Below are 69639 nucleotides of genomic sequence, written 5' to 3'. Positions count from 1 at the left end.
GCAGGTACTTGTTATTTTGTTTTCTTTGTTTATTGATTTTCTGCTGTTTCTCTCCTAATCATAATCATGCGGGGAAGGTGACAAATTAAGGTAGTAAAGCATGAGAGTTCTTCTTGCCCAATATCTTTTTGATAAGATTGTTATCAAGTGTTAATTAGATCCTCCTTATGTTTCTTATTTAGTAATAAACAAGTTTTGATCATCCTCCTCTTCTTATGTTTCTTTCTCTTTTTTTTCATGAGAAACTATTTTCCTTACCTTGCGTCCTTTTCAAATAATGTACCCTATTAATGAAGTATTCACTTTGTTGAACTTTATTAAAGTAGGATTTGATGCTTCTTTGTGAAATATTAACTTTATGAACCACAAGAATAGCATACAATATCAATGTTTGCATTTATTCATTATGGCTATGACATGTTCTAAAAATATTACAAACTCAATATTATATCAACAACTAGGAAGTTGGTGTGTGGTTAATCTTGCAATTTCACCTTTATATACTCATTTCATGTTTGTGTCCCACAAGATGTCTTTTTGAGATAGTTTAGTGGTTAGTACATTAGGTGTTGTCATCATGAGATTTGGGGTTCGAATCTCGATAAAGTCGAGGTAAATACGTTCCTTATGTACTAGTCATTATTCCAAAGCTTAATAGTCATTCGTGATTTATCTTCTCCGTATTGACCTTGGACAAAACTTTGGCATGACAATACTACAATAATTAAAAGATCGAATCTTGATAAAATAAAAAAAATATTTTCTTTAATTACAATTTTTCAATTTACCTTTTCTGATCATAACACTAATATTATGAGGCCGATGACAGACGCTACCTCTTCTACAGTAGATGTGTCCCACAAGCAAAAGAATTCAATATGTATTAATTTCATATATATGATTTTGGTGGTGGAGATTCTTCAAATTTAAAAATGTCAACATCTTTATCATAAAGGTTGAAGAAAGATTAAGAGATAGAATTTGAAAACGACATAATATTTTATATATAAATGCAACGGCTGAACCATAAATTATAATTACCTAAGATTTTCTTCTGAGTTGGGAATTTTGATGGAGCATCATTTGGTCTATTTTTTAATCGGAGAATGATTTACAATGTACTTAATTTGGATCTGAATCATAATTCTGAACGTAATTAATTATAATCTTTTTGTTATTCATCTTTTCTTTCATATTATGATTTAAATCACGATGGGCTCGTCGATGATGGATGAATGGCTCGACTGTCAGATGTCGAGTAGAGTAATTTTCGGACGATTTTTGATCGTTCATCTAATTCAAATTATAATTTGAATGAGAAGATGAATCTAAAAAGAAATTATAATTAATTATGATTAAATTATGATCACGATCTAATATAATTACATTATGGATTCTCTCCGAATTAAAAAAATAATAATAAATTAAAGAATCTGATTTCCTTTAGTTGGGACCCGAAATAAATCCCAGATAAGCATATAGCTGGCTCCGCCCTCCTATAAATGGATGACAAAATTTGACTCATTTGTAAATACATTATTTTTGTAATGTTATTAATTTTACCGCACTTAACTTTTTTTTAATGTATATTCTCTCTTGCTAAAATTGTTAGTTATTTGCTTTGATATCTATTTATTGGTTTAATAAATAAATATGAAAATTATTCTTTTGCATAATAATTCATGGATAAACTTGAATATTTTTTGTCTGTTTTTTTATAAAATATTACCTAAAATTCTATTCATGTTTAAATGCCGTCGATATTTATAGATAATTATCTCCATTAATAAACAAACAATTTAATTGATAATTATAAAAGGCAAAATAGGTATGTCATACTTATATTGGAAATATTAGTTGTGAAATTAAAATATTGAGAGTATTTTGACATTTAACAAAATATTATCAAATATTTTTAAAAATTTTGTAAAATTTTCAGGTTATTTCGATTATGTTTATTGAAAATAATTGTTTTTTTTAAAAAAAATTGTGTTATATGTGGATGTTTAAAAAAATGCTCATTAGTTAGGTAGATGTCATGCGGGAAACTCGTTTCACTGGGAGGAATCGTCATGGAAACGAGTTGGCCCCTTTCCCTCTTCCTTATCTATTGTACTATAAGTCGCCGTTCTCTCTCCTTTCTTCTTCCTTTCTTCTGCCCCTTTCTCTCTCGCCGATCACCATTAGGATCATCCATCCCAACGAAGCGCTGGATCGCCGCCGTTACTTCAGCTCAGTCTTCCGTCTGCCTCCGTTCGACGGCAGGTAACGGGATTCGCGATCAAAGGGGCGCCTCGGAGAGGATTCAACGAGGGGGAAACAGTGAGAAGAGGAATAGGAGCCGAGGGACGTGAAAAGATGTCGCCGTTGGTTTTTCCTACCGTTAACTTGAAGGATCGCGTGAGTAGCTTGCCGGTTTACTTCCACGGCGGGGAGGCGGAACCGGTGGTAGCGATGAGGAAGCAGGGTGAGTTCGGATTAGATGAGGAGGCGGCGGCGGGGGAGGGGGAGGAGGAGGAGGAGGAGGAAGCGAGCTCCTCCATCGGCTCCGCTTCCTCTTCCTCATCCGGTTCAGCGCAAGGCGAGGAGGAGGAGGTGGAGAGCAAGCGAAAAGCTGGGACTTTGGGATCCTTGGATTCGCTGGAAGATGCGCTTCCCGTTAAGTAAGCTTCTCCTTCCATAGATCCGGTTGATTGTTATCCTTCTTCCCCAAATTTTTGATCTAATTGATTCTTGCCCTAAATCGGCGCAGGCGAGGTTTATCCAATTTCTTCACAGGGAAGTCCAAGTCCTTCGCCAGCCTCGTCGACGTCGCTGGCGCCTGCGCTAACGACGTCGCCAAGCCGGAGAACCCCTTAAACAAGCGCCGTCGTGTGCTGATGATGAGCAAGATGCGGCGGGCGTCGTACACCTCGTTCCTCTGCCCGGCATTGCCGCCGCTCCTGTCGCTCGCCCACGCCGTGGAGGAGGCCGACGAGGAGGGGGAGGAAGAGGAAGAGGAGGAGCATAAAGGAGGCGTCTTGGGGCCATTTCCTCTCCTTGCCGGCGGCGGGCTCGTCGGAAAGCGGCCATTTCGATCACCGAGGTCCTTCTCCCTCTCCGATCTGCAACGCCATGCTTAGTGTCTTCGTTGATCCGAAGATTGATCAAAAGAAACAAAAGGAAACAAAATATGTTCAAGTACATGTTTATTTGAAATAAAAGTACTTCAAATTCTCGTCAATTTTTTCTTCTTCTTCTTCTTTTCGATCATGATTTTATTTTCTTTTTCCCCTTGCTTCAATTCGAGATCTTTGCTTGGTAAAAACACCGACAAGTTTATTTTGTTGAAAATAAAAAAAAAATGAAAAAAAAAACTTGTGGTGGCAAAAGGACACTAATAAATAGTTTACTTTTAAAAATAAAGAATTGACTAGATATATAAATACTTAACTCTCAAATCTTATCCACACAAAGCTCTTCATTAAATTTATGATTATCTTCGATCTTTATCTATAATAACTCAAACCAATCTATTGATTACTAAATCTAAAAATAGAAGATCATGTGATCTCTTCATCATCACAATCTCACTGAAAAATCAAACAAAACGGAATTTAAATTTTATATTTATTTTTCTACATAATAATTTACAAGTTTAACAAGATAATAGAACATTTAACATATATTTCATTTACTTAATCAATCAATTATAAAATGCACCTACTGTTTTTAAATCTGAATTTGTTTCACAATGGAAAATATATTTTGACATGTCAACCTTGGAATGAGATTTAATTAATAATGAGGTGAGTTATAAATTTAGATTTAACTTAGACTGGATCCAGGTTTTATATCCATTAGACTAAAGATTTCGCATTGTCTAATAAAACCGAGTCATTGTGGCACACCAATCCAATCAATAAATCTCTCAAAACATAATAACCATCAGAACAGAGCATGACATAAATGTTTTTGGAATCCAAACTAATCAAAGAGGGAGAATCCCATGTCCTCATCACTCTCCTCTTTCTCTTCCTTCTTTTCCTCAGCAGGAGGTGCCTCTGGAGCAGCAGCACCACCACCACCGGCAGCAACCGCGCCTCCTGATGGAGCACCACCGCCGATGAAAGCACCACCACCTCCGCCGCCAATAATTACCTGTTCCATATAAAACACACGAAGCAACAATATGATTAATGCCAAGAGTATAGACATCATGGGAGCCAATTGTTTAGACATAAAATAGTTTGAGGATCTAAAAATATGATTAAAAACTAACAAAGGATTTATACTTTATCTATTGTGGAACTAAAATGCAGATAGTCATGATCATTCATCAGTAATACAACTTTGAAAGGAAGGATGTGAGGTGAAGTTCAATCTCACAAACAAAATAATGCTTGTGGTAGTAGCAAAAAGAAAGTAATGTATAGAATATGGAATAACCAGTTAGCTAACCACGTGGATCAAATTAGCATTATAAAAATATTTCAACAAAATCAGTAATACCATAGATAGTTAACAAGTATACAAGTTCAATGCCAATCATGCCACACAAAACTCATGTTTCTATTTCACTTGCATTAAAAATGCCCTCATTGTTATAGTTAAGCTGGTTGTTCTCAGTTTTTAGTACCCTCTACTTATTAGGATTTTCTTATCCCTTCATTCAGATCGAAATATTAATAGTACTGCTCAAATCAATGATTTTAAATCATTGTTTGATACATAATACTGATACTCCTTTATCCTCTCTCTCCTTTTCAATACAGTGAGTTCATTGCTCGTCTTAGAACAGGCCCACAGCATATTTTCTCACATTCTACCATCTAATTGAGATATAAGTAATTTCACCTCCATATTAGTTTTTTTAATATCATTATATAATCATAATACAATTCATATATCTACAACATCAGCATTTTGTACCTGTTGCTTCTTACCAACCCAACCTATTTTCATGGCATGCCTTATAACCACTAAGCAGTTATTTGTTTTTGTATTTATTGTCAATCAGATATTATTCTAAATTTCCATTTCTCCGTACTTAAAATTCCAAAGCTGCAAATAACAGATATATCAAACAAATTTGAGGTTAGGTTACAGATTCATGACATCCAAATTAAAACTGTACAATTTATTAGCAGTGAATGCAAAAGAACCAAGCAGAGAAAATCTCCCAACAAGTTGGATTTCTGAATCGCTTCTGCTTCTTTTAAATATACCATTTTTCCAATTAATGCTAATAAAAAGACAAGTTATGCTTTCAACTTTTACTGGACATCGTACTTTTGATTCCAAATCTCAAACTTTATGAAAAGAACCCATCTAGATCTTATCAGAATACATTAAAAAAACAACGAAAATCGAACATTGAAAACAAGCACAATTTGATTGGATCGATGATAGGGGTAAGTCAACAGCAAGATCAAAAAGTAAAGCTCCTTTAGATATCTCACCTGGAAGACGGCCGACGACGGAGAGACCAATGAGAAGGACGACTGGACGCCGCCCGAAGAGTCAACGCCGAGCACCGCATGGACAAGCCGCCGCTGGAGATCAAAGGTCGAAGCAGCCGATGCCTCGAGGTCGCCGGCGAGCTGCTTCGCACTCCATTCGGTACCGGAGCTGCGGCACACGAAGGTGAAGACGCCCATTTCTCACTGATACGCACGCGAGCTCGCGCCGACACAAAATCCCAAACCCTAATCAACAGCTCGTCTCCTTTTATACACGCGAGCAAGCAATTTCTGAAGACACAAAAGCCATCGTCTAAGTATTTAATTACGCTGATCGTACAAGTGCAACCACCGCGAGACGTCGATTTAATAAACGATATACGTTGGCCGCCAGTCCATTAGGGTTGAGCATGTAGGATTGCCCGTCCTATAAAATAATTTAAAAATTAAATTAAAATTTTATCAATCTAAATCTTTCACGATCGACCTGCCCACGTCTATGAATTTTATCAACTTAAATCTAGCCATGCCTGATATCAGTGGGCGGGTCAGCCCACTATAAACTTGAGTTGACATGTGCTGTTGGTTAAAATTTTAAAATAAAAATAATATTTCTCATCGCACATGAATAATTATTTTTATCCATTTATATTTAAAATATATATTTGGTGAAACCTTTATGAAATAAAATGTCAAAAATAAAAAAATTTTGATGAGCACATGGATTCAGCTGTCTAATCCGCAACTCACTTTAGATTGAATTGAATTGGAGATTTTTTAATTTCCTAAGATGATAGGTCATGTCACCCCACTTTCGATTCAATAGAAGAATGATGAGCTGTCTTTTATATTGAATGAGTCATTGGACCCCGAAAAAGAGAACAACCGAAGGTGTCCAAAATTCTTTGGTCAATGGTGTCTGCAAAGTTGTTAGAAAACATACCAGGGGTTGTCCCGATCAGGCCCGCAAGAGTGTACCGAAAGCTTCACGAAATCAGAGGCCATGGCGCATGGCCGGAGACCACAGCACGGAGTCGGATGTGGCATGGATCCGGAGGCGATGGCACGGAATCGGATACGACATGGATCCAAAAGGCATGCAGGCCAGAATATGACAATGGCATGTAGGTTGGAATATGACCGCGATACACAGGCCAAAATATGACTGCGGCACGCAGGCCGGAATATAACAACGACACACATGCTACAATATAATAATGACACGAAGGTCGAAAATAGAACAGTGGCTCATGGGCCGGAATAAAAGCACGACTCGTAAGTTGGAACACCACATTGGCTCGAAGGTTGAACGACTACAATGTTGGAACACAACAATAGGGTAAGGCAACGGTGACCCAAAGATTGGATCAGCACCGAGATCGTATGACGACATGGATCGGAGGTCTGATCAATATCGGACCTGAGGGAGTTGGACGGTCGGATCTGGCGGCAGGTGTGCCGACAGCAACGCTGGTGACCAAGGGATGCTCGCGAAGGGTTGTGGAGCGGCATCGGCAGTTGTGGAGTGTCGTCAGTGGCTATGGAGCGGGGTTCGCGACTCTTGGCTAGCGAAGGTAGCAGCATTGCATCGAGGGAGGAGATGCGTTTCCTACGGTGATGACGTCTCATAGGAGGGAAGAGACGACGTGAGAGACGCCTGAAAAGAAGAGAGCCTTAGGCAGTGGTGAGGTGGTGTGTGCTCTAGCGGCAACATCAGTGAGGAGGGGGAAGGTCGACGGCGAAGGTGAGAAAGGGAGGCTACAACCTCCTCCCCATGGCGGTGGCGTGGTCGTCAACAGTGGAGACTCAAGAGAGGGAGAAGAGGAGGGGCGGAGACGATTAGGCTACTGGTGTGCGTCCGATGAGAGAGGTCAATGGTTTATTAGCTGCGACATGCATGAGGCGGAGAAGAAAAGGGAGCAACGACGTTGGATGAAGAGGTGGCTTTAGAGGGGATGGCATAGCTTGATGGAAAATGAAAAGTTGTAGGAAAGGAAAGGTGGGCTCGTCATGTCGGAGGCTGACGACGTTGAAGGTCGGCAGCCGACCATGGTGGCACCCTATGCTTGGTTGTTGCGGCGGACCCAAACCCAGAAAAAGACCTCCCCATTTTCTCTCCCTCGAACCAAACCTAAAAATGCTAAAGAAAATACTAAAATCCCCAAAATACCCTCTTCCATGTGTCCTCTCTCCATTTACCATATCACAAGTCTTCCATTTAAGTCTAGTTAAAGGAGGTGTGAGTCAGACTGACTAGACAGTCCATCGCAAAGGTTCAACCACTCCCGAGTGAAGAGTCAGATCATTGGGGTCGTCGTATAATGTCAAGCCAATAATGTGGTGATGCGGAGCAAATGGTGGAAGCAGTGTCGAGCGAGCAACGATAGCGATGTCGATTGAACGACGAAAAAAAGTGTCGAGTGGATGCCAAGCAAGTGATCGAGCGATTGCTGAGCGAGCAATCGAGCGAATGCCGAGCGAGCAATCGAGCGAATGCCGAGCGAGCAATTGGGCGAATACCTAGCGACAAATGAGGTATGTACTGACCGAGCTATGATCGAGACCAATACCGACTGAGCAAAGAGCGAGACAAGTTCTGATGGAGTGGTAGAAATTGTTGGGATCGTTCGTACTCGGCTAGAGAGGGGGGTGTGAATAGCCGCCCCAAATCACTCGTTTCTTCCTACAATTCGTTAGCGCAGCGGAAAAATAAACTAGAAACAAAAGGAAGAATATCAAACCTTAACACAGCTATGTACGAGGTTCGGAGATGATGCTCCTACTCCTCGGCGTGTCCGTAAGGTGGACGAACCCAATCAATCCGTCGGTGGATGAGTCCCCGGAAAACCGGCTAATAAAAACTCCTTCTGGGTGGAGAAACCTCGCCACACTTATTTGCAACAGCAAACAGGAGTACAAGTACAAAGAATAAGCAAGAAATACAATAAGAATACACAAGCACTCTACCAATCTTGCTTTCTCGTCGACTGGAGTCCAGATGAAGCAGCAGCTTCGAAACCCAGCCGGAAGCTCACGCAAAGCTTTCGGAAGAACTCAACGAGCTCTTATCGCAGCCACAAATCTTCAGCAGAAGGGAGAAAAGAAGGAAGAAGGAGAGGTATACAGCAGCCTCGACCCCTTTATACTGCGAAGAAGAAACAAACAACGAAGAAACTGGCGTTGCGTCGCAGCTAGAACCTGATCGATGCGTGGACCGATCAACATCTGATCGGTCGCGGACCGATCGGAAAGAAGCTTCGCTGTTCCATCCCGATCGGTCCATGGACCGATCGGAACCTCTGATCGGTCCGGGACCGATCAGGCCTGATCGGTCCCGGACCGATCAACCCTCTTGCGCCTCGATCCTGTTCGGCTTCGACGCCCGATCGGTCACCGGACCGATCGGTTAACACTGATATGCTCGATGTGTTCGATCGGTCACCGACCGATCGAGAATATTCGGATCACCGGATCGATCACCGGATCGATCCACTCATGGTTTTCGCCCAAACCAAGTCCAAACCAACATCCGGTCAATCTTGACTGTTGATACATTGCGTCTAGCATCCGGTCACTCCCTTGACTGCTAGGACTCCTCGCTAAGTGTCCGGTCAATCCCTTTGACCCACTTAGACTTTTCTCTCCGTACCAAGTATCGGGTCACTCCTATGACCTACTTGGACTTCCCATCACCGGATGTCCGATCACCCTTGATCCATCTGGATTTTCCTGGCCTGGCACTTAGGACTTTCACCGGCTTCACTCACCAGGATTTCCACACCGCCTAACATCCCGATTAGGACTTTCTCCTCAAGCTCACTCACCAGGACTTTCCAACCGCCTAACATCCCAGTTAGGACTTTCCCACTGCTTCACTCACCGGGACTTTCCAACCGCCTAACATCCAGTTAGGACTTTCCCCGTCTGGCTTCACTCACGGGACTTTCCAACCGCCTAACCTCCAGTTAGGACTTTCCCCTGGCTTCACTCACGGGACTTCTCCGTGCCAAGTCTCCATACTTGGACTTTTCCCGTGCCAAGTCTCCATACTTGGACTTTTCGCGTGCCAAACTCCCTGCTTGGACTTTTCCAGTGCCAAGTCTCCATACTTGGACTTTTCCAGTGTCAAGCTCCCTGCTTGGACTTTTCCCGAATCAGATCAACCAGGTCAACCTTGACCTACGGTTGCACCAACAACCTCTCAAACATCTATTCTTGTCCCATATCAAGAATAGAACTCTCTCACGAGTGTCAAACATCAACATGCAACTCAACTAGGTCAACCTTGACCTAAGGTTGCACCGACAATCTTCCCAAGTCAAACATCAAAATACAACTCGAGTCAAGTCACCTCGAGTCGGGTCAACCAGGTCAACCTTGACCTAAGGTTGCACCAACAATCTTCCCAAGTCAAACATCAAAATACAACTCGAGTCAAGTCACCTCGAGTCGGGTCAACCAGGTCAACCTTGACCTAAGGTTGCACCAACAATCTCCCCCTTTTTGATGTTTGACAAAACCCATAATCAAGTTAGGTTAACCCGATAACCTAACTTAAGTTTTCCATCCATCTTCCAATGTCCAATGTTCTTTCCTTGAACATTCTCTGGACATTCTCCCCTTAGGTTAACCTGATAACCTAACTTAGGTTCTCCAATAATTCTCCCCCTTTTTGACACACATCAAAAAGAATTCTAATGTTCTTCCTCGAACATTCCTTGACATTCTTCCCCTAGCTTAGGTTAATCCGATAACCTAACTTGGGTTCTCCAATAATTCTCCAATGAACACTCTCCCCTTTTTGACACACATCAAAAAGAAAAAGGAGAGTATCAAGGTCAAGAGTTTCTTCCTAATGAAAGTCTTATACCTTTCATTGAAACTCTTAATTTCCCCCTTGATACTAAACTTAACAATCAACTTAGTGATAATCCCATATCACTAGTTCTCAAAAGTCTTAAGGAGTAAAAACTCCCCCCAACAGTCAACTCCCCCTTGACAATTAGGTAAAACTCCCCCTAAAGATTAACTCCCCCTTGACCATTGCACCAACAATGTCTTTATGAGTTCCAAACCTTTAGAAATCCACAAAACCCAACTTCCAGCTGAAATTTCAGACCAACAGCTGAAAATCAGAAACTGGCACACTCTGATCGGTCCCCAGACCGATCAGAAACCCCATGGATCAGTCCCCAGACCGATCCATGCCTTCACCAGATCGGACCAAGCTCTCAAGACTTACCTGGATCGGTCTCCAGACTCTGATAGGCAGATTTCTGAAATTTCCTTCCCGAAATTCAGAAACTCCTAGAAAATTTCAGAAAATTCGAAAAATTGTGAAATTTTGAGGATACATTCCTCATAACATATACTATCTTGGAAAAATAGTTTTCTATGAAAATAACTTCCATTTTTCAATCTTGATACAAAGTTCAAAAACTTTGAAATAGTTCAAGTTTAACTCAACTTTGTATCACAATGTTCAATGATGAATGCTATCACTAGGAAAGCTTCATCAAGGTTTTTCAAATCAATTTTAAAATGCTTTTAAAACCATTTGAATTTAGGACCATAATCTTAGGGCTAGATGTACATGACTTGTACACAAGCTTTCCCTATGATCCTTAATTTCTTGAATTAGGGTCATCTAGGTACAAGGACAATGCACCTTGATCCTAACTCATGATCCTAATATCTCACACACATCTAAGGTGTATCAAACCATATTCAAGTCAATTTGATGTGAGATATGGGTTAAGGTCAACTTAGACTAAGTTCTCATGCATTTTCTAAACACCAATTTGATCTCAATATCAAATTATATGTTTGTCCTTAAATCAATTTCATTGATTATAATGCAAGAGATGATGACATGGCATATAATGATATCATAAGTAAAAACATGTGCCAATGTCATGATGTCATGGCATAAAGTTTGAAAACTTAAATAAACATGACATAAAAATTAGCCTAAGCATTATCATGACATTTTAAATGATCATAAAATAAATATGATGTCATGACATGACATATGACAAACAATATATGGCAAATAACATGTAAAGGTATAGAAAATACCTAATTCTAGCCTTAGTTGCCATTTTTGATAATTTCGATCATTTTGCCATAAATTCTATATTTCTAAGTGTGATAGACCTAAAATCATATACTAAAGATTTTTAGATCACTATGTGCCAACTAGATCGACTCTAGAAAATTCCTCAAATGTGGTTGGCACATCCTAATCACCTTAGGAATAATTCTTAATTTCATTTTCAAGGCTTGATTGCACCTTGAAAAATTCTTAAAGTGCCACCTTTTGCCATGATTAGGTTAACTACCTATTCAAGTAAGGTTGGCACACCCTAACTCATCTAGCGTGATGAAATCACGCTCCTAGGAACCCAATACCTATTGGAGCTCATTGGGTTCACTAAGTATTCACTAGGGATGACTTCCCTAGCAACCCTTTTAATGACCCTCCTATGCTTTGAAGCCTTGGTCATTTGGGACTCATCAAGATCAACTCTAGGGGTGACTCCCCTTGTGACCTTGGTGATGGTCTTCCTAGCCCTAGATTTTGTTCCATAATCGAATGGAACATTAAGATAAGTGGGCTTGACCACTTGGGACTTAGGTTTGTGACCCAAACCTTTCTTGTCCTTGGACATTGGTTTTTGACCCTTAAACCCTAGAGTCAAATCCTTAAGAGCCTTTTCTAGAGAGTCAAGTCTTGACCTCAAGACTTGATTTTCTTTCTCTAATACCTCAAACTTTAATTTATCATTTTTCTTTGAGGTATTCCTAGGCATATGTCTAGATGATTTGAGATTTCTACCTAGATTTTCCTTAGCCTTAGATGAGTTAATTCTAGGGTTGGCTTTCCTAGTGTTATCCGTATCTAGGCTCACATGTTTGGCACCTAAGCATGTGTATCGATTTCTATAATTAACATGATTATCATTCTTGACAATAGCAATAAGGCTACTAGCATGCATCCTACTAGAATTGCAAGAGTGTGCCTTAGAGATTACCTTAGGGTTTGCCCTAGCTCCCCCTATACATGTGCTCGTCTTCTTGTCCTTGTGAGGTTGCCTCCCCCTCGGACATTGGCTCCGATAATGTCCCCTTCGCTTGCATTGGAAACACACCACGTGCTCCTTGCTCTTGCGTATCGGGACTCCGGCTTCCTTGATCTTTGGCGCCGGTGGAGTCTTCCTAACCCTCTTTGGACACTTACTCTTGTAATGTCCATACTCCCTACACTCAAAGCACATTATGTGTAATTTGCTAGAAACTAAATGGCTTGAGTTACCTAGAGTTAAGGATGGATGAACGCTCTCTCTTTCATCCCTTCCGGAGGTAGAAGCTTCTTCTCCTTGCTCCGAACTTGAAGAGGAACACTCCTCCTTTTCTTCTTTCGATGTTGAGTAACCCTCAACTTCTAATTCCTCTCCTCCATGATGTGAGCTCCTTGGCTCACTTGACTCCTTTTCATGGCTTGAAGTGGAGTTCCCCTCATGGAACTTAGCCAAGTTGTTCCACAACTCTTTGGCATTGTTGTATCCACCTATCTTACATAGAACATCATTAGGTAAAGAAAATTCAAAAATTTTCAATACCTCATCGTTGACTAGGGATTGGTGGACTTGTTCCTTGGTTCACTCCTTCTTCTCTAGGGTTTCTCCTTTCTTGTCCATTGGAGGCTTGAAACCTAATTGTACACAACTCCAATTTTCAATGTTAGTCATAAGGAAATATTTCATCCTTACCTTCCAATACGCGAAGTCGTCGCGATCGTAGAAGGGTGGAATTGTGATGTCTTCTCCGAGTTGATCCATCTCTAGCTTGTGCTCCCTCGGATGTTAATTCGGCGAAGAGCGACCTCGCTCTGATACCACTTGTTGGGATCGTTCGTACTCGGCTAGAGAGGGGGGTGTGAATAGCCGCCCCAAATCACTCGTTTCTTCCTACAATTCGTTAGCGCAGCGGAAAAATAAACTAGAAACAAAAGGAAGAATATCAAACCTTAACACAGCTATGTACGAGGTTCGGAGATGATGCTCCTACTCCTCGGCGTGTCCGTAAGGTGGACGAACCCAATCAATCCGTCGGTGGATGAGTCCCCGGAAAACCGGCTAATAAAAACTCCTTCTGGGTGGAGAAACCTCGCCACACTTATTTGCAACAGCAAACAGGAGTACAAGTACAAAGAATAAGCAAGAAATACAATAAGAATACACAAGCACTCTACCAATCTTGCTTTCTCGTCGACTGGAGTCCAGATGAAGCAGCAGCTTCAAAAACCCTAACAGCAACAGCTGTTCCAGTCGGGGAAGCTCACGCGAAGCTTTCGGAAGAACTCAACAGAGCTCTTATCGCAGCCCACAAATCTTCAGCAGAAGGGAGAAAAGAAGGAAGAAGGAGAGGTATACAGCAGCAGCCCTCGACCCCTTTATACCTGCGAAGAAGAAACAGTGAAACAACGAAGAAACTAGCCGTTGCGTCGCAACGGCTAGAACCCTGATCGGTCTGTGGACCGATCAGGCAACATCCTGATCGGTCTGCAGACCGATCAGGAAAGAAGCCTTCGCTTCTGTTCCATCCCTGATCGGTCCATGGACCGATCAGGGAACCTCCTGATCGGTCCGGGGACCGATCAGGCTTTGTGCTGATCGGTCCCCAGACCGATCAGCCCCTCTTGCGCCTCGATCCTGTTCGGGCCCGATCAGTTAACACACAGTATGCTACTGATGTGTTACTGATCGGTCACCGGACCGATCAGAATATTCTCAGTATCACTGGATCGATCACCAGATCGATCCAGCTCATGGTTTTCGCCCAAACCAAGTCCAAACCAACATCCGGTCAATCTTGACCTGTTGGTACATTGCGCCTAGCATCCGGTCACTCCCTTGACCGCTAGGACTCCCCCTAAGTGTCCGGTCAATCCCTTTGACCCACTTAGACTTTTCTCTCCGTGCCAAGTATCGGGTCACTCCATGACCTACTTGGACTTCCCATCACCGGATGTCCGATCACCCTTGATCCATCCGGATTTTCCTTGCCCGGCCACTTACCAGGACTTTCACCGGCTTCACTCACCAGATTTCCACTCTGCCTAACATCACTTAGACTCACCGCTTGGCTTCACTCACTGGGACTTTCCAACCGCCTAACTCCCAGTTAGGACTTTCCCCTGGCTTCACTCACCAGACTTTCCAACCGCCTAACATCCAGTTAGGACTTTCCCAGCCAAGTCACTCAGACTTCTCCGTGCCAAGTCTCCATACTTGGACTTTTCCCGTGCCAAGTCTCCATACTTGGACTTTTCGCGTGCCAAGCTCCCTGCTTGGACTTTTCCAGTGCCAAGTCTCCATACTTGGACTTTTCCAGTGTCAAGCTCCCTGCTTGGACTTTTCCCGAATCAGATCAACCAGGTCAACCTTGACCTACGGTTGCACCAACAACCTCCCAAACATCTATTCTTGTCCCATATCAAGAATAGAACTCTCTCACGAGTGTCAAACATCAACATGCAACTCAACTAGGTCAACCTTGACCTAAGGTTGCACCGACAATCTTCCCAAGTCAAACATCAAAATACAACTCGAGTCAAGTCACCTCGAGTCGGGTCAACCAGGTCAACCTTGACCTAAGGTTGCACCAACAATCTTCCCAAGTCAAACATCAAAATACAACTCGAGTCAAGTCACCTCGAGTCGGGTCAACCAGGTCAACCTTGACCTAAGGTTGCACCAACAGAAATGAACACTGAAATGATCGGTGAATAGAGTACCAAGCTGAGTGATGAATGAAATGCTGCACTGAGTGATGCACAGTGTGTCGCACTGAGTGGCGAACGGAGTGCATAGTTGAATGGCTAACGGAGTGCTGAGCTGAACTGCAAACAAGAGCAAAGCTCGTGAGTTAAGTGGGTGTGGAACCTGTGAGATGGAAAGCGAATGGGAGCGGAGCCCATAAGATGAGTAAGAGCATATCCCATGAACTGAGCAAGAGTGGAGCCTGTGAAATCAAATGTGAATGGGAGTGAAACTCGTGAGCTGAGCGAGAGCAGATCCCGTGAACTGAGTGGACCCGGAGCCCATGAGATCGAAGGCGAATGAGAGCGAAGCCCATGAGCTGAGTGAGAGCGGATCCCATGAACTAAGCTGGCATGGAGTCCGTGAGTCGAGCTGGAGCGGATCTTGAGAGATTGAAGGCGAACAGGAGCGGAGCTAGTGAGCTGAGTGGGCGTGAATCCCATGAGATCGAAGGTTAACGAGTGCAGAGCCCATGAGCTGAGTGAGTGTGGAGTTTGTGAGATTGAAGGGGTGAAGCTCGTGAGTCGAGCGAGAGCGAAGCTCGGGAGATCGAAGGACGTGGAGCCCGTAAGACAAACAAGAGAAAAAGTAGAGCTCGGGTGTCGAACGGGCACGGAGCCCGTGTGTTGGACGGGCGCAGAGCCCATGAGATCCAAAGTGAATGGGAGCATAGCCCATGAATCAAGTGTGATTGGGAGCGGAGCCTATGAGCTGAGTGGGCGCGGAACCTATGATATCGAAGGGAGCAAAGCTCGTGGATTGAGTGGGTGTGGAGCCTGTGAGATCGAAAGTGAAGGGGAGCAAAGTCCATGAGTTGAACGCGGACGAGAGAAGAGCCCGTGAGGTAAGCAGGAGCGAATCCCGAGACATGAAAGATGAATGAGAACGAAGCCCATGATATCGAAGGCGAATGGGAGCAGAGCCCATGAGCTAAGCCAGAGTGAATCTAGAGGGATCGAAGGGCATAAAACCCGTGAACCGAGTGGGTGTGGAGCCCATGAGATCGAAGGTGAATGGAAGCGAAACTCATGAGCTGAGTGGGAATGGATCCCTAGAGATTGAAGGGCATAGGGACTGTGAACTGAATGGGAGTGGAGCCCATGAGATCGAAGGCGAATGGGAGTGAGACCGTCGAACTGAGCAGGAGTGAATCCTGTGGACTAAGCTGATGCAGAGCCCGTGAGATCAAAGGCGAACGGGAGTGAAACTCATGAACTGAGCAAGAACAGAGCTTGTGAGCCGAGTAGGGGCAGAGACAATAAACCGAGTAGGCGCGGAGCCTATGAGCGAGTAGGCGCGGAGCCTATGAGCGAGTAGGCGCGGAGCCCATGAGCCAAGAAAGCATGGAACCCGTGAGATCGAAGGGGAACAAGAGCAAAGCCCATGAGATGAGTGGGCATGGAGCTCAAGAACCAAGTGGGCACGGAGCCCGTGAGCCAAGCGAGCATGGATCCCATGAGATAAAAAGGGAATAGGAGTGAAGTCCGTGAGCTGAGTGGGCATGGATCCCGAGAGATGAGTGGGAGTGGATCCCATGAATCAAACGAGAGTGAAGCTTGTGGGATTGAAGTCCATAAGCCAAGCAGGAGCGGATCCCAAGGGATCGAAGGGGAATGGGAGCGAAGCTCGTGAGCTAAGCAGGCATGGAGCCCAAGAGACAAGTGGGAGTGGATCCCATGAATTGAACGAGAGCGAAGCCCGTGGATCGAAGGCGAACGGGAGTGGATCCTGAGAGATCGAAGGGCATGAAGCTCATGCGTCGAGTGTGCACGGAACCCATGAGATCGAAGGGAACAGAGCCCATGGGATACTCTGGTCTGAGACTAGTGATGGTACTCTAATTCGAGACCGATGGCATTATTCTGGTCCGAGATCAGTGGAGATACTCTGGTTTGAGACCAGTGGTAATGCCCTGGTTCGAGATCAGTTGAGATATCTTGACCCTAAACGGGGGAGGTTAAGCCCTGAATAGGGCATACTAATAGAGATACTCTGGTTCGAGACCAGTGTCAATACTCCGGTCTGAGACCGATGACGATATTCTTCTCCAAGGCCAGTGGAGATGCTCCAGTCCAAGATTGATACCGATGCTATGGTTTGAGACCAATGGAAATACTTCGGTCTAAGACTGGTGGAGATTCTCTGGTCTGAGACCAGTGGAGATAGCTCAACCCCGAGCAAGGTAGGTTGGATTCTGATATCAGTGAAAGTGGAGTCTGTAGCAATATGAGGGAGCAAAACCCGTAGCACACCTGATCAGGGAGCTAAGCCCCTAGTCCCTGATCGGAGAATGAGGCCCCTATATCTTGATCGGGAAGCTGTACCAATAGTATCTGATCAGGGAGATGTCTCCCTAGTGTATGATCAAGGAGTTGTGTCCTTAGTGTTGGTCCCGGTGTAGCCGGTAAGAAGGAGTGAATTGCTTGTAAAATAAAAATAACCCTTTCTTAATCTTTCAACTCAGATTAGTAGTACAATTATAATAAATTAATTGAACAACTAATAAAATAAAAGAGATTGAAGAATTACTTGGTTACAACGTAGGTGGTTATTAATCCAAGATAAAAGAAAGCACTATAAAGCCTCCTTTATGGAAGGCAGAGAAGCATCTTACACTCGTTAAACTCTCAGAAATATGCTAGGAAATGAATACAGGAATTGTTTATTATTTCTTAGCTACAAGGTTTTTTTTATAGCCCTTGAAAAATTCTATCCATAGCTAGAATGTGCCTTTAATAGGGTCTAAGGCGACTTCAAGTGGAAAACTTTATCTGCTAAAGATAAAGTTTTATCTTTGGCTAATGGCTAAGGAAGGCGCCTCCAACAAGCTGGAAGATGCCTTCGACACTGTTCATCGAAGGTGTCTTCCAAACCATCAAAGGTGCCTTCCATGAGGCAGATCAACTCCTTAGCTGATCTCTTCATGTGGGTGATACTCTGGTTAACTAGAGTTGAGCTCACTATAACCCAACTCTGACCTTCTTCTCAAGTAGGTTTCTTTCCCGGCTTCTCGTCCCTCGAACATCGTGCACGTCCTTCTCGTCCACCAGTGTAATCTTCCGTAGCACCTCGTCCCTTGGATGCACCGAGCCCGTCAACTCCTTTTTCGTGTCATTTTTCTCGCTAGCTGCATCTTCCGCTCAACTTCTTGCGTTCCTAAGCTTCTACACACTTAAATACAAGGATTAAAAATAATATGACCTAACTTAACTTGGTTGATCATATCAAAACTACCACGGGGTACTTACAATTTCTTCCTTTTTGATGTGGATCAACCTAAGTTAAAGTTAGGGTTAAACTATAATATAATAACATGATTATGTAGAGTAAATTATAATAACAAAAAATTACAATACAATGAATGAATTTACTAAGTAAGGTACAAGGATAAAAATTTTAAATTTTAAAAATATTATCCTAACTCCACTTTAACTTGTACCTATTTCTCCTACTTTAATTACATCAAAAAATATAAGAAATAGTTAGAAAATTTTGAAATAATTTTCTTGGGGTACATTACTAGTCGTCAAATATTTTTCAGAAATACTTTTCAAACATACTTTATTTTTACTAATTAATCATCAGGTTTGACAAAAATATTTTAAAAATTATTTTTCTATTTAAAAAAATTTTAAAATTTTTTGTCAAACTTAAACAAAATAATTTATATCTGAAAAAAATTTCACAGAAGAAAAAATATATTTAATCAGACAGAACTGATTTATTTTACCAAAATAACCTAATTTTCAAAAATAAAATTTAAAAAAAAATCACTTAAAAATATTTTGTTAATTTTGCTGGATATGTAAAACAGATAACGTAAAAAAAAATTAAAGTTTTTAAATTTATATTTTTTTAATTAAAAATTATCTTTTTATAAAATAATTCAGATAAAATTTTAAAAATATCAAAAAAAAAATTATTATGATAGAAAGCATAATGTTTTATCTTAAAAAAATAAAAAATTTCAAAAATAAGTCTACTAAATATTTTTGATTTTCAAAATACTATTTTGGTTAATAAATTCATAGAAAATAACTAACGGCAAAAAAAAATTATTATTATTTTTTAGATAAAATTACCAGACAACATAGTAAAAATTTGCAACTCAAAATACGAATAATAATCATCTAAATAATTTGTTTAAACAATATGAAAGATAAAACACATTAAATTTTAAAACATGCATAAGATTAATTTAAATTATACTAAGTATGATTTAGAAATCCAATATAAATTATTTTCTACTAGATTAATTAGAAATTTTGGTGGAATATAATTTCTAAGAAATTTTCTAATTTGACCTCTATGGTAACTGATATACTATAATTTATAAATTTTAAATTTCATAAGTTTTTTAGCATGCATAGTTATTTTTCAAAGATTCTATTTGTTCTTTTAATTTATCATTTTCAAATTTTAATTTGTCAAAATCTTTCAGTCGACATCATTTGTTAAAGTCAATTTTAACTCTATTTTTTTTTTCTAATTTAACCATATTTCTAGCAAGCATTTTGATAAATTGATATAATTGTTCAAAAGATAAATCACGTACATTACTTATCTCGTGCTCTAATGTTCTTTCTTCATCGATGCATTCTTCTAATGACACTCCCCTTTCATCTATCTTTTCTTCTGATGATGTTCTCCCTTCATCGATGCTCATCTCTAATATATTTTCTTCATTCTTCTGATGGTTCGCCATTAGTGCCAATCCGACATAGGCCTCGATTTTGGACTCGGAGGAGGATGATTCATCCCACGTAGCTTTTAAATTATTGTGTTTCATTCACCTTAGTCCTTTATCTTTTTCTTTCTCCTTCCTTTTTAGTTTAAGGCGGTCATCTTTGATATGCCCTTTTTCTTCGCAATTGTAGCATTGAACATTTCTTTTATTTCAAAAGCATTTCTTTGCCTGTGACTTGTGAAATTTGTTAGTTTTAAAAAATTTATTAAGGTTTCTTACCATTAGTGTTGCTTCATTTTCGTCGGTGGAAGTTTCGAAATATGGTTCGTCCATTTTTGCCTTTAAGGCAATATTCTGATTCAGCTCCTTTAGTTCTGCACATCTAAATTCATGAATTTCAAAGGTAGAAAATAATTCTTCTAGATTACTTACCTCGTTCTATATCCCAAGAGATGCAGTATGCATCTACTAAGGTTGACCATTCTAGTATTCTTTGAAAAGTATTAAGCGCATACCTTAACGAATCTTAGTTGATTACCTTTTCTCTGAGATTCACGAGTTCGGAGATTAGCTCCTTTAGCTTGGCGTGCAGTTGAGGGACTGTTTCACCTTCCTTCAGCCGAAGATTTGTCAGTTGGTTTCAAAGTATATCTCTTCTTATGAGCTTGGCTTCAGAGGATCTTTCATGAAGTTCTAGAAATTTTTCTCATAGATCTTTTGTAGACTTGTAGACTACAATCCTGTTGACCTCTTATGGTGGTGGCACGCACTCAACAGATGAAATTTTACTTTCTGTTGGCCGTAAATTCGACTTATTCCTTCTTTGTCCAGTTTTCTTCTTTCTTTAAATCGCGTTTGGTGTCGGTAGGTATTACAAAATCATTTTTTAAAATTAGAAAAATATCAAAATCTATTTTGAAGTATACCTCCATTTTCTTATTCCAGTAGGCGAAGTCTCCCGCGAACTTAGGCGGGTGAATACTTGTTCCAACCATCGTCTTCTGTGTTTTGGTCAGCGGTTAGTCCTTCTGAAACAGTTGGGCTCTGATACTACTTGTTGGGCTCGGTGCGGCCGACAAGAGGGGGGACAAAATTGTCTGTAAAATAAAATTAACTCTTTCCCAATCTTTTAACGCAGATTAGTAGCATGATTATAATAAATTAATTGGACAACTAATAAAATAAAAGAGGTGGAAGAATTACTTGCTTACAACCTATGTAGTTGTTAATCCAAGGCGAAAGAAAGCACTATAAAGTCTCCTTCGTGGAAGACGGAGAAGCCTCTTACATTCATTGAACGCTTAGAAATATGCTAGGAAATGAATATAGAAGTTGTTTATTATTTCCTAACTCTAGGAATCTTTTTATAGCCCCTGAAAAATTCTATCTGCAGTTGGAAGGCGTCTTCAATAGGATCCAAGCTGCCTTCAAGTGGAAAACTTTATCTGCCGAAGATAAAATTTTATCTTCGGCTAACCGCTAGGGAAGGCGCCTTCCATGAGGTAGATCAGCTCCTTAGCTAATCTCTTCGTGTGGGTGATGCTCCGACTAACTAGAGTTGAGTTCACGCGAATTCAACTTCAATCTTCTCCTTGAGTAAGCTTCCTTCCTAGCTTCTCGTCCCTCGAACGTCGCTCATGTCCTCATCCACTGGTGTACTCTTCCACAGCACCTCGTCCCTCAGATGCACTGTGCCCGTAGGCTCCTTTCCCATGCTATCCTTCTTGCTAGTTGCGTCTTCCGCTCAACTTCTTATGTTCCTAAGCTCATGCACACTTAGACACAAAGATCAAAAATAATAGACCTAACTTAACTTGATTGACCACCTCAAAACTACCACGGGGTACTTACACCTAGTGTCTAATCAAAGATCTGTGCCCTTAGTGCTAGATCAAAGATCTAGGGTCTTACTCTCTGATCGGGGAGCTATAGCAGATCCTGTGGCTGTAAAAAGAGAGTAGACCTTGTGCCTACCTAATCAAGGAGTCATGCTGATCGGCTGAGGATCTGCCTCGATCCTTCGACTCCCAAATACCCTTGGAGTCAGGGGCAAATATAAATAGAGATGTAGCGATTCTTATCAAAATGTTATAGTCAAATTGTACAACGCGTTCCTTCTGAAAAATAATCTAATATTAATATAATAATTAAATATTTATCATAATTTTAATTCTATCTTAAAAATGGAGTTGGAACTTTGTATATAGGTAGAGGATTTATCATTTTGTATATAGATAGAGAATTTATGTGATTGGATTATTTTCCGTCTCAGAACAGTCGTCGACGGGATTTAGTTGATTTCTTCACGCTGCCGGAACTGGGCGGAAGACGATGGTGGCGTGCTTTGCAATCTGCAAGCTGAACTGCCCTCCCTTCTCCTTCACGTCGATCTTCTCCGTCCCCGGCGGCGGCGCCATCTCGAATTCCTTCACCAGCTTCCCCACGACGAGCCCCAGCAGCGGCATTGCCAGTATGATCCCTGGGCAGCTCCGCCGGCCCATCCCGAAGGGTAGGAACCGGAAGTCAACCTTCCCCCCGCCCACCACAGCATCCACCTCCTGCTCTTCCTCCAGGAACCTCTCCGGCCGGAACTCCTCCGGCCGCAACCACCACTCCGGATTGTTCCCCAGCCACCACGCGTTTACGATCACCTTGGTCCGCTTGGGGATGTCGTACCCCCCGAGCTTCGCTGCGTCGAGGTTCATGTGGGGGACCAGCAGCGGGATCGGCGAGTGAAGCCGGAGCGTCTCCTTCACCACCGCCTCCAGGTACGGCAGTCGCGGCAGGCTCGTCTCTGTCACTGGATCCTCGCCCAACACTTGCCGGAGCTCCTCCCGGAGCCGCTTCTGGCAGCTCGGGTGGTTCACCAGCTCCGCCAGCGCCCACTCCATTCCCCACAACGTCGTCTCTATCGCTGCAATCGATCGATCAATTCAAATACAAGTGTAAGATCGATTTACGCCCAATTCGTAACTCGGTTGGATAATTACCTGCAACGTTAATGTTCTCGACGATGTAGATAACGTTATCGGAGCTGATCTCTCCGTTCATCTCCGCTTCGAGGATGTAGTCCATGGCGCACCTCAACCGGTCGCTGCTCCCATCTCTGGCGGACATCACCTTCCTGTTCCCAAATCGAAAATTTTAAGTCAAAATTGAGTCTTTTGGTTGGTAATTGCAAAGATTTCAACGATTTTGGCAAATTACCTTCTTTTCTCGACATAGTTGTCGTTGAAGAAGGCAAGGCGGCGGCTCTGCAAGTCCCTGCATTTCTCCAAGTAGCCCTTCAAGAAGGGCCTCAAGATGGGGATGAAGTCGCCGTAGTTGTAATCGAAGCTCTGCGCGAGGCGGCTCCGCTCGGAGTTGAACTGAGTCGCCTGCTGGAACAGCGGGTCCTCCACCGACTCGAACCGCGCGTCGAACATCATCCGGTACATGATGTTGTAGAGCATCAGCTGTAGGCGGCGGCGGACCACGACGCCTGCGGGCGGCGCCGCCCGCAGGCACTCCGTCACCGCGTCCATCTCTTCCTCCCACATCCCCTTGTACTGCGCGACTACCTTACTGGTGAAGAAGGGCATGGTCATGATGCGCCGCATCTTGCGCCAGTGGTCGCCGTACTCAGTGAACACCATGTCCTTGCCGCTGGCGGTGAAGATGTCCCACACCAGGTTCCGCGGCCGAGAGCCGAACTCCACGCCCTGCGTGTGGAGCACCTCGGCGGCGAGCTTGGGGTCGGAAACGACCGCCAGGTTCCGCACCCCCAGCCGAAGCAGGAACACGCCACCATACTTCTCGGCCATGCCCACCAGGTTCCGGTGGTTCAGGTCGTTCCCCACCTGGAGCCAGTTGCCAAAGATGGGCCAGGCGACAGGTCCAGGTGGAGTTTTACCACCGCCGTCGGAGGAGGAGGAGAACAAAACGAACGCGACGATTAAGAGGAGAGGAATGGACACCACAGCCAGAGATTGTCCGGACTTGGCGAGAAACGCGGAGGCGCCGGCGAGGAGAGTGAGGGCGGCGAACCTGGCCACGGAGATCGCCATTGCGGTGCTCGATGCAATGCCTCAACGAAGCATGGCCTCTATTTATAGAATGAATTTATTAAGACAACGGAGTACAATTATTATTATAATTAAGGTTTGGTGGTTGAGTACGACCATCATTATTTATTAATTAATTAGATAAGCAACACCACAACAGTTGGATTAATTAATAGTCAATAGTTATGAAAGGCTAAATCCGTGGGCCGAGGAGGAGAGATAAGGTAGAGGGCAAGTGAGTTGGTAATGAAGAGAGAGGTTGACACAACAATTCGAAGCTAAATTGAACTCTGTTTTTTTGTTTATTTTGAAGAAGTCTGAGCTGAGTATTCGGTCAAAATTAAATAGATTGAAAATTAAATTATTTTTTTTAATCAATTAAATTCATCTAATTTTTTTATAAAAATTGAATTAACCAAAGCGATAAAATATCTGTTAATTTAATTTTTGACCGAATTAATTGAATTAATTAAAGTTTTAAAACTTCATTAGATTTTAATTAAAAAAAATATTTTATTTAATTAATTATATTTTAAAATAAAAAAATAAATTAATATTTTTATTCAATTTAATTGAATTATAAAATTTAAAATCAAAATGGATTAACAAAAATTAAATCAACTTATTTTTTAAAAAATAAAAATTAAATTAACCGAATTGAACTTCTAAATTGAGTCAGTTCAACTCAATTAATTCAATTTTATCGAATTTTTATTAATCAGGAGTTCAATTAATTCAATTTTATCGAATTTTTATTCATAATTCAGCTATGGAATCCATTTAGCAATTGTTGCTCCACATGTAGTGGAGTTGGTACTCGGACAATAGGATTTGTTAATAGGTAGGCATGATTCAATTTATAATAGGTATAAATTTGATTTTAGATTTTATCACATGATTAAAAAAAATAATACTAAGTGTTTTATAAAATCCGTCAGATCAATCTAGAAAAGATAAATTAAGAATAATTATTAAATATTAATATAATAGTTAAAATAAATACACCGAGTTTTGAGCTTATAATCTAATAGGACAATAATCTATATCTTAACCACTACCGTACGACCACCTGAGAACCATTTCAGAATTTATCATGCCCCTATTAAGAAGGCCATTAGACCATCCCTTTCATAATACATGGAGCCGTAAGCAACTGAAATAACGGCTTCAACGTTTACCAACCCACAAATCTAATAGAATAAAATAAAAAATAAATAAAGTTGGTCACAATTAATTAGGTAGTGCCATTACTGTTGGCTGCCTTGTGTTTTTTTTGCGGTTGGTTTGGAAATTGGAATGGTTCAGTGTTGGTTGGTGGACGCTTTACACAAAAATCCTCCTTAATTTATTATTATTATTATTATTATTATTATTATTATATTTTCATTATTTAAAATGAGCCTCTAAAATTGTTTTTATTTTTTTTACTTCGTAAATAATATTTTAGTTGTATAAAAATTTATTAAACTCTTCTTCTTCTTCTCATCGCCGGAAGGGCGGAGCAGGCCGCGGAGATAGGTGCTCCTCCATTTCCGATTTCTTCGTCCTCGTCCCCATCCCCTCTGCGCCCCTACATCTCGACCCTATGACCGTCGCCGATCCGCAGCTTTCTCCCTCGATCGGCCAATCCCGAGGTCTCCCCTCCATTGGATCAGTTCGACATGAACCAGAGGCTGAATCTACAGCAGAAGCAGCCCCTGATGCAGAAGGTGATGCTCCAGCAGCAGCAACAGCAGCTTTACCATTCTGGAGTCTTGGCTGCCGCCATGCCTCAGGTGTGACTGCCATTTTGTTATCTTTCTGTTTAGATAACGATTGGTTTGAGCAGGGATTGTTCTCGATTTTTTAAATTCAAAGGTCATCTTTTGTCACTGTGTCTCGAAGTTGTACATTTTTATTGGTAAGATTCATTTGACCATCTATGCCCTTCGCAAATGCAAAGGCAAAGGCATTCAAGGAAGAATATTTTAATGAAAATTGAGGATTTCGATCATCATTTAAATCCGGAAGAACAATATAGAGGAACCGCTTGTGACATTTCAAAAGCCTGAAATTTCTACCACATTCATGAATCACTGCTTTTGAATTGCATAACTTAATTTTCCTCTGCGAATGCGTATGCTAAAAATTAGACATTGTTGCAGAATCAAGGGTAAAATGCTTGGAATTTCTCCATTGGACAACTTTTGGCAGGTCATGATCTGCAAAGGACATAATCCTATCTTCATTTTTGTTGTTTCTAATCCTTATAATCAATTAACCATTTCTATTTCTGGATAATTAGCTTATACTTCTTTTCTAACCTTGTACTTTTGGCTCATGCTGAGGTTATTTCATGTGCCCCTGTCCTGGTTAGTAAGAATGCCTGTGCATTCGATTAAATAGCTTATACACACAAACCCAGTAGAGAAAATTACGTTTTTAGTCTTGTAACTTACACTTTTTTCAATTTTAGTCTTGTTATGAGTCAATTTACATTTTTAGTCCTTTAACTTGTAATATTTTTCAATTTCAGTCCTTTTTCCTCTAAAATTGAAATTTTTCAACGGAAAATGATGAGTTGTAAATTGAATTTGGGGATTTTGATTTTTTTATGACCCGTGTTTTTTATATTCCAACCACAAACTAGACATTTTCCGTTGAAAAATTTCAATTTTGGAGGAAAAAGGACTGAAATTGGAAAATATTACAAGTTACAGGACTAAGAACGTAAATTAACTTATAACAGGACTAAAATTGAAAAAGATACAAGTTACAGGACTGAAAATGTAATTTTCTCATTTTTAGTAGGTGCCATCTATACAAGATGGTAAGAGCTTGGAAGTTGTTGTCAAGGTACTGGGTTTGAAACTTGCCTTCTTGCTTGCTTCCATATATATTATCTAAAATGGTACCATAACAATTTTTATCAATTGCATAAATAAGCTTTTTGAAGATTAGTACATGTAGGATTTCCATTTATATCATAAGGATATTTATAAGCTCATTCCTACCAAAGTTCTTACAAGAACTAGGGCACTCAACTCAAACCCTTTTTAGTCCAGTATCACTTGGTACATGCATTCCTTTATTCAAAGAGAGATTATTAACCACTTTATGAGTATATTTACACTCTTCTATCATAATATCCATTCCTTTGTAATCTTGTTGCCATCTATCTCCATACTCACTTTAGTCACTCAAATTGTCTGAACAAACTTTCTGTTGTTTGACATTCTTTTTACTGAACAATTCGATGATGATTTTCTTGTATTCTAGTCATTATTTGCTGTGTCTGTGACAGTAGATCTTTTTAAATTTTTCTTTACTCTTTATATGTTTATGTTCAGTTGGCTGAAACCTCATCTACTTCTATCTAAAGAATTTTATTCACTTTTATATTTAATCATCATTCCTCAGACCATCCTACTGGTCTTTTGATTTTCCATGTTCCATAATGATTTAAATCCTTTTTCCACTCCTTTGATTGAGTGAACTCTTTTTTTTTTTTTTTGCATGCTTTTCTGGATTTCAAGGGGATTTTCTTACAAAATTATATATCTACACATTCAGTCTTTAGATGTGCTAGTACTTATATAACAAGTCAATATAACAGAGTTGACAACTTATTCAGTCTACTATATTAAACTCTAATTGCATGTAATATTAACTTCAATACTCCAAGACACAAGAGGTGGGTGTGGTTCCCACTTATATGTGTTTCCATGCAGGGTTGTCATTTTAAACCTTACCTTCACTTGGAAAGGGATTTCCACTACTATCCCATGCTTTTGTTTTACTAATTGCTTTATAATTTGACTTCCTTTATGATCAGAGTATGTAGTAAAATTTTATTTGTTCAATTTGATTTGCATCTTTGAAATTTTTGAGCCTTTTGTTAGTTTCCTTGTATAAGAGGATTCAAATTGGAATCTCATTTCTAATTGTTATTAGCTATTTTCTTAATTTATCTTTTTCCCTAGTTGTTAGGATAACTATAGTCTCTCAGTCTCTCAATGCAGATGGAACCTATTCCAAGTGGCAATCTTCCTCCTGGGTTTGATCCATCTACATGCCGGAGTGTGTGAGTGCCTTTTGTAGTGTTTTCTTGGTTCACCTTTTACTTTTCTTTGTCCGATTTTTATTCAATGTTCTAGCCCATTTCTTACACTTATCTAGCATATGCATTATGATAGTGACTTCCCAATGGACGATTTTGGTTGATGTCCTCTAAGATTGCACATTTAGTCTTTCCTAACTTCTGACTTCTTTAGTGTTGGTTGCTACTCGGAATACCGTCCTAGTTCCCCTGTACAAAAATTTGTACAAACATAGAACTATCCTAGCTACCCATGTGTTCTACTAAAGTTAAATTTGGATTGCAAACGATGCTTAACATTATTAATCCAAATTTTCCCTTTAGAAGTTAAACTCGAATTGGGAACGAAACTTAACATTCTTACTTCAAGTTCAACCAATGTGATCTTCCTAAGTTAAACCATATTACAGAAGTTGATCAAATATCTATTTCAAGGATCGACTTCCAGGTCAAACGTGGCGAGGCACTAGGTCTTCTTGGGTATGAGATCATCCACCACTGCCTAGACAAAGTCTTTCAAAGAAATCGGATATTTAAACTTCTCACAGTAAACAAGGTTTAACAATAGAGACCTCAATAGAAATACATTATCGAAACATGAAATGAAACGAAAATCGATAACAAAAACGATAATTAAAATCGATAACCTCTTGTGTTTGATTTTTCAAGATCTATACAAAAAATGAACTAGTTATGATGTAGAAACTAATAACTAGTTATACCTCTTATAACTTATAGACCTCTTAATCTTCTATTGTATTCCTCTTCTTATCTCGGACGTCGTGTGGGCGACGATCTACCAAGACGAGAATCCACCTAAGCCTTCTTCTTCCTTTCAAGTTTCGGTCACCAACTTTCTCCAAGAGATGATGAAGTTCGACCACCAACTTTCCTCCAAGGGATGCTAGACAAGAGAACCTCCTTCTCTTCTTCTTCTCCTTCAAGCAATCGACCATCAATGGATCTCCACACCAATATGCCGCCGGCCACCAAGAGGGAAAACAAAGGAGAAGAGAGAAAGAGTAAGGGCCGGCCACCACCAAGGAAGAGAGAAGAGAAATAGAAGATGTATTGTTGTTGTGTGAGGCACCTCTACCCTCTCTTTTATATTCCTTGGTCTTGGCAAATAAGGAAAGTTTTAAACATAATTAAAACTTTCTTATGTTCCTTGCCAATGACTAAAAAGGAAAGTTTTAAAATAAAAAATTAAAACTTCCTTTTCTTCTTGTCATGGCTGACCACATGCTTGTTCTCCAAGCAAGGAAAGATTTTAAACAAAAATTAAAATCTCTCTTTTAAAAATCCCTTTTGTGGATAGTTCTAAAAAGAATGTTTTATAAATTAAAATCTCTCTCTTTTAAATCCTTTTATGGATATCTATAAAAGATAAGATTTAAAATAAAACATGGTTTCAAGAAAGGAAAGTTTTATCAAAAAATTAAAATCTTTCTTTCACATTATAGATAACTACAAATAATGAAAGGTTTCAAATCTCCCTTTTATTCCTTTGTAAAAAGTTATAAAAGGAAAGATTTTAAAATTTTAAAACTCTCTTTTAAAACCAACATAAAAGGAAAGTTTTCAACAAAATAAAAACTTCCTTTTATTTCCTTTTATGACCGATCTAGAAAAGGAAAGTTTTATATTAAAATCATCCTTTTAAATCCTTTTAATGGATCTCTATAAAAGGAAAAATTTTACAAAATAAAACTTCCTTTTGAATTCAATGTGGTCGGCCACCCTTGCTTGGGTTCCAAGCTAGGGCCGACCACAACTTGAACCCATCTAACCTTGGTTTGGCCGGCCCTAACTTAGGCTCCAAGCTTGGCTTGGCCGACCACCTTAAGGTGGGTAAGAAGTTGGGTTTGGGTGGATATAAGACTTTATAAATAAGAGGCTACAATAGGGACCGAGAGGAGGAATTGGTTTTGGTGTCTCGATGAGCTTGAGCAACCCATGTTCGCCCCGAACATCCAACTCAAGTTCATCAATAATATCTCATTCCACTAAAAAGTTATTATTGCACTACCGCACCAATCCCATATTACTATATGAGCTCGTTCTTATCATGAGTGTGTTAGTCTCCCTGTGTTTAAGATATTGAATGTCCACTAATTAAATGAGTTACTGACAACTCAATTAATATCTAGTTCCAAGAGTAGTACTACTCAACCTTATCATCATGTCGGACTAAGTCCACCTATAGGGTTTACATGACAATCTTTATGAGCTCCTCAAGGGGACATCATCAACCTAGATTACTAGGATACAGTTTCATTCTATAATCAACAACACACCATATAAATAATATCATTTCCCAACCTATCGGACCTATTGATTTAACGAGCTAAATCGCACCCTTTGATAAATCAAAGAAATAAATACTAAGTATATGTGCTTGTTATTATATCATGATTAAGAGTACACACTTCCATAATAACAGAGGTATTGTTCTTTTATATAGTCAGTATAAAAAAATACTACCTCAATTGGTACTGCTCAATACACTCATAGTGTGCTAGTGCAATTTATTAGTCAAGATAAACTAATACCTAATTACACTACAACCATTCCAATGGTTTGTCCCATTCCATCTTGGTTATGAGCAACTGTTTATAATTTATAAGGATCTGATAACATGATCTTCTGTATGTCTCCTCACATTATCTACAATATAAATTAAATGGACAACTACACTTAGCATAAATGTAGACATTTGACCAATGTGATTCTTATATGTTTATACAAAAAGCTAGACTTTTAGTATACATTCTAACATTCAGGATATATTTTCTGTTAGTAAGACATTATTGCAAGAATTCTTATATCCTAAATCTTTTTTAACATCACTTTAAATATTTCAGCTTGATTTGATATCATTTTTGTTTCTTTGTTTTATTAGATATGTGTGCAATATCCATCAAAATGTGACAGAGAGCCTTCTTGAAGAAGTTTTCCAAAGTATTGGTCCACTTGAAGGATGCAAACTCATCAGGAAAGAAAAGGTTTTTTCCTGGATCAGAAGTCCAAACTATTGAAGTTTTCATCCTTAGAAAATAGTCTACTCTCTGGGCTGTCATCTTTGTTTATTGAAGTTACGAACCACAATCTTCTTTGTTTGGCATCGTTTTGTTTTCTTGATGGAAATTCAAGATTATGTTAATAGATTTTTTTTATTGTTGGTCATGTTGAAGATGATAATTAAGCTATAACTTGTCGGTCCTAGGTAATTTTTCTTTAGTTTATCATAATCAGACCTATGCTTGGTTGTGAAAGCTAATATCTGGAATGAGTAGAAAAGATTCAAATTCTTTCGCATACAGATCAAAAAACTTGTGCCTAAATGTAATGTATTAATTTTATATTGCTTTCCTGGTGCCTAAGAAGCTTATTTACAATGCTTGAGATTTTGTAGCCACATTCAAATTGCAGAGGGTTCTGAAAGTAGGGCTAAATTTGAACGACATTAGTTCTCTGGGTGGAGCATAATGATGTTCTCCGGCAACAACCCCTTGAACAATGCTTTAAAAATGAATATTTTTTGGTTAGTCCAGGTACTGGAACTTTTATTCTAAGTATATGAATTTACAAGGCATGGTTTCTTGTCTACGATGATCTCCGTTCTATTGGCACCTCGAATATTATCTTTATGATGTGGTTCATGTGGGCAAGGTAGTCATTAGATATTGAAGTTGCTAGAGACATCGTTATTTATCTTCAGAATTTTTTAGTTCCCCTTTTCTGTTTGATGATCTATGACCATGGTTTTGCTAAGATGATCTGTATTTGATTGCATCACTAGTACTGTTTAAGATGTGAAGGCCAGGATACCTGGATTAACAAACAAAAAGAAAACAAGAGAAAAGAAAAGATGTGATCCATGTGGTTTAGGTATTGTTTTATATTGATGACACAAGGACTAACATTCTATTCATCTTCTCCAACTTTATTTTTTAGTCTTATTCTTTTTGTTATGTATTATACTACTAGAGTCTTGTATAATTTTCTTATCCCTCCAGTGGGATTGTTGGACAATGGAACTAGCCTTTGTGAATGTTGAGTTTTTTTTAGTTTAGTGCATCATGAGCTCCATGGAGGATACTGGTGCTGGAACTAAAAATATTTATGCGACTAGAAGCAGCTGTTTTCTAGTTGCTCTCTGACGAGAATAATGTGACAAATATGACACTGTTGGAGGCTGAGGGAACATTTCATACTGTGCAGTTAGATGCAACATTATTGTTCTGCTTGGGGGGAAGTATTTTGAAGAAGTGATAAAGGGCAGTCAAGTGCATGAAACTCCCATCAATACAGGTGTTTGGGAAAGATTGGATCACATTGGATCTATTATACATAATTTTACCTTGCATTGTAAGAGATTATTTTTGCAATTGGAACTCGTGACCATAAGATCACATGACAATAATTTTATCATTGTGCCAAAACTTTCCTTCATTTTGGAGCAGTGATGTTTCCAGAAAAATCCTCACTATATTTCCCCATGACATACCAGTATTGACTGATACTGAAGGAGTTTGCAGGCTGATTCCTTCTGATTAAAAAGCTTGAGAATCCTTACAGATTTTAAGAAATTAAGGAAAGTCCATGGTTCTGATGATTTTATGCGTTAACTCTCTTTGCACAAATACATAACAAAAATGGGTAAGTGAATATTGCAAGAATTTCTTCTGCTCAATCTTACATGATGGCTTGGCCAATTGTATGAATGATTTATTTATCAGATTGAATGTTCATATGCGCATTAGACAGTAGGATGGTCTCTTTCTGCTGGCGCTCAAACCAAGCAAGAGAACATCTTGGATGGTGAATCATCATTGCTTGATTAATGTTTGAGGCATTCATTGAGTGATCTAGGTCCATAACAAATACATAATTCTTGGAATGTTCTTCCTATGAATATTAGCTATCATCTGCTCTCATTGGTTCATCTCTGTTGACAAATTTCTCCTAATGTGGTTATTGTTAGGATGCATACTAAAAATCTAATTTTTTTATGAACATTTATATTTTGAAATGAGAATCATTTTGATCAAATGTTACATTTTATATTTATATGTTAATACAGTTATCCATTTAATTCATATTGTAGATAACATGGTGTGTGGTGCCACACACCATGTTATCAGTTCTTTTATAAATTATAAATAGTAGCTCACGATCGAGATGGATAGGGACAAATTATTGGAACGGTTGTAGTGTAATTTGGTATTAGTCTGTCTTGACTATAAAATCATACTAGTACACTATGTGTGTATTGAGCAGGACCATTTGAGGTTGTTCGATTTATACTGACTGCATAAAAGAACAGAACTTCTGTTATTATGGATGTGTGTTCTCTTAATCCCGATTTAATAACAAACACGTATACTTAATATTTGTTTCTTTGACTTATCAATGGGTGAGATTTATTCGTTAAATCAATATGCCCGATGAGTTGGGAGATAGTACCATTTATATGGTGTGCTGTTAATTATAAAAGGAAACTGAGTCCTATTTATTTAGGTTGATGATGTCCCCTTGAGGAGCTCATAAAGATTATCATGTAAACCCTGCAGGTAGACTTAGTCCGACATGATAATAAGGTTGAGTGGTACTATTCTTGGAACTAGATGTTAATTAAGTGAGTTGTCAGTAACTCATTTAATTAATGGACATACGATATCTTAAACGCAGGGAGACTAACACACTCATGATAAGTAGGAGTCCATATTATAATATGAGATTGGTGCGGTAGTTCAATAATAACTCTTTAATGGTATGAATTATTATTGATGAACTTGAGTTGGGTGTTCGGGTCGAACACAAGAAGTTCAAGTCCATCAGGAGGTCAAAACCAATTCCTCCTCTTGGTCCCTGTTGTAGCCTCTATAAAGCCTCGCATTCACCCGTTTTGGTTTTACTTCCTACCCAAGAAAGGGGTTGACCACATCCTTGCTTGGTGTCCAAGCAAGGGGTCGGCCAAGCCTTGCTTGTTGCCCAAGCATAGGGCCAGCTAAGCCTTGCTTGGTGCCCAAGCAAGGGGTCGGCCACAATAAAAGAAAAAAAAAAGAGTTATGAAAAGGGATATTTTTTCTCTCAACAGAATTCTAAAAAATCTATTACTTTTTCTCATTTTTTATCTGGCGCAAAGGGTTATAAAAGGAGAGGAGGTTGGACCACAACAATCAATCAATTAAGAATTGATAAGTTTTTCTCCACAACTAAAAACCCTCTCATTTCCCTTAAGGTCGGCACCCCATCCTTTTCTTCTTCCCTTTCTTCCCTCTAGGGTCGGCGCCCCACTTCTTTTTCTTCTTCCCTTTCTTCCATCTAGGGCCAGCGCCCCATCTTCTCTTGGTGGTCGGAGCTTGGAGGAAAAGAAAACGAAGAGACAAAGCACCTTGGTGGCCGACAGTTTGGAGGAGGAGAAGAAGAAGAAGGCGCCCCTTTTCTTTGCATCTTTTGGTGGTAGGCGGCTTGGAAACAAAAAGGGTTCGAGTGTTTTTGTCTTGGTAGATCGTCGCCCACACGACGTCCAAGAAGAGGAGAGGAATACGGCAAAAGATCAAGAGGTCTTTATCTACGAAGAAAGGTACAACTAGTTATTTATTCCGCAGTGCAACTAATTTTGTTTTCTTTGTATGGATCCTGAAATACCAATACAAGAGGCTAGCAATTTTGTGTTTCGACCTCGCTTCATTATTTTCCGACAATTCCCCGCCGCCTTCCTTCGATCTCCAGCTTCTTCGTAAGGTTCCTCCGCCTTTCCTCTCTGTTTTCCTCGTGTTTTTTTGTCGAGTTCTTGTCTTCTGGTCTCTGTCCCCTTTATCATCTTCTTCCTTCTGCCGTGTGTCATTTTCTTACCTTTTGCTTTCTTGCCCGATCGGGCAATGGCCAGTTCTTCCCGACCCGCAGACCTCACTTTAGGTCCCTGGTATATTACCATGGAGTCTCGCTTCGATTGGCGTGACGCTGAGGCTTTGCTTGATGGTTATGATATTCCGTCCGACTTTGAACTCATTCTACCCTCACCATCCGCTCGGCCTCATAAACCGCCGCGCGGAGCCATCTGTTTTTTCCGCGACCAATTCACGGTCGGTCTGCGGTTTCCTCTCCACCCCTTCTTCGTCGACGTTTGCAATTTCTTTGGTCTTTCGCTCGCCCAATTAGTTCCCAATACTTTTCGCCTTTTGTGTGGAGTGATGGTCTTGTTCAAGATACACCGCATTCCTCTCCTCCCGGAAATTTTTTATTATTTTTATTATCCCAAGCCGTCCGAGCTGGGTGTCTATCTATTCCAGGCTCGGCCCGGTCTAGTCTTTTTTGATAAACTTCCCTCCTCCAATAAACATTGGAAGGAGTACAACTTTTATCTTCGTCTCCCCGAGCGGGCTCCCTTCCAAACCAAATGGCAGGTCGGACCACCTACTTCTCCCGAGCTAAAAAGATTTAAGACCCGACCGGACTATCTCCAGGCCGCGAACATGCTTGCCGGTCTGAAGCTCGATATCAACAAACTTCTGCCTAAAGGCGTGCTGTATATATTCGGCCTGAGTCCGAGTCGGACTCCACTCCCGAGCAGTTTCGGTAAGAATTTCACTTGCTTGTGTACTTTGAGTGCTAACTTATTTTCTTCTTTTACCTTTGTAGCAAATATCGTCATGGAGTCCGTGATGCTCGAGATTTTGAAGAGGAAAGCTGAGGCGCTTAAGGCGGCAGCCGCCAAGGAGATGGAACAACTGGGCATCACCCCGGTCGGCTCTCACGAGGGTGAGAGCGAGACAAACGCGGAGGAGTCGGCCGCTCAGGCCTCTCCCGTGGAGGTGACGGGAGGCGCTATGTCAAACAGGGAATCAACCGTCCAAGAGGAAGGCTCCGATCGGGAAGGCGAGCGCCTGCTTAGACAAAAAAGGCGCCAAACGAAGACACCGTTGCGATCAGCTACTTCTGCTGTTCGTGTATCCGAGCGGGCGGGATCCGATTCTCGTGGGAAAACTCCAATGGTGGAGGCATTATCCTCCGATCGAACTCCGTCTCAACCAAACTCGCCTGCCAACCCTATTGAGGCTGTGCCGGTCAGCACTCTTCTACCTGCCTTCCGCCGGGTCCAGCGCTCGGCTATTTTATCCAAGTTCTCCGCCCCGGCCTCTGCTCCCTCTGCATCTGCTCACACGACTCCTGGCCGGAGCCGCACCATCAGGGCCACCCTGCACCTTCCCACCGAGGAGCTTTTGTCCGAGTCTGATCGGTCGACTGCGCCCGAGCATATGATCACCATGAAGGGGCCCCTCGTCGAGATGTGGGCCGATGCTCGGGCCCGTGTTGCGATGATTCCGCTCGGCAACCTAGACAACAACCAAATGCAGCAGACCACTGGGGTAAGTGTGTTTTCTTCCGAAGTCCTTTACGTCATCTTCCGATCGGCTATTAATACTCTTGTTTATGTCAGAGATGGGTGGAGGAGATCGCTGTCGCCAATCGACTGGCCATGGTGAACGAAGAATTGAAGAGGCTGAAGGGTTCGGACGGCCCGTCCTCCCAAGGCCCCTCCTATGCCGAGCTGCAGAAAGAGCTCCAGAATACCAAAGATTTGTTGGAGGCTGAGCGAAAGAAGACGGCCGACCAGGCCTATACTCTGGCCGAACTCGAAAAACAGGTCAAGACTCTTGACCGAAAAATAAGCCTAGCCACCGATCAGAAGAAGACGACCATCGCTGATCTGGAAAAGAAAAACGTCGAGGCGCGGGGCCTGGAGCAACGAGTTAAAGAGTCGATGGAGCAACTGGACGGCGAGAAAGCGGGCCGCTTGGGGGAGGCGACCAGACATAAGGACGAACTGAAGACCTTGCAGGAGGCTCTTGAAGCTTCCCAAGCTGCCTTCAAGGAGTATCAAGAGGCCGAGCCAGGCCGGGTCGCAGCCCTGAGGCTGCAGCACATCTGCTTGAACGAATTTTCTGAGAAGGTCTGCGAGCGGATGTATACTGCCTTTGAGTTGGCTATTGCCACCACGATGGACTATTTGAAGTCCAAGGGTCAGCTTCCCGACTCTGCTACCATCCTGGCCGAAGACTACGCGGTGCTCCTTTCTTCCATCCCGAAGACCGTTTATGATTTCCTTGAATAAAGTATTTTTTGTAATCCTTCCGACCGGCTCTAATGGCCTGAATTTTAACAAAGGTATACTGTCCTTTTGTTAGTTAAATCGCCAGTACCTGTGTCTTCCAATCAGAGCGCGAACTACCGCCATTCGCGTCCCTCACCTTTCCTTCTCGTTAATCGTCTCTCGTCCTGCCTTCCTAGCTCTCCAAAGGAATTTTTCACGAAGTATTTTCGATAACTGGGCCGCTCGTCTGAACACACCCACCTTTTTAAATGGAGTTCCCGTTAGATGTTCGCGAAGTACCTTTTGTAACTTGGTCAATCGTCCGCTCGGCTCATAGGCCGACCTTTTTAGTATCTTCTTGCCGATCGACCCGGACGGAAGTACGTTATTATTTTCTTCTTGCCCCTAAGAACAAGGCTTGTCGATTGCTGGTGTCTATCACCGAGCCGAAGCCTGCATGACTTGTCTCGTCCAAGCAAGACAATATTTCGGCCGGAGGGTTTATAGTCGCCGGTTTGACTCTAAGATTTAACGTCGGTGCTCGACGGTTTTCAGGCCGGAGGGTTTATAGTCACCGGTTCGACTTCTAAGATTTAACGTCGCTGCTCGACGGTCTTCAGGCCAGAGGGTTTATAGTCACCGGTTCGACTCTAAGATTTAACGTCTCTGCTCGACGGTCTTCTGGCCGGAGGGTTTATAGTCGCCAGTTCGACTCTAAGATTTAACGTCGCTACTCGACGGTCTTCAGGCCGGAGGGTTTATAGTCGCCGGTTTGACTCTAAGATTTAACGTCGCTGCTCGACGGTCTTCTGGCCGGAGGTTTTGTAGTCGCCGGTTCGACTCTAAGATTTAACGTCGTTGCTCGACGATTTTCTGGCCGGAGGATTTATAGTCGCCGGTTCAACTTTAAGATTAACGTCGCTGCTCGACGGTCTTCTGGCCGGAGGGTTTATAGTCGCCGATTCGACTCTAAGATTTAACGTCGCTGCTCGACGGTCTTCTGGCCGGAGGGTTTATAGTCGCCGGTTCGACTCTAAGATTTAACGTCGCTGCTCGACGATCTTCTGGCCGGAGGGTTTATAGTCGCCGGTTCGACTCTAAGATTTAACGTCGCTGCTCGACTGTCTTCAGGCCGGAGGGTTTATAGTCGCCGGTTCGACTCTAAGATTTAACGTCGCTGCTCGACGGTCTTCAACAATAAGCTTTTAGCTTGGATAACGTACGCCCGGCCGAACGGCACGGGGTCTTCGCCCTCGAGCCTGTAGCTCGGATAATATACGCCCGGCTGACCGACACGGGGTCTTCGCCCTTGAACCTGTGGCTCGGGTAATATACGCCCGGCTGAACGGCACGGGGTCTTCGCTACGCCTTCATGCAGCTACCCGCTTGGCGCATAATGCTCATTTCTTTGCTTTGTTCTTATAACTTTTATTCCTGCAACCAAATGATACATTCGAACGGAATATTCATGAAATGTATTACATCGGCGCACCTTTCATCCGGCCCGATAGGGCTGGAGGTGGTTTGCGCTCCATAGTCTCTCTAGCCGCCGTCCATCCTCATCCTCCAAGTAGTAGGCTCCTGATCGGAGCTTCTCGACGACTTTGAAGGGTCCTGCCCAAGGAGCCTCCAGTTTGCCTACGTCCCCGACTGGCTTCACTTTCTTCCAGACCAAGTCACCCACCTGGAATGCTCGGGGAATCACGTGGCGGTTGTAGTTTTGCTTCATTCTCTGCCTGTAGGCCATCAGCCGGACGGACGCTTTGGCTCGCTCCTCGTCGATCAAGTCCAATTCTAGCTGCATCCGCTCGAAATTATCCTCGTCGTAGTTCTGGATCCAGACGGACTCTACGCCGACTTCGACTGGGACGACCACCTCACCTCCATACACCAGGTGGAATGGTGTTACTCCAGTTCCCTCCTTAGGGGTCGTGCAGATGACCCATAGGACTCCCGGCAGCTCGTCCACCTAGCTTCCTCCCATGTGGTCGAGTCGAGCTCGAAGAATTCGAAGGATCTCCCGATTGGCTACTTCGGCTTGACCGTTACTCTGGGGATATGCCACAGACGTGAAGTACTGCTCAATGCCATATCCCTCGCACCATTCCTCAAGCTGGTTCCCGACGAACTTTCGTCCGTTGTCCGACACGAGCCGACGTGGGATGCCGAATCGACAGATGATGTGTTGCCAGATGAATTTCTTGACCATCTGCTCGGTTATCTTGGCCAATGGCTCAGCCTCTACCCATTTGGAGAAGTAATCGACTGCCACCAACAGGAACCTCCGTTGTCCGGTCGCCATAGGGAAAGGTCCCACGATGTCCATGCCCCACTGGTCGAACGGGCAGGACACTGTGGATGCTTTCATTTCCTCCGTCGGCCTATGAGAACAACTGTGGTACTTCTTACAAGAAAGGCATGTTGCGACGGTCCGAGCGGCGTCCTCATGTAGAGTTGGTCAGAAGTATCCGGCCAGCAGGATCTTCCTAGCCAAAGACCGGCCGCCTGAATGACCTCCGCAAGATCCTTGGTGTACCTCCTGGAGAATGTACTCGGCGTCTTCCGAATTGACGCACTTCAGCAGAGGTTGGGAGAACGCCTTTTTGTAAAGCCGATCTCCGATGAGCGTGAACCGGTCGGCTCTCCTTCTAAGTAGCTGGGCTTCATCCCGATCAGACGGCATGACACCTGAGCGCAAAAACTCCATGATGGTTGTTCTCCAATCGCTTGGGAATGTGAGACCCTCCATCCAGTCCACGTGCGCTACCAAGGATACTTGCTCGATTGGTTGCTGGATGACGACCGGCGATATCGAGCTTCCGAGCTTGGCTAATTCATCTGCTGCCTGGTTCTCCGTTCAGGGTATCTTCTGGACCACCACCTCGGTGAAGCTGGTCTTGAGTTTTTCAAAGGCCTCCGCGTACAACCTAAGTCTTGCATTGTTTATCTCAAAGGCGCCCATGAGTTGTTGAGTGGCTAGCTGGGAATCCGAGTGGATCACCACCTGGCTAGCTCCAACATGCCGTGCGGCCTGCAGTCTGGCTATGAGGGCTTTGTACTCTGCCTCATTATTTGTTACCCTATAGTCCAGCCGAACGGACAAATGCATCCGCTCTCCCTGAGGCGAAAGTATCAGGATCCCAATTCCGCTTCCGAGCCGAGTGGACGATCCGTCCACATATACTTTCCATGTAGCTTCGGACTCGGGCTTTCGTACCTCCGTCACGAAGTCTGCTAAGGACTGTGCCTTGATCGCCGGGCGAGGTTGGTACTGGATGTCGAATTCGCTTAACTCCGTCGTCCACTTGATGAGCCGTCCGGATGCTTCAATGTTTAGGAGTACCCTTCCCAATGGGTTGTTCGTCATCACAATAATGGTGTGCGCTAAAAAGTAAGGGCGCAACCTCCGAGCGGCAAGGACCAAGGCGAAGGCTAACTTCTCAAGACCGGTGTAGCGAGACTCAGCATCCTTTAAGATATAACTTAAGAAATACACAGGCTGTTCTTCGTCGTCCGGCCTTACTAATGCCGAGCCCACAACATGCTCGGTTGAAGATAAATAAATTCAGAGTGGCTCGCCTACGGCCAGTTTTGCCAACACGGGTAAGGAATTCAAGTAAGTCTTCAGTCCTCGAACGCTCGATCGCATTCCTCATCCCATTGAAACTTGATAGCTTTACGCAGAATCTTGAAGAACGGCAAGCTCCGGTCGGCGGTCTTAGAAATAAACCTTGACAGCGCCGTTATCCGATCGGTGAGACGCTGTACCTCTTGAAGATTTCTGGGAGGCGACATGTCTTGCAAGGTCTTTATCTTGCTGGGGTTTGCCTCTATGCCCCGCTCGGTCACGATGTAGCCCAGGAAGCGCCCGCTTTTTGCTCCGAACAGGCACTTCTGAGGGTTAAGCTTGACTCCGTATCCTCTTAATGTTTGGAAAGTCTCCTCCATATCCGCATAGAGATCTGCCGCCCGGAAGGACTTGACAAGTATGTCATCCACATACACTTCCAAGTTGCGTCCGATCTGCTCCCTAAATACTTTGTTCATCATACGCTGGTAGGTAGCTTCTGCATTCTCCAGTCCGAACGACATTACATTGTAGTAGTAGGTGTCGTCCGTCGTGATAAAGTTGACCTTCTCCTGGTCTTCTGGGGCGAGCGACACTTGATGGCAGCCTTGGTATGCATCCAGCATGCATATCAGCTCGTACCCGGCCGTGGAGTCTACCTGTTGATTGATCCGGGGCAGGGGGTAGAAGTCCTTCCGGCATGCCCTGTTCAGGTCCCAGAAATCGATGCAGACTCTCCACTTGTTGCATGGCTTGGAGACCAGTACCACATTCGCGAGCCAACTCGGGAATTGCACTTCCCTTATGTGGCCGGCCTCCAGGAGCTTCTCTACCTCCGCCCGGATAATTACATTCTGCTCCGCGCTGAAGTCCCTCTTCCTTTGCTTCACCGGCCGAGCGTCTGGCCAGACGTGAAGCTCGTGCTGCGCTACGCTCGGCGAGACCCCCGGCAGCTCATGGGTCGACCAAGCGAAGACGTCGCGGTTTCGCTGGAGGCATTTGATCAGCTTTTCCTTCTGCTTCTCCTCCAGGTCGGACGCTATAAAGGTGGTGGCCTCCGGTCGGGAAGAGTCAATCTGCACCTCCTCCTTTTCTTCGTAAATCAAAGAAGGTGGTTTTTCAGTTATAGCATTTACCTCGACTCGCGACACTTTTCGAGCGGACTTGGTTTCGGCTCGGACCATCTCCACATAACATCTTCGAGCTGTCAGCTGGTCTCCCCGTACCTCCCCTACTTGATTTTCCACCGGGAACTTGATCTTCTGGCAGAAAGTAGAGACGACCGCCCGGAACTCATTGAGAGCTGGTCGCCTCAAGATAACGTTGTATGCAGAAGGAGCGTCAACCTCGATGAAGCTGGTGGTCCTTGTCCTTCTGAGCGGCTCCTCTCCCAACGAGATGGCCAGCCGGACCTGGCCGACCGGTAAGACTTCGTTCCCCGTGAAACCGTAGAGGGGGGTTGTCATTGGCAGTAGTTCAGCTCGGTCGATTTGCAGTTGGTCGAAGGCCTTCTTGAATATTATGTTGACCGAGCTGCCTGTGTCAATGAAAATGCGGTGAATAGTGTAGTTAGCTATTACCGCTCGAATGATCAGGGCGTCATCGTGTGGGACTTCGACTCCCTCGAGGTCCCTGGGCCCGAAGCTGATCTCGAGTCCGCTCGCCCTCTCCTGGCTATAGCCGATCGCGTGTATCCTCAGCTACCTTGCGTGCACCTTTCTGGCTCTATTGGAGTCTCCTCCGGTCGGGCCTCCGGCGATGATGTTGATCTCGCCTCGAGACGCGTTGCCCCTATTCTCCTCCTCTCGAGCAGATGGTTGAGGGCGTTCATGCGACACCCGATGGTGGGCTCCGGGCTGCTGACGATGATGCCGCTCGGGGGATCTCCTTTCTATTCTTTGAACAGGGCTCCGTTGTCGATGTCGTCGGTCTGGTAAAGGTGATCGGCGGTGGTAGCCCCTTGGCACAGGATGAGTGATGGGGGGGAGGCTCCGACAGTCACGAGTGTTGTGAGTAGCTGACTGATGGAGTAAACAAAACATCGGGGTCCATACCTTCCCCTTGGGCTTGGGCCGATCAGCCGCGACTTGCTGGACAGCGTGCGGTCGAGTGTGCTGATGAGGACGGGCGGCTTCGGCTCACGGTCCTCTGGGGGGCTGGTGGTTGACGGGCTGCTTCCGCTCGGCGGAAGCTGGTTGGTCACTCAGGGCTTCCTTTCTTCTCGTCGCCTGGGCTTCCTCCACATTGATGTACTCGTTGGCCTTATGCAGCATGTGGTCGTAATCCCGAAACAGCTTTCGGATCAGCGAGCGGAAGAAATCACCGTCCACGAGCCCTTGCGTGAACGCACTCATCATTATTTCCGAGGTGACCGTCGGAATGTCCATGGCCACCTAGTTGAAGCGCTGGATGTATGCTCGGAGCGACTCCCTCATGCCTTGCTTGATGGCGAACAGATTGATGCTGGTTTTTTGGTGGCGTCTGCTGCTCGTAAAATGATGGAGGAACTCCGTTCGAAATTTCTTGAAACGCGTGATAGACCCGTCCGGCAGCCTCCGGAACCACCGATGCGCCGACCCCGAAAGGGTGGTGAGGAACACTCGGCACTTCACACCATCCGTATATTGATGCAGAGTGGCAGTGCTGTCGAACTTACCCAGATGGTCGTCTGGGTCGGTTGTCCTGTTGTATTCGCCGATCGCAGGGGGCACATAATGTTTCAGCAGTGGATCCTGCAGGATGACATCTGAGAACTTCCGGTTGATCCGCTCGGGTGACGCGTCCGTTCGGGGCGCTTTTCCTTTTCTGACGTCCCGGACGGGTGCTTCGTTCGATGAAGATCTTTTGTCCTGATTAGCTTGCGCTACCTCCGAGGGCGTCTGGAACAAAGCCTGATGAAAAGGTATCGGGGCGGGTGGCGCCCCCATCTGAGTGTCGGTCGGTCTCTTATTTTGCCCCCATATGGAGAGCTGCTCCGGTCGCTCTTCGGGTGCCGCTCGACCCCCCGATGCTGATGTCGCCTGCTGCGCTGCCCGCTCGGCCTGAGCTTTCTGCTGCTGCTCCACGATTTTTGCTGCTCGCGCTTGGACGAGTGCGTCGAGTTCTTCTGGGGAGAGCGTCACCATGAGTTGACATCCAGCTTCTTCCATCTTCTAGACTCGGATTCAGGTGTGTTCCCACAGACGACGCCAATTTGATCCTATCCGAGCGCTGAGTCGACGGACGCTGGGGACGTGGCACGCTTCGCTGTCTCCGACTGGTGGTGTAGATCTCCGACGAACCTGCAAAGAAACCGAGACGGGAGGGGTTTCTCGACGACGACCCTCCGACGCTCAAGTCAGGCAACGAGAAATGAAAGAGGCAGCGTAACTGTGGCTACAGTGAGGATTGCGCATACCTTCGTCGACATCTGGGGGTCCTTATATAGGACCCTGGGGAGGCGCGGGCACGCTTCTCTATGCGTGCACGCTTCCCCAAACATACCTTAACGAGCCCCTGTCAGAAAAGTACCTCTGACGTCATTCTGCAATCGTCCGAGCATATTCCGGATATGACGGTGGAAGTTTCCACCGTATGATCCTGTGTACGGCTCGGCCGCCAACCTTGCTGCCTGTCGGCGGCAGACGTCTCGAGGATGATGTTATCCCCTGTCTCCTTTGTCCTCTTGCGCTTCCTGTCTGTTCCACGGCCGAGCGGTTCGGCTGCTCGGCGGGCATATCACTTCCGCCTCAGTCGTATGCTCGGATGAGATTGCTTCTGTCTGACTTTGTTGCCTTGTGCCCCGGCCGAACGGACATCCCGCTCGGCCATGAAACCTTTTTACCTTGAGCAACGGAAACCCGACCCCTAGTCGGGTTGTCTTTTATTCGGCTCGGGGATAACCGGCCGGTCGTCCATCTCATTCCAGTCGGTCAGGTGGCCGGTCGGCCCTCGCAGTTCGGTCGGTCGGGTCTCAGGGTTGAATCTCTTAACCTTTGACCTCCGCGTGTCATTGACCTTCCGCCGACGAGGGTCCCCCATCCTTATCACCGGATCACCTATCATGATCACCATTATCCTTTTGGCTTGCAACATGTTGCCTTCTATTCGATATAAAGCTAATTTACTCTTGGCAAAATGGAAAAGGCAAAATTCATTCACAGGTGAACTAGCTAAAATATGCTAGTCAAGATTAATACAGTATAGACCTTCATGTTGTCACTCTATCTGACTTCTCTAATTCAAGAGGAGGCTTTTCCTTTGCAACATATCATGCTTGCTGTGTATTCTGACATGCATATACATGATGCAATTTGAAGAAAACTCATATTATGTGGTTTAATACAAACAGAAGGTGCCCAAGAGAGTTCAAATGAAATCACATGGGACTTTGCCAATCGACCCTGGGTTTATATGTGACAACACCCCTGCATGATCTGCGTCGGGTGGGGGCAACATCAGTAAGAACTATACCTTTCCCATATTCAAAAATACAAGTATATGAACTACTTGAAAATCATAGAATGAGGCAAGGAGGCATTGATGTTGGATTGCTGTGGCTAAAACAGTACTTGTTAGATTGCTGTGGCTAAAATTGGAAACAAATTTATTAGAATTCAATAGCAAAGATTTTAGTTTTAAAATCTTTAAAATATTTAGAGCTTTTCAAACTCTTGATGGATATTTTGATGATTTTACAATTCTTGAAGGCATTTCAATATTTCCTTCACCAAGTTGTAGAAGTTCAATTTACACATCCCTTGCTCCTCTGACAATCAAACTTAACAAAAACCAGACCAGGTCACAATGAGACATACATACATTGGACCATCATTAATTTATATATATACAAACCATTATGAACTAATGATTTATTCAAGAACAAGAAAACTACAATCTTTGTGGCACCCTTTGTCAAGCAACATCTGATCTTCTTCTTCATCATGTGGCCCATGATCCACTTGAGTTAGTTCTTGAACTTTCAGATCCTGATGGTGTCCATACTGAATCACTAAAGTTATCCTGCCAAACAATTACGATTTGAGTACTGAACTATGAGAAAGAACAAACGGGATAGATATGAGTTTGCACCTTGCAAAGCATGCTATCTTCTGCGAGATCTCTTAGCCTCTTGAGTTCCAACATCACTGTAGTTTCAAGATCAGGCCGACCAATCCTTTGCGTCTCGGTGCACTTGAGAGCGATCTCGGCGAGATTTCGTGCCTCTCCGACCGGCCAATCGGCCACTGCTGGATCCAACACTCGAGCGAATTTATCTTCCTCGATCGATAGGCGCAAGAGTTGTGTCAGTCCGTCGGGAGGCTTGGCCGTTAAAATCTGCATCAGCACAACTCCCAGTGAGTATATGTCAGATTCCACCGCCGGCGGCTCTGTTTGGAGGTACTCTGGATCGATATAGCAGCAGAATGCCGACTCGGACGGTGTGACATCGCCGGAAACCGACGAGGTCGGAACCAGCCGCGCAAGGCCGACATCGCTGATCTTGCTCACGTAGTATTTGTCGAGAAGGATGCTCCCTGGCTTGAGGACTCGGTACACAATCGGTTCGGGTTTCATGTGGTGCAAGAAGAGGAGCCCCGTCGCGATCTCGGCCGCGATGATGAATCGGAATTGCCAGGGAATCGCCGGCGTATTCCCTCGCCGGAACAGGCGGTCCTCCAAGCTTCCGTTGGCCATGTATTCGTACACAAGGCAGCGATGCTCCGGGCATGCACCCAAAAGGAGGACGATGTTCGGGTGCCTGATGCAACTCACGAGCTCAATCTAACCAAAGAACGAGAACCCGATGGGAATTAGTATGTAAATTGCTTGCTCTTGGAGTTTCGAGGTGTTCGTTAACTACCTCTTGTTGAAACTCTGCCTGGTCTCGAGTTGCATTTGAGCGAAGAACCTTAACGGCAACCTTTGTATGATCTAGATAGCACTTGTAGACAGGGCCGTAACCTCCCTCTCCGATCTTCAGTGATTCCGCGAAAGATTCCGTGGCGATCTCGATTTCTTCCATTGAGAATCTCCGGTATCGGATATCTAACTGTGACAGGGAATACAATTCCCTCCTTTTGTCCTCCACCTCCTCCTTTAGCTTCCTCTCGAGTAGATATTTCCTCTGCGCTTCTAGTTGTATCGCAGCTTCCTCTATCGTCTGCGCCTCGACCCTCTTCTCTTCCTCCGATCTCCAAGACTGGAGTTCTGCTGCCTGCAACGAGTATATATTGAGTTCAGTACAGACATTGATACCATTTATATGAAGGTACGTGGCCTGACTTTTTGCTTAGCAGCGACTGCTTCTTTGCAAGCTCTGTTGTACATATCCATGGTTTGCTCCAGTTGTTGCTTCAATCTCTTCACCTCTTCTTCCATGCCTTCCTGCATGATATAATATTCAGATAATTCACCTTAATTTGGAAACTGAAAAAAAAACAAAAAAATATATATATACCATGACCGTCGGTGATGACAGAGCCATTATTCCATCGCTTTCATGTTCGATCCAACCGAAGGCGGGTCCGGTGAGGCCGCACGAACTGAGCTTTCCGCACGGCGTCGTGATCCTATCGAAGTCGTGATCGAAGCCTTCCGATGCGTTGGATGCCCTCGAAGGTAAAGCGCAAGCGCAGCTCGGCCTCGCAGAGCTCACAGACGATGATCTGCTGTCGGCGTCGGACCACGCGAAGTATGCCACACTGTCGGTCAGCGAGTGATCCGTCTGCGAATTTGCGTTGGAAGGTCGCGATCTATATATTTTGTTTGTTTGTATTAGTAATTAAGTAGTAGCATCATCTTTAAAGCTTTAATAAATCTAATTAAATCGAGCTTATACGTACCTGATTGATTCATCATGGCGCGGGCTCTGACCGTCCCATGCCATTCCCCTCAATAAGTCACTCGACGCTATACAGGAGTTTACAATTCTTATACAAATGAAATGAAGTTCAGAGAGAGAGAGAGAGAGAGACAGAGATCGATCTATCTAGAGAGAACCTCTTGAAAAACAACCGAAGGTATCGGGCTTGAAGCTGGCATCGGTTAGAATCTGATCGCGAAACGGAGAGTTGGCCGGAGCTGGAAGCAGAGCTACGCGAGTGGAGGATAACTTTCCCTTAGCGATGACATAGACGCTGCAGAAATTGGGAGCCTTCTTGATGATGTTGCCGGTGATGTCGTGGCCGGTGAACCTCCTGACAAATGCACTCTTCGATGAGGCACCGACGACCATCTTCTCGATGGCAGCATGGGAGACAAATTCAGTAATAGCCTTAGCTACGTCTTGCCCTCCCAACACCACGTCCTTGCAGTATATCTGTATTGGAACAACAAATTAAGCACTTGTGTGTTTTTGTTTTGTTTTGTTATGTTTGGATCGAATAGAATTAATTTGTTGATAGATCAAAATTGCACTAGCTACTCACATCTTTGCGCAAACAAAAGCAACGAAATGGAAGGAAGATATCTTTCGCTTTGTGATTCTTGGATTCCTTGTGGCCGACCGCTGTACTACATGGAAAAAGAAGATTATCGATGGCAAAGAAGAAAGCAATGAAGGGGAGACACAGATTACTTACACGAGTGACTCTCGACTTTGACATGGATGAGAGTAAGAACCTGTCCCTTGAGAACGAGGTTGTTCACTGCCCATTGCAATGCACTCTGACTTCCCTTGTTTTTGTCGACGGCCACGGCCACCAGTGGAAACCCTAGAGACATTTCCATTTGTGTTGGATGCCCATTGCCTTTTTCCAGCATTCTTCTTAATTATTCAGCTTCGATCTTATTTTCCTTTTCTTCCTCAATTTCTTCTTCTAATTCTTTCACTTTTATCCAAACCACAAATAGGTAGATTTCTGAACGCTGAAACTTGTGGTTCATTTTAGCCCTCTTTTTTCTATTTTCTCCTCTTGAGCCTTTTTTTTTTTTTTTGTTTGTGGTAATAATGTTTTTGACTCTTTCATTACATTATTGTCTAATGACTATTATTAATTAGATGATAAGGATAGGTATATACCTAATTAGATGTTAGGATTTAGTAATAATTAATATGGTTCATTCGCTTTTATGATGTGGTAGTTTGAATCGAATAATAATTAATAATTAATAATTAATAATAATAATATAAAATTATAGATTTGGCAAGTTACTCGCCTTGCATAAAGTTTCCAATTCGATCGCCGTCATTAATTACGGCTTCGTGTTTCTCACTTCTCCTCTCACTCTCCTCGATTGGAAATTTTCCCCTGTCGGCAGCCTTCGTCGGTGGATCTGGATCTACGATCGAAGAAACGCACGCAAGCACGCTAAGGTTAGATCTCTTCTCTTAGCTCTGTTCCTTGATTTTTCTCCCATTTTTGTAATCGAAACCCATCGCCTTCAGAAAAAACCTAGATTTTCTTTTCAGATCTGCGAGAGAGGCCGACTGGAGATGGGTTTTGTTGCCGGATCCGGCAACAAGATGAAATTTTCCTTCGGATCTGCCTTCTGGTTCCTTGTTCTCTGCTGCCTGGCGTTCCTCCAATCAGGCGATGGGTTTTATCTACCCGGAAGCTACCCTCACGAGTATCCGGTCGGAGAGGTCCTGTCGGTGAAGGTGAACTCGCTTACCTCCATCGAGACGGAGCTTCCTTTCAGCTACTACAGTCTCCCCTTCTGCCGCCCTCAAGAGGGAATCAAGGACAGCGCCGAGAATCTAGGGGAGCTCCTGATGGGAGACCGCATCGAGAACTCTCCCTACCAGTTCAAGATGTTCACCAACGATTCCGAGGTCTTCGTCTGCCGAACGAATCCCCTCTCGGCTGAAGATTTTAGCCTCCTCAAGAAGCGGATCGATGAGATGTACCAGGTCAACGTCATCCTCGAGAACCTACCGGCGATTCGGTACACGAGGAGAGACGATTTCGTCCTCCGGTGGACGGGCTATCCCATCGGAGTCAGAGCCGACAATTCGTACTATGTGTTCAATCACCTAAAGTTTACTGTTTTGGTGCACAAGTACGAAGAGACCGATGTGGCGAGGGTGGTCGGAACCACTGGTGACGCAGCCGATGTGATCCAGATTGCAGATAAGTCGAGATCTGGAAAGGTTGGCTGGATAGTGGTTGGATTCGAGGTCGTGCCATGCAGCGTCCTTCACAATCTCGAGAAAACCAAGAATTTGAAGATGTATGACAAGTACCCGGCAAAGGTCGAATGCGATCCTACCACTGTGGCCATGAAGGTAAACGAGAACCAACCTATAGCCTTCACCTACGAGGTTGCCTTCGTCGAGAGTGACATCAAGTGGCCCTCTCGCTGGGATGCTTATTTGAAGATGGAGGGAGCCAAGGTCCACTGGTTCTCTATCCTTAATTCATTAATGGTGATTGCTTTCTTGGCCGGCATCGTTCTTGTGATCTTATTGAGAACTGTCCGAAGGGATCTTACCCGGTACGAAGAGCTGGATAAGGAGGCGCAAGCGCAGATGAACGAGGAGCTCTCCGGCTGGAAACTTGTTGTTGGAGATGTCTTCCGGGCCCCTAGCCATCCAATGTTGCTTTGCGTTATGGTGGGTGATGGTGTGCAGATTCTTGGCATGGCAGTTGTCACCATCTTCTTCGCCGCACTTGGATTCATGTCCCCGGCGTCTCGGGGCACCCTCGTCACGGGGATGTTGTTCTTCTACTTGATTCTTGGAATTGCAGCAGGGTATGTCGCTGTTAGGATGTGGAAGACAATCAAAGGAGGGAATCATTCTGGTTGGATTGCTGTTTCCTGGCGCGTAGCTTGTTTCTTCCCCGGCATCGCCTTCCTGATCCTCACCACATTGAATTTCCTGCTTTGGGGCAGCCATAGCACTGGTGCGATCCCAATTTCCTTGTTCATTGTGCTGCTGCTGCTGTGGTTCTGCATCTCACTCCCACTTACTCTTGCTGGTGGATTCATCGGCGCCAAGGCATCACATATTGAGTTCCCTGTTCGGACTAATCAAATTCCTCGTGAGATCCCTCCGCAGAAGTACCCATCATGGATGCTGGTTATCGGAGCCGGGACTCTGCCATTCGGCACTCTATTCATCGAGCTCTTCTTCATAATGTCCAGCCTCTGGATGGGCCGAGTCTACTATGTCTTCGGGTTTCTCTTAATTGTGTTGATTCTCCTTATTGTCGTCTGTGCGGAGGTTTCTCTAGTCCTGACCTACATGCATCTGTGTGTGGAGGATTGGAAATGGTGGTGGAAATCTTTCTTCTCTTCAGGATCCGTAGCTATCTACATCTTCTTATACTCGATCAACTATCTAGTATTCGATCTTAAGAGCTTGAGCGGTCCTGTGTCTGCCTCACTCTACCTCGGCTACTCATTGTTCATGGTCACTGCTGTCATGCTTGCTACTGGTACAATTGGATTCATTTCGTCCTTCTGTTTTGTTCACTACCTCTTCTCATCTGTCAAACTCGACTGAGCTACTTCTGAAACAAGAGCTCTCGAAACTGACTGAAGGCATGAAGCAGCTATTGGCACAACTAGAAGAGATTACGATAGAGACGATGTTTTGTAGCTTGTGCGTGTTATCATTCATTGCTTCTTATTTTTACCTGTCTTAGAACTTTTTAGTCATAGTATGTACTTGTTGGATCAATTGCTTTTCTCTTTGTCACAGTCATATTTTGTTAAATTATGTTTTTTTTGTCATAAACATAAATAAGAATTGCTCGTTCATTCATGGATGTTGTTGTGCAATTTTTTTGTTTTCCGATAATGACCACTGGAGGTTGTATGATCATTTCAATGTTTACTACTTTACGGTTGCAGGTGTCTCTCTTGTGGGTTAGTGATCTGATCCTGTCTAAGAGCTCAGTCGATGGATGCTGGGGACGTGGCACTCTCGTTGACTGATTGAAGACTTTGCGAGCGTAGATCTTCCGCCGACGTGGACTTGCAAGCACAATACCGAGTCGAGGAGGGGTTCTCCGGCGATGGTCCTTCGACGTTCAAGTAAGATCTCTGGTAGAAAAAAGTAGAGCCAAGGGGAAACGAGACTGTAGCTACAGTGAAGAAATGAGCATACCTCCGTCGAAGTCTGGGGATCATTATATAGGGCTCCCCAGAGGCGCGCGCACGCTCCCCAAGACGTGCACGCTCCTCAAAGCATACCTGGAACGGATGTGCCAGAAAAACGTGTCGGATGTCATATCTTAATAGCACGAGCATATTTCTGACGTGACAGTGGAAGTTTCCCCTATACGATTCTCTGTCTGACCATGCCTCTTGTCGGCGGCACTGGTTCCTATGAAGATATCGTCAACTACTCCCCTTGTCCTTTACCGGGCCGAGTGGAGGAACCGCTCGGCTAGCACCTTTCCCTGGCCGAGCAAAGGGACCGCTCGGCTAACGCCCTCCCGCCGCCACCAAGGTTGGACCGACTCGGATGTCTGCTTGGCCGATGATTTGATGTCTGACTCCGCCCTATCGAGCGAGGGAGCTTTGACTGCCGGGTCAATGTCATGTTCCTGGTTAGCCGAGTGGGATGTCCGCTCGGCCTTCATCTCTTCCTGTTTTGTCTTATGAGCATCAGAAACTTGGCGTTAGGCCGAGCTGTCGATATGCCAGGTCGGTTATTCTTCTCGCCGCTCGGAAAGGTAGCTCACCCGATCAAGTGCTTGCCCTGGATGTTGACCACTTTAACTTCCTACCGAGCGGGCCTCGTCTTACCACCGGATCACGTGCCTCCCCCTTAAGTCTAGTCGAAGGAGGATGCAAGTTCGACTGACTGGACAAGTAGCCTGGTGAACGGTTGGCCGATCGGCTAATAGATGAGTCGGATCCCGCTCGGTCTCTGTGGGACTGATCTCCCCCCCCCCCCCCCCGGTTGGTGCTTCGTGCCTTTGTACTTAGTGTTTTGGATACTTTTCCTCACCGCTTTCGAAGGGGCGCAGGCCGGCCAGCTAATGCTGACACCATCTGAATCTCCTCGCGATGTGTGCAAATCACTTCCATTAAGGTCGAGCGCGCACCCATTAAATGTTGTCCAGTGGGAGGATGCCACGTGTCGTCGGCGCAGTCATCGCACGTCCGAGGTGACAGCTGTTGATGTGACGTTTGACGGTTCGAATTCAACGATCGAATGTGCACTTCGATTCCTGTGCCCTAGATCGGACGACCTCGGTCGGCCGCACCCATCTTTATAAAGCTTCAACATCACCGCTTCTTCCTTTGCGTTCTATTTCTGCTCTCCGACCGTTTGCACCGGCGACTTGCTTGCTCCCAACACTCCGACAGCTTCCAGTTTTCTCCCCCGGCGCTCCATTTTCCTGTAAGCTTTAAGTTCTGTTCTGTTGTCTTCCTTTCTCACCTTTTAGCATTTTCCGGTGCACCGTCGTTCTGTCCAATGATCTTCTGCTTTATTTTTCCGGCAATTCCCTCAGCAACTCCCTATGCTTCTCTGTTTTTCAATTATGGCCAGTTCCTCTCAGCCAGTCGACCCGGCCCTTGGTCTCTGGTATACCACCATGGAGACCAGGTTTGATGCGGGTGACGCAGCGCACCTCATCAACGCTTTTGACCTTCCGCCCGACCACGAGATTGTCTTGGTCAGACCATCCGATCGACCACACAACCCGCCGACCGACACTATTTTTTTCTTTCGAGACCAGTTCGTGGGCGATCTCCGGTTTCCCATCCATCCGTTCATAACCGAAGTTTGTAATTTTTTTCGAATCTCGCTCGTCCAGTTCGTCCCCAATTCCTTCCGGTTGTTGTGTGGTGTAGTCGTGCTATTTAAAGTGCACAACATCCCCCCTCGGGTCTTCCACTACTTCTACTACCCCAAACAATCCGAGCTGGGCACCTATCTGTTTCAGTCCCGTATTGGCCTGGTTTTCTTCGACAAGATGTCCTCCAACAAACATTGGAAGGAGTACTTTTTTTATTTAAGACTTCTCGAATGGTCATACTTTCGCACTCAATGGCAGACTACCCTACCACCTCCGCCCGAGCTGAAGAGGTATAAGACTCAGCCGGATTACCTCCACGCTGCTAATATATTGGCCGGGCTGAAGTTCAACATTCACAAGCTGTTACCAGAAGGTGTGATGTACATGTTCGGGCTAAGTCCGAGCCGAGTGAAGCTCCCGAACAGCCTAGATATGGAATTTCTTAATTTTTTTTCCTTTGAGTCTAACTGATTCTGTTCTTCTTTTGCAGCCGACACCATGATGCGTACCCGAATAACTGGTATAATGAAGGCTAAGCAATCCAAGATTGAAGCAGCTGCTGCTAAGGAGATAGAGCGGCTCGGCCTGACCCCGATCGGCTCGCAAGAGGGCATAGCTGGGGAAAATACAACTGCGGGCGACAGGACCGCCGAGCGGACTCCCAGCGCGGGAGGGGCCACCGAACCAGGCTCAGTTCGTGGCGCATCACCCATCATTCCTGCTGAGGGATCGGGGTCCTCGGGAGACGAAGTACCACTCTCCCGCAAGAGGCGCCGAACGGAGGCGCCATCCTGATCTGCCACTTCAGCCATCCAAGCTTCAGCAGGAGAAGGTGTCCCGTCCCTAGCCCCCGTAATAGTGGAGGCTACTTCCTCCAATCAGACTCCGTTCGTGGCTGAGCTACAGGAGCCACTCCCCGTTCAGCTGATCACCTCCCTTCCTCCGGCTAGGCGGAAGATAACCCAATCAGTCATTCTTCCCATCCGCCCTACCCAAGCCTCCGGTCCGTCTACCTCTGCCCAATCGGCACCGGGCGGGAGACTATCCGTCACCGCCACCCTTCACCTGCTGACCGAGGATCTTCTCGCGCTGAGCGACCAACCCAACTCTCCCCAGCATCAAGTCTACATCTGGGGTCGGCTTGCCCGCGTCTGGGAGGAAGCGAGGGTGCGAGCGACCATGAAGCCCCGGGGTGTGTTGGCCGACAGTCATTTGGAGATGTCCACCGGGGTTAGTATTTGCGTTAATTCATAAGTTACCTCTGCTCGTCACTAATTCTTGCTTGCAGTATTGGGTGGAGAATATCGTCATGTGCCAATGGCTGGCCCAAGTGGAAGATGAGCTGGAGAGACTCAATATTTCTGGAGAAACCTCTTCCCAGGGACTATCGCCCGCTCGTCTGAAGGCTAAGCTGGAGAAGGCCCAACAACTCTTCGCCAAGGAGTAGCAGAAATCAGCCAAGCAGGCCAGCAGGCTGGGCCAAATAGAGGCGCAGTTGAAGACTTATGATAGAAAGCTCGATCTAGCCTCCATGAGGAAACAAAGAGTCATCACCGATCTGGAAGAAAAGAATAAGGAGACTCGACAGATGGTCGAGGATATGAAGAAAGCAAAGGACTCCCTATCTGCCGAGCGGGAGAGCCGATCAGCTAAGGAGGCTAAACTTCAAGGCCAAGTGAAGCGCCTCGAAGAGGAATTAGAGGCTTCGTGCGCCGCTCTGAAGACCTATCAAGAGGTCGAGCCGAGTTGCTTCGAGGTCCTGAAGCAACAGTACCTCCGCTCGGACCAATTCTTGGTGAAGGCGGCCAATCGGATCGTCCGATCTTTTGAGCTAGCGATCGAGGCGATGCTCAGCCAGCTGAAGACGAACGGTCATGTCTCCGAGGCCCTATCTGATAAAGACGTGAACCGTATCCAACTCCTTGAATCCAACCCCAATGAGGTCTTTGAATACATCAAGTGAGTGAGAGATCGGTTGAGTTTTTTGTAAGCCTTGTCTGTAATCCTGCCGCTCGGCAGCATTTATTAATGAAATCATTTTGCGCCCTCTTCATATGCTGTTTGTTTGCTAAGTATTTGGGTGCGTAGTCCCGCTCGGTTGTGGCACCGATGTTATTATTGAAATATTCATTTAGGATCATTCCTCTGGGGTTTATAATCACCGCTCAACTTCAATTTTAGCGTATACGCTAGACGATTTTCTAAGACCGAGGTTTATCGTCGCCGCTTGACGGTCTGTAAGGCGAGGTTTTTATAGTCGCCGCTTTGACTCTAGGGTTTAATGTCGCCGCTCGACGGTCTTTAAGGCGGGGTTTTTATAGTCGCCGCTCCGACTCTAGGGTTTAACGTCGCCGCTCGACGATCTTCAAGGCGGGGTTTTTATAGTCACCGCTCCGACTCTAGGGTTTAACGTCGCCGCTCCGACTCTAGGGTTTAACGTCGCCACTCGACGATCTTCAAGGCGGGGTTTTATAGTCGTCACTCCGACTCTAGGATTTAACGTCACCTCTTGACGGTCTTCAAGGCGGGATTTTTATAGTCGCCGCTTCGACTCTAGGGTTTAACATTACCGCTCGAAGGTCTTCAAGGCGGGTTGACCGCTCGGCGATAACTTTGTAAACCCTTGCTTTAGCTTTTAATCCTGTAGCTGAAGAACGCAGAGAACGAAGATTACATGGTATTAGTTACATCAGCGCACCTTTCACCCAACTCGGTACGGCTGGAGGTGGTTTGTACTCCATGGACGCTCTAGCCTCCGTCCGTCCTCGTCTTCTAGGGAATAAGCACCCGACCGGAGCTTTCCCACGACCTTGAAGGGCCCGACCCAAGGAGCCTCCAGCTTGGTGACATCTCCGACTGGCTTCACTTTCTTCCATACGAAGTCGCCGACCTAAAAAGATCTAGGTATTACTTGCCTGTTGTAGTTCTGCCGCATCCTCTGTCGGCAGGCCGTCAACCGGACGGTTGCTTTGGCACGTGCTTCATCCACCAAGTCCAGCTCCAGGAGTCTCCACTCAGCGTTCTCTTCGCTATACTGCTGTAGACGACCGGACTCAATTTCAACTTCAACAGGAATGATTGCTTCGCCTCCATAAACTAAGGTGACGTTTGGTTTAGAGGTTTGGGAATGAGGGAATGGATTCATTCCCAAACCTTATGTTTGGTTGATGAAAATGGAATCAAGATTTTGGAATGAATCCCAAAAATTTGGTATGGATGAAATCCACCCCCTCCCTTGGGTTCTGATGGAATGGGAATAAGAATTAAGTTTGGACGAAAATACCCTTAGTATATTTGTTCAATTTTTCTTTCATTTCACTCTCTCTCCTTGCTCTCTCTCATCATATTTTCTCTCTCCTCATTCTCTCTCATCACACATTCTCTACCATTTTCTCTCTATATTCTCTCTCATCACACACACTCTCTCATTATTTTCTCTCTCTTCATTCTCTCCTCATTTTTCATCATACTTTTTCTCACCTCATACTTTCTCTTACCATACTCTCTCTTCATATTTCCTCTCATCACACTTTCTCTCTCTTCATTCTCTTCCATCACTCTCTGTCCTCATTCTCTCTCATCATAGATTTTCTACCATTTTCTCTCTGTATTCTCTCTCATCATACACTCTCTCATTATTTTTTCTCTCTTCATGTAAAATACGACATCCAATTAATAATTAAATAATAAGGTTTAATAGGCTAATAGCCTTAACGGAGTTTTTAGGATTATTTAGAAATTTTTCTGAAATTAATCGAAGCCGTATGACGTATTTAGAGGGGATGCACTAATGAACCCGATAAAAAGTCTGTTAGAAATACCCGAAAGTAGGAGTTGATTAAGGAATCAACTTAGGGTTTAATTGCACTAAACCTAAGTTTTCTTTTATAAAAGCCCTCCTCTTCCCGATTTTCCTCATCGCCGCACAACCTCTCTCGATTTCCCCTTGCTCTCGACGCCAAAACCGCCGCTCGAACCCCTTTTTCCTCTCCTCATCTCCTTCGTGAGCGATCTCTGCCCGATCCCTACTGTCGGCGTCGAGTGATACTACCCGAGCCGACGCCAGCCGAACCCCTAGTCCTCTCCCTCGATAGCCGAAGTCGGATCAACCACAGAGCCGTCGCACGGAGAAGCGCCGGTCCGCCCCCTTCGGTCACGAGCTAAAAGAGGTTCCTCTTCGAGTTTCCTTGCGCCATCACAGACGCCGCAGGACTCAGATTCTGCCCTCCTCTCTGCCCTAGCACCGACCGTCGATGCACTTTCACCTCCGGCCACGACGAGGGCTAGCCAGTAAGTACCCTCTTCTATGACGGTATAAGATCTGTGGAGTAAGGGATGAGTAGCTAGGAGGTGTCAATCGGCTTGCCCATCATGTTCGAATGGTTGAATGAGTTGCGATCGATTTCTTCCTTGATGTTTTGCTTCCATTGGCGATGCTTCTAGGTCCCGCACTGGATTTAGGGTTTACAATTGGACTTGTCTTTTTGTTCGGTTTCTTCTTGATGGATTTAGTGTTGATGATTTAGTGGTTGATTTCTCGTGTTGCCTCTCAAGGGATTCTAAGGTGTTAGGATCCTTCGTACGGCTAGAGAGGGGGGGGGTGTGAATAGCCGCCCCAAATCGCTCGTTTCTTCCTACAATTCGTTAGCGCAGCGGAAAAATAAACTAGAAACGAAAGGAAGAATATCAAACCTTAACACAGCTATGTACGAGGTTCGGAGATGATGCTTCTACTCCTCGGCGTGTCTGTAAGGTGGACGAAGCCTACCAATCCGTCGGTGGATGAGTCCCCGGAAACCCGGCTAATAGATACTCCTTGTGGGTGGAGAAACCTCACCACAATCTTTGCAACAGCAATAGGAGTACAAAAAGGAACAAGAAAACAAGAACAGAAATGTAAACAACACTTGCTTGCCTTCTTGAAGTCAGCAGGAACCCTGGTGAAGCAGCAGCTTCTCGGATCCAAGCCTAGCTAGAAAACCAGCAACAGGAAGAAGCTCACGCGAAGCTTTAGCACCCAATGAGCTCAACAAAGCTCAGCAGGAAGAAGAAGCAGGAGGCATGAGAGAACTTCCGAAGGAAGAAGAAGTAGCGAAAGGCAGCCGATTTATACCTGCGAAGAAAACAACGAAGAAACTAGCCGCTGCGTCGCAGCGTTAGAACTCGATCGTCCGTGGACCGATCAGTAACATCCTGATCGGTCGCACCGATCGTGAAAGAAGCTCGCTTGCCCCCGATCGGTCCATGGACCGATCAGAAGTTTCCTAATCGGTCCACGCATCGATCAGAAACCTTCCGATCGGTCCAGACCGATCAAGCTTGCTAGTTTGCCATCGATTTTCTTCCGATCGGTCTGCACCGATCGATAACCATCAAGAGATACATCGATCGGTCACCGCACCGATCGATGAGCCATGTATCATCGATCGGCCGATCCAAACTTCTCAGCCCTAAACCTAAGGCTTCCACACCAACATCCGGTCAACCTTGACCTGTTGGTACATCATCCCTAGCATCTGGTCACTCCCTTGACCTGCTAGCACTCCCCGCTAAGTGTCCGGTCAATCCTTTTGACCCACTTAGACTTTTCCCACCAGATGTCCGATCACCCTTGATCCATCTGGATTTTTGCCTTGCCCGGCTTCACTCACCAGGACTTTCCAACTGCCTAACATCCCAGTTAGGACTTTCCCCTGCCTGGCTTTACTCACCAGGACTTTCTAACTGCCTAACATCCCAGTTAGGACTTTCCACTGCCTGGCTTCACTCACCAGGACTTTACAACTGCCTAACATCCCAGTTAGGACTTTCCCTCGTGCCTAGCTCACTGCGGACTTTCCAACCCTTAATCCAGCTGGACTTTCCCTTGCCCGGCTTCACTCACCAGGACTTTCCAACTGCCTAACATCCCAGTTAGGACTTTTCCACTGCCTGGCTTCACTCACCAGGACTTTCCAACTGCCTAACATCCCAGTTAGGACTTTCCCTCGTGCCAAGCTCCCTGCTTGGACTTCTCCAGTGCCAAGTCTCCATACTTGGACTTTTCACGAATCAGGTCAACCAGGTCAACCTTGACCTAAGGTTGCACCTACAATCTCCCAAACACCTATTCTTGTCAAACATCAAGAATACAACTCTCTTCTCATCAAACATCGACATGCAACTCAACTAGGTCAACCTTGACCTAAGGTTGCACCGACAATCTTCCCAAGTCAAACATCAAAATACAACTCGAGTCAAGTCACCTCGAGTCGAGTCAATCAGGTCAACCTTGACCGAAGGTTGCACCAACATAAGGGTGGTTTGATTTTGAGCTTCTTTTGTTGGATTTGAAATTGTTGTGTTAGTAATGATACTTGACTTGATGATGGAACTGTTTTTTTGAGATGAGTATTGAGATTTCTGTTTTTGCATTGATACATAATGTGATGATGGTGTGGGTCTTTGAGTTCATGTTTTGAGATGATTGTTGGTTTGAGAAACCTTGTTTTGAGTGAGGTATGTGGCTTTGGTGTTGTGTTTGGAATGGAGGAAATTTCTGGGTTCTATTCAATGTTGTTCTGAGTTTCAATATAGCGGTGGATTTCCAAGGTTTATTCAAAAGATTTTGCGGTGTTACATGGTGATTTTCTGGTTCGTTGAGTGCTTTTGAAGTTGTAAAGTGATGGTTGGATGGGATAGGCTGTAATGGGATTGTTCAGTAATTCGTACGGCTTCTGTTAATTCTAGAAAAATACTAGTGTTGGTGTAGATTGGTGGGATGGGATTTAAATCCAAAATAACGGTGGAATGTTTAGATTTATCTAATCCAATGTGGTTGTGAAGTTAGTTAAGATTTCTTGATTGGGAAGGTTAAGGTTTCATAGAGGAGATACTTAAAGTTAATCATTAATTAAAATTTCCTAGTGATCGTGTTGGGTTTGGGGTTTCCTTAATTGGTTTGAGATTTTATTTAGCTATTTGCTATACATGTAATTAGTTAAATATATTATGTGATCGCAGATCGGTGATTCAAGGCGAGTGTCTCGACATGGGATTGGTTTGACATGATCTACGTATTAAGGCGGGTACTTCTTACTTTGATTCTGTAGTTCTTGAACTTAGTGCATGATCTATTTTTGGATAAGGACTATTTTACCTTGACTCCACTCTTAGTTTCTTGTGCTTGATACTTCCACGCAATCTTTAAGAAATTCGTTCCATATCTATACAGTCTCTTGTTGTTGTCCATGATCAATAGCAGATACTAGATACCATGTTTGTATGCTTTGACTATTGTTTATTTATGTACTATATTGAGCATGCTGGCTTCATGTAGCATACCTGTTTTTGCTTATATTGGTATGATGACTGTTGCATTGTTCGCATCATGTCATTGCATGCATGTCGCATCCTCGGCCACTCGAGAGAGTGGTAGCTGGAGTTGATACCGCTTGTCCTGTCCTGCCGCACTCGGCCACTCGTGTGAGTGGTAGCTGGAGTACGAGCAGCAGGGACCCCGTCGCAGATGTAGCTAGTTAGCTACTATGAAACTGTCCCCTCGGCCACTCGTGTGAGTGGTAGCTGGAGTGGTGTACAGTCTGTCACTGACCCGGCCTCTCGACCATACAGGGGTCATGGTGCAGAGAGGTGGGCGGGAGTGACCATCCGTGCATACGCTGTTGTTATTATATTTGTTTTGGCTGTTGCGGTCTATATATGTTGTTATTGCTTGCTTACTGTTGTTGTTCACATACGCTGATATGTTTACTTGTGTTGAGATATGTTCTCGTTGTAGATGTCTAGTCATTGAAAATTGGTATATACCTTGCTTATTACCTCTGTAGTTATGAACAGTAATGTAGCATATTAGTACCAGTTCTGACCTACTATACCTAGTCTAGGATATGGTTTCAGGTATGAGTATTTGTTTTGGTTCTTTTGTAGTATCTGCTATTTCTGTATGAGACTGTATGCTCTTGGCTCACTTTCTAGTTATGTTCATGCACTATCTCTTTCCTTACCCGCTGAGTTCCAATACTCACCACCCCACAAAATGGTTTTCTTTCGCCAGGTAACAGGTAGATGAGTCATGGATGCTTGGAGAGTCCCAGCTGCCAGTCCCACGACACACTCGAGGATAGTTTCTTTTTTTCTGGTTTTGGTTGCTTACGCTATTTATGTTTTGGTTTTGTGAACTTGGTATTGTATGCTTCGATATGGATTTTGGAGTCCCGTCTGGTGGTTGCAGGTAATTTAGTTAGTGACTTTGTCGGTCATACATTTGTTTTCTTTTTGTGATTTCCGCTGCGTTTACATCCAGCCGTGTAGGCTGAGTATTTATCATTTTGTCTTCCGCTGTGTGTGTTTCTATTTTGTTCCAACCGTTTAGGCTGATGGTTATAGATGGTGGTTGTGTTATTTCATTTTGTCCAGCCGGGTAGGCTGAGTATATTAAACTGCGTGTTCTGTTGTTTATATTTTTTTCCAGCCGAGTGTGGCTGATGTATATTTTATATGTAGTAATGTTTCATATTGTCCGCCGTACAGGGGAGGTGCTGCCGAAATTTCTTCGGACAGGGACTCCTCTGGGGCGTGATACTTCATTCTCTCCTTATTTTTTCATCATATTTTCTCTCTCATCATAGTTTCTCTCTCCGTAATCTCTATTACCATACTCTATCTCCATATTTTCTCTCATCACACTTGCTCTCTCTTTATTCTCTTCCATCACACTCTCTCTCCTCATTTTCTCTCATCACACTTTCCCTCTCTTTATTTTTTCCCATTACACTTTCTCTCTCATCATACTTTCTCTCCTCAATTTCTCATTTTCTTTCTTCACACTTTCTCTTTCTTCATTTTTTCTTATCACTCTTTGTCTCTCAGCACACTTTCTCTTTCATCATACTTTTTCTCTTTTCAATCTCTTCTATCACGTTCTCTCTCCTCATTTTCTCTCATCACACGTTCTCTCTTTTCATTTTTTCCATCACACTTTCTCTCTCATCATTTTCTCTCATTATATGTTTCTCTCACATTCAACTTTTTCTTCCATATAATTTTTTCTCTTATTTTCCTCTAAGGGCAAAAAAGAAAATTTAGATTCATTCCGATTGAAAAGATTCAACTAATCAAACATTATTTTTAAGAATGATACCCAAGCTCATATTCATTCTCATTCCACTATACTATAATACTCATTCACATTCTGATTCCTAAGAAAAAACCAAACGCCATCTAAGTGAAACTGTGTCATTCCCGTCCCCTCCTTTGGGGTCGTACGGATTGCCCATAGCACGCCCGGAAGCTCATCTGCCCAACTGCCTCCGACGTGGTCGAGCCGAACTCGAAGAATTCGTAGAATCTCCCGATTGGCGACTTCAGCTTGTTCGTTGCTTTAGGGATACGCTACGGAAGTGAAGGCCTGCTGAATCCCGTAGCCTTCGCACCATTCTCTAAGATGTTACCTGGCGAACTGTCTCCCATTGTCGGAGACGAGCCGACGCGGAATTCCGAACTGGCATATGATGTGCTGCTAGATGAATTTTTGAATCATCTGCTAAGTTATTCTTGCGAGCGGCTCGGCCTCGACCCATTTGGAGAAGTATTCTACCGCGACGAGCAAGAACTTTCGTTGGCTGATCGCCATCGGGAAGGGCCCCACTATATCCATGCCTCACTATATCCAGGGTAGGCAGGTGGACACTGTCCGAGAAACATCCGCCTGCAGGGTTGCCAAGAAATATCCGGTCAGCAGCATCTTCCTGGCCAACGACCGACCGCCCGGGTGTCCTCCGCAAGTTCCTTGATGCACCTCTTGTAGAATGTACTCGATGTCTTTTGGTTTGACGCACTTGAGTAGGGGCCGGGAGAATGCTTTCTTATATAGTTGATCCTCAATCAGCATGAATCTTCCTGCTCTTCTTCTCAACAGGTGGGCTTCCACCCGATCGGACGGTGTAATTCCCGATCGCAAGAACTCTATCAGCGCCGCCCTTCGGTCGTTTGGGAGGGCAAGTCCTTCCATCCGATCAACATGTGCCACCAGAGATACCTGTTCGATCGGCTACGATATAACAATAGGCAATATGGAGCTGGCTAGCTTAGCCAACTCGTCTGCCACTAGATTTTCCGCTCGGGGTATCTTCTGAATAACCACCTCCCGAAAGTTGGCTTTTAACCTTTCAAAGGCTTCGGCGTAGAGCTTGAGTCGGGTGTTGCTTATTTCAAATGTTCTAGTGAGTTGCTCAGCGGCTAACTGGGAATCCGACTGAATTAAGACCTTGATCACTCTGACATGCCGAGCAGCTTGCAGGCCTGCCATGAGCGCCTCGTATTCAGCCTCGTTATTAGTTGCCCGATATTCTAGCCGAACGGACAGATGCATCCATTCTTCCTGAGGGGAGATCAGTAGTACACCGACTCCGCTCCCTTGCCTAGTTGACGATCCGTCCACATATATCCTCCAAGTGGCTTCTGGCTCGAGATTCTGTACCTCAGTGACAAAGTCCACCAAGGATTGTGTCTTGATGGCCGTTCGGGGCTGATACTGTATGTCGAACTCACTAAGCTCCATTGTATATTTGATCAGCCGCTCGGATGCTTCTGATTGAGGAGGACTCGACGGTTGTTTGTCATTACTATGATTGTATGTGCGAGGAAGTATGGTCGAAACCTCCGAGCGGTGAGCACCAGCACAAAGGTAAGTTTTTCGAGACCAGCGTAGCGGGATTAAGCATCTTTTAAGATATGACTCAGGAAGTACACTGGTTGTTCCTCGCTGTTATCCAACCGGTGAGGCACTGAGTTTCCTTCAAATTCCTTGGTGGCGGCATATCTTGCAGTGTCTTTACCTTACTAGGGTTCGCGGCTAGGGTATATCTGCACCTCTTCTTTCTCTTCATAAACTAGAGTAGGAGATTTTTCGGTTATGGCGTTTACCTTGTGTTGGGGAGCTTTCCGAGAGGACTTAGCCTCCGCCTTCACCATCTCGACGTAGCAATGCCAAGCAGCCAGCTGGTCTCCTTTGATTTCTCCGACCCCGTCCTCTATGGGGAACCTGATCTTCTGGCAATAGGTCGAGACTACCGCCCGGAATTCGTTGAGGGACAACAAGCCTAGGATGACGTTATAGGTTGATGGGGGCGTCTATGCCGATAAAGGTGGTGGTCCTGGTCCTTTGGAGCGGCTTCTCTTTGAGTGATATGGCCAACCTTGTCTAACCGATCGGTTGGACCTTGTTGCCAGTGAGCCCGTACAAAGGGGTTGTCATCGGTAGCAACTCGGTCCGGTCGATCTGGAGCTGGTCGAAGGCCTTCTTGAAGATGATGGTGACCGAACTCCCTGTGTCAATAAATATGCGATGAATAGTGTAGTTGGTAATTACCGCACGGATGATGAGGGTGTCGTCGTGTGGTACTTCGATCCCATCGAGATTATTGGGACCAAAGCTGATTTCGGACTCGTTCGCCCTCCCTTGGTTGTATCCTACAGCATGGATCTTCAGTCGTTTAGCATACGACTTCCGGGCTCGGTTGGAGTCTCCGCTGGTCGGTCCACCTGCTATGATATTAATTTCATCCCGAGCGGCGTTGCTTCGGTTTTCTTCCTCCAGAGCATAGTGCCCGACTTGCCCATGTGAGGCTGGGGCGTGGTCGTCACTCCTTGCTTGATGATGATGCCACCGCTCAGGTGACCGCCTGATCTCCTCTCGAGCGGAGTGCCCGACTTGCCCATGTGAGGCTGGGGTGCGGTCATCACTCCTTGCTTGATGATGATGTCATCGCTCAGGTGACCGCCTGATCTCCTCTCGTCGCTCAGGTGACCGCCTGATCTCCTCTCGTCGTCCGGCACTCGGCAGCCTATATCATAGTTCGGGGGAAGGTGATCGACGACGATAACTCCGGGGAGTCGACTGGGCAACCGCAGGGACTCCGCGACAGTCTCGGGTGTTGTGGGTTGCGGATTGATGGAAGGCAGAGAACATAGAAGTCCATACCTTTCCCTTGGGCCTTGGCCATTCAGAGCCACGTGTTGGACGACGTGTGACCTTGCTTCCTGATGTGGTCGTATTACATCGGCTCGGGGTCCTCTTGGAGGCTGGTGGCTGTTTGGCGGCCTTCATTCGGCCTGCACAGACGGTTCTGATTGCGCTTCTTTCCTTCGGGCCGCCTGGGCTTCTTCTACGTTGATATACTCGTTGTCCTTCTTCAGCATATGGTCGTAATAGCGGCGGCTTCCTGATGAGCGAGCAGAAGAAGTCCCCGTCGATGAGCTATTGGGTGAAAGCATGCATCATAGTTTCGGACGAGACCGTGGGGATGTCCATAGCCGCCTGGTTAAAGCGTTGAATATAGGCTCGTAGAGTCTCTCTCGGCCCTTGCTTTATAGAGAACAGACTAACGCTGGTCTTCTGATAGTGCCTGCTACTCGCGAAGTGTTAGAGGAAGGCTGTCCTGAAGTCTTTGAAACTTTGAATCGACCCGTCCGACAACCTTCGAAACCAACATTGTACTGAGCCGGACAACGTAGTGAGGAAAACTCGGCACTTAACTCCATCCGTGTATTGATGAAGGGTTGTAGTCTTGTCGAATTTGTCGAGGTGGTCGTCCGGATCGGTCAACCCGTTGTACTCACCGATCGCCAAGGGTGCGTAGTGCCTTGGCAGAGGATCCTGCAAAATTGCTTCGGAGAATTAGCGGTTGACCCGCTCGAGGGATGGGTCAGCTCGGGGTGCTTTGCCCTTTCTTGCATCCCGAGCGGGAGCTTCATTTGAGGAAGACCGGTCTCGATTTGCTTGCGCGATCTCAGAGGGCGTCTGGAACAGGGCCTGATGGAATGGGATCGGGGCGGCCAGTGCCTCTGCTTGCGTACCGGTCAGACCCTTGTTTTGACCCCATATGAAGAGCTGTTCCGGCCGGTCTTCGTGCGCTGCTCGACCTCCAGATGCTGAGGTTGTTTGTTGCGCCAACCGCTCGGCTAGTGCCTTCTGTTGCTGCTCTATGATCTTGGTCGCTCGTGCCTGTACGAGCGCATCTAGCTCCTCTTGAGAGAGCGTCACAGTGTGTTGGCATCTAGCTTCTTCCATTTTCTAGACTCGGATTCAGGTGCGTTCCCACAGACGACGCCAATTTGATCCTCTTCGAGAGCTGAGTCGATGGGCGTTGGGGGCATGACGCTCCCGTTGACTGGTTGAAGACTTTGCGAGCATAGATCTGTTAGGACCTTGACGTCCGCTAGAGGGGGGTGAATAGCGTCTCACCCAAAGTTTTACTTCCTATAATGTTAGTGCACAGCGGAATACAAAAATAAACTAACAAATACGAAAGTTAACCTAAAAAACAATAAGGAAGAAGACAACAAACCAAACGCAAACTCTAACACAAGGCGTTTACGTGGTTCAGAGATAACTTGCTCCTACTCCACGGCGTGTCCGTAAGGTGGACGATCCCTCAATCCGTCGGTGGATTAGTCCCCGGCAAACTCCGGCTAGTTCAACCTCCTTATGGGTGGAGAAACCTCACCACAACACCAACCAAGAACACTTGGACACAAGAGAACCTTGAGCACGTTTGGTGACTACTAATTAGGCTTTAACCAAGTCTAATTTCGTCACCTTGGCCGGCCATCCCAAGCTCCTTCTTATAGAGCTTGGAACAAATCAGTAAGCTGATTTGCCCGTTACCAGTTGACTGGTCCTTGCACTAGTCGACTGGTGTCAGCCCAACGGCTCTCTCAACGACTATCTATAGTGCACCAGTCGACTGCTACAGTACTGCTACAGTAACGCTACAGTGCTGCTACAGTAACGCTACAGTAACCCTAATTCTAGGATTTTGCCTTGAGTACATTCACTCAACACTCGTTCTCGCCCGACCAACCTAGACCTAGCCTTCTAGCCTCCTCCATCAGTCTTGCGTCCCTCGGATGCCTCTCCATCCTTCACATCTTGCCTTCTGGAGCTTCCATCGGCCTTGTCATTGTTGTCGGGTCTTCCTTTGCCAAGAGATCGCGCCTCCGGGACTTCATCCATTGCCAAGTCACACTTGGACTTACGTTGCCAAGACTACATGCTTGGACTTACACCGCCAAGACTCATCCTTGGACTTTCCTCCTTTGCCAAGATCACACTTGGACTTACGTTGCCAAGACTACATGCTTGGACTTACACCGCCAAGACTCACCCTTGGACTTTCCTTGTTGTACCTGTATCCTGCACACTCACAATGCATATCAAATACAACAATAAACCTAACTTAAACCTTTGCCCAAACATCAAAACTTAGGGCACCTAGATTGCTCCAACAAGATCTTCCGCCAACATGGACCTGCAAGCACAATGCCGAGCCGGGGAGGGGTTCCCTGGCGATGACCCTCCGACGTTCAAGTAAGATCTCTGGCAGAAAAAAGTAGAGCTAAGAGGAAACGAGACTGTAGCTACAGTGAAAAAGTGAGCATACTTCCGTCGAAGTCTGGAGGTCCTTATATAGGGCTCCCCAGAGGTGCGCGCACGCTCCCCGAGACGTGCACACTCCTCAAAGCATACCTGGAACGGATGTGTCAGAAAAACGTGTCGGACGTCATACCTTAATAGCACGAGCATATCTCTGACGTGACAGTGGAAGTTTCCCCTATACGATTCTTTGTCTGACCATGCCGCTGGCCATGCCTCTTGTCGGAGGCACTGGTTTCTAGGAAGATATCGCCAACTGCTCCCCTTGTCCTTTACCGGGCCGAGCGGAGGAATTGCTCGGCTAGCACCTTTCCTTGGTCGAGAGAAGGGACCGCTCGGCTAACGCCCTCCCGGCGCCACCAAGGTTGGACCGACTCGGATGTCCGCTCGGCCGATGATTTGATGTTCGACTCCGCCCTATCGAGCGAGGGAGCTTTAACTGTTGGGTCGATGCCGTGTTCCTGGTTAGCCGAGCGAGATGTCTGCTCGGCCTTCATCTCTTCCTGTTTTGTCTTATGAGCATCAGAAACTCGGCGTTAGGCCGAACTATCGATATGCCAGGTCGGCTATTCTTCTCGCCGCTCGAGAAGGTAGCTCGCCCCAATCGGCCGCCTGCCCTGTTGACCACTTTGACTTCCTACAGAGCGGGCCTCGTCTTACCACCGGATCATGATCTATCTCTATTTAGGGGCATTGAAATTGACAATGTACTTTTCCATAATAATATTATGAATAATATTTTGTTATTTCAATATTATGAACCATCATCATGAATAAATTTTTTATTAAATTATTAAATAAAGAAAGAAAAATTTTAAAAATTAATTAATAGTTATCAAATTTAATAATTAATCAAGTAAGTTTAAATTTAAAACTTTTAAACAATTTTAAATAAATTTGGATGGAGAGTTTGATAATATTTAAATGAATTATACTAAGTAAATCTTGAATAATTATTTAGAATTGGTGTATTTTAGATTCGGATAACTTTTGGTTAAACATCATAAAATTTGAGTCGATTTGGGTGGTTAACCGTCTAATTAAAGATGGCAGTCAGCGGGTTTCATTAATGTATGTCACTGGAAGAGGATTGAGTGGTAGAAATTAAACATTATAAAAAATATAAATATCTATTGCTAGAATTTTGTTTTATTTTTATATTTATTTATCTGTTTCCAGATGACTACTTTTCGCGTCTTTTCCCTCCGCCGAATCATTGCGACGAATCCCGGTGCCGATGCTGCTGTCGTTGCCGGCGGTCGCCTTCCTTCCCCTCCAGCCCCATTCCTTCCTTCTCCCTCCTCAACCATTTGTCTTCCCGACCGAGCTCGCACCTTCTCTCCGGAGGAACCGCCGCTGCGCACCGCCCAAATCATCGACCTTCCTCGCCGGAATCCCGCCTGTTTCTGCCGCCGATGGATCTCTAATATTCACTCCTGTTCCTCCGTCAGAAAGTGATTCATACGATGGCTCGCACGACTGGTTCGATCCCGCAACACTCTCGTCCTTCCTCGTCTCCTCTTCGAGTCCGGCGAAGGTCGAGCGCCTCCACGCGGCTGCCCTCCGGCGGTCCCTCTCCTCGCTCACCTTCGTCGGAAACAATCTCATCAGTGCTTATGCAAGATTCTTCGATTTGGATTCCGCCCTCAAGGTGTTCAACGCAATGCCCACTAGAAATGTTATCTCTTGGACAGCCATTATTAATGCCCATCTCTGGATGAACCTTGACGATGAAGTCATCCGTCTGTTCGTTGAAATGCTCGAAAGCCATGTAGAGGCAA

At 44.7% G+C, this 69639-nt stretch overlaps 7 protein-coding genes across 8 annotated transcripts in view; 4 read left to right on the top strand and 3 right to left on the bottom strand.

Annotated features, from left to right (window-relative positions):
- The window catches only part of LOC122041525, a 4631-nt gene extending 1408 nt beyond the window's left edge, over positions 1-3223 (top strand). Inside the window, exons 3-4 of the mRNA XM_042601234.1 lie at positions 1-2663; positions 2753-3223. The exon at positions 1-2663 is cut by the window's left edge and continues 455 nt beyond it. Of these exons, the coding sequence (XP_042457168.1) occupies positions 2359-2663; positions 2753-3122 (675 nt within the window). The 5' untranslated portion in view covers positions 1-2358 and the 3' untranslated portion in view covers positions 3123-3223. The remainder of the gene's footprint in view (positions 2664-2752) is intronic.
- Positions 3224-3828: 605 nt separating this feature from the next.
- LOC122041524 (60S acidic ribosomal protein P3-like) lies at positions 3829-5726 on the bottom strand. Its single transcript, XM_042601233.1, has 2 exons — positions 5442-5726; positions 3829-4140 (listed from the first exon to the last, which is right to left on the bottom strand). The coding sequence occupies exons 1-2, from the start codon at positions 5637-5639 to the stop codon at positions 3967-3969; spliced, it is 372 nt and encodes a 123-aa protein (XP_042457167.1). The 5' UTR covers positions 5640-5726; the 3' UTR covers positions 3829-3966.
- A 16306-nt stretch (positions 5727-22032) lies between these two features.
- On the bottom strand, positions 22033-24005 carry LOC122041523 (cytochrome P450 CYP73A100-like). Its single transcript, XM_042601232.1, has 3 exons — positions 23160-24005; positions 22943-23076; positions 22033-22866 (listed from the first exon to the last, which is right to left on the bottom strand). The coding sequence occupies exons 1-3, from the start codon at positions 23996-23998 to the stop codon at positions 22256-22258; spliced, it is 1584 nt and encodes a 527-aa protein (XP_042457166.1). The 5' UTR covers positions 23999-24005; the 3' UTR covers positions 22033-22255.
- Positions 24006-25460: 1455 nt separating this feature from the next.
- Positions 25461-31324, top strand: LOC122039793 (oligouridylate-binding protein 1B-like). The gene is made up of 3 exons (XM_042599236.1): positions 25461-25770; positions 27997-28058; positions 30976-31324. The coding sequence occupies exons 1-3, from the start codon at positions 25657-25659 to the stop codon at positions 31109-31111; spliced, it is 312 nt and encodes a 103-aa protein (XP_042455170.1). The 5' UTR covers positions 25461-25656; the 3' UTR covers positions 31112-31324.
- A 14180-nt stretch (positions 31325-45504) lies between these two features.
- Positions 45505-48547, bottom strand: LOC122043805 (U-box domain-containing protein 52-like). The gene is made up of 9 exons (XM_042604382.1): positions 48307-48547; positions 48154-48233; positions 47717-48044; positions 47569-47635; positions 47184-47478; positions 47009-47110; positions 46587-46940; positions 45815-46507; positions 45505-45745 (listed from the first exon to the last, which is right to left on the bottom strand). Exons 1-9 carry the CDS (start codon positions 48485-48487, stop codon positions 45665-45667), a joined length of 2181 nt encoding a protein of 726 aa, XP_042460316.1. The 5' UTR covers positions 48488-48547; the 3' UTR covers positions 45505-45664.
- A 349-nt stretch (positions 48548-48896) lies between these two features.
- Positions 48897-51438, top strand: LOC122041521 (transmembrane 9 superfamily member 11-like). Of its 2 annotated transcripts, none has more exons than XM_042601230.1 (2): positions 48897-49040; positions 49137-51438. In XM_042601230.1, the coding sequence occupies exon 2, from the start codon at positions 49161-49163 to the stop codon at positions 51171-51173; it is 2013 nt and encodes a 670-aa protein (XP_042457164.1). In that variant the 5' UTR covers positions 48897-49040; positions 49137-49160; the 3' UTR covers positions 51174-51438. The 2 variants fall into 2 exon arrangements, with proteins under 2 accessions (XP_042457164.1, XP_042457165.1); XM_042601231.1 differs by having other exon boundaries at positions 49124-51438.
- A 17592-nt stretch (positions 51439-69030) lies between these two features.
- Positions 69031-69639, top strand: part of LOC122041518 (pentatricopeptide repeat-containing protein At4g18520, chloroplastic-like) — a 2178-nt gene continuing 1569 nt past the window's right edge. The window contains exon 1 of the mRNA XM_042601227.1: positions 69031-69639. This exon is cut by the window's right edge and continues 1569 nt beyond it. Coding sequence (XP_042457161.1) covers positions 69096-69639 — 544 coding nt within the window. The 5' untranslated portion in view covers positions 69031-69095.

The sequence above is a fragment of the Zingiber officinale genome, chromosome 2A, assembly GCF_018446385.1.
Source record: "Zingiber officinale cultivar Zhangliang chromosome 2A, Zo_v1.1, whole genome shotgun sequence".
Lineage (NCBI taxonomy): Eukaryota > Viridiplantae > Streptophyta > Magnoliopsida > Zingiberales > Zingiberaceae > Zingiber > Zingiber officinale.
This window is presented reverse-complemented; position numbering and strand designations above follow the sequence as displayed.

What these genes read in the sequence shown, in the direction of transcription:
- LOC122039793 (XM_042599236.1), top strand. Translation starts at nt 25,657, where the DNA reads ATGAACCAGAGGCTGAATCTACAGCAGAAGCAGCCCCTGATGCAGAAG. An exon ending in TGGCTGCCGCCATGCCTCAG is followed by an intron (nt 25,771 to 27,996) that starts GTGTGACTGCCA and finishes CTCTCAATGCAG; the next exon opens with ATGGAACCTATTCCAAGTGG. An exon ending in CCATCTACATGCCGGAGTGT is followed by an intron (nt 28,059 to 30,975) that starts GTGAGTGCCTTT and finishes TTGTTTTATTAG; the next exon opens with ATATGTGTGCAATATCCATC.
- LOC122041523 (XM_042601232.1), bottom strand. Translation starts at nt 23,998, where the DNA reads ATGGCGATCTCCGTGGCCAGGTTCGCCGCCCTCACTCTCCTCGCCGGC. An exon ending in AACTATGTCGAGAAAAGAAG is followed by an intron (nt 23,077 to 23,159) that starts GTAATTTGCCAA and finishes ATTTGGGAACAG; the next exon opens with GAAGGTGATGTCCGCCAGAG. An exon ending in CGAGAACATTAACGTTGCAG is followed by an intron (nt 22,867 to 22,942) that starts GTAATTATCCAA and finishes GATCGATTGCAG; the next exon opens with CGATAGAGACGACGTTGTGG.
- LOC122043805 (XM_042604382.1), bottom strand. Translation starts at nt 48,487, where the DNA reads ATGCTGGAAAAAGGCAATGGGCATCCAACACAAATGGAAATGTCTCTA. An exon ending in GCTTTTGTTTGCGCAAAGAT is followed by an intron (nt 48,045 to 48,153) that starts GTGAGTAGCTAG and finishes GTTCCAATACAG; the next exon opens with ATATACTGCAAGGACGTGGT. An exon ending in TGTCATCACCGACGGTCATG is followed by an intron (nt 47,111 to 47,183) that starts GTATATATATAT and finishes TATATCATGCAG; the next exon opens with GAAGGCATGGAAGAAGAGGT.
- LOC122041524 (XM_042601233.1), bottom strand. Translation starts at nt 5,639, where the DNA reads ATGGGCGTCTTCACCTTCGTGTGCCGCAGCTCCGGTACCGAATGGAGT. An exon ending in CGTCGTCGGCCGTCTTCCAG is followed by an intron (nt 4,141 to 5,441) that starts GTGAGATATCTA and finishes TATATGGAACAG; the next exon opens with GTAATTATTGGCGGCGGAGG.
- LOC122041521 (XM_042601230.1), top strand. Translation starts at nt 49,161, where the DNA reads ATGGGTTTTGTTGCCGGATCCGGCAACAAGATGAAATTTTCCTTCGGA.